We start from the raw sequence: 72,089 nt of genomic DNA on the forward strand, positions 1-72,089 counted from the left end.
CGGATATTTTACTTAATCCTAACATCTAACTTATTAAAAAACAGTACTTACTTGCACGCTGGTGACGCTGGTGTTGGTAATGGTACCGGCTGGTACTCTTGGTCTTGGACCGGGTGGACGCAGCCGGTACGGATCCATCTCCTGTTGAACTAGCAAACTAACTAGCTGTGATGCTAACGCAACTCCAACGTGACTCAAGCCTTATGCTATTTCCTGAACGCACGGTGATGACGTCACGGGGGGGACCTGTCAATCAGGATTCCACGCCCCTCTCGGTTGAGGCCGCTCCCCCAGGCAACTTCAGGGCCAAAACAAGACGTAAAAGTTTTCGACCTGAAAGTGAAAAAAGTTAGAGGCGAAAAAGAAAAAAAAATCTGAAGCCGAAAAAAAAGATTTGAATCCGTAAAAAAAAGATTTGAATCCGTAAAAATAAGATTTGAATCCATAAAAATAAGATCTGAAACTGAAAAAAATAATTTTACTCAAAAATCTAAATATATTTTGATTCAAATCAAAAATACATTTGAACTGAAAAATACTTTTGAATAAGTTTTTTTATTTTTCAAAGTTCAAGATACAAATGTGAGACTTTCGGTTTCAATTCTTATTTTTCCACTTCAATTTAAATGTTTTTTCGTCAACTGTTTTTAATAAATGATCAAATCTTTTGGCCCTGAAATGGCTCCATAGAGTGTGACCTGTAATTTTTGTTTTGTTTATGTGTTTATTTTCTATGTATAATGTTGGTAACATTAATTGATGAACGATAGGCATTTAATCTCTTGAACCCTCTATACTCAAAACCTCAAATTGACCTTTGAGATATAACTAGAAACAAAATTTCAAGAAATTTTACTGGGTGCCTGAAGCTCGCCAAGACTGTGCAGCATTTGAGCCACGGACCACCATTTGATGACATTTAGCCTCTCAGAAGGGTCCATATGGTTACATGTGAGCCAGGTCTCCCCATTGACTTTCAATTTATTTATTGCGCATTACGTTGCCACCAACATTCTAATGCTAACATGCTAACATGCTAATGCTAACATGCTAATGCTATCATGCTAATGCTATCATGCTAACATGCTAATGCTAACATGCTAATGCTAACATGCTAATGCTAACATGCTAATGCTATCATGCTAACATGCTAATGCTAACATGCTAATGCTAACATGCTAACATGCTAATGCTAACATGCTAACATGCTAATGCTAACATGATATCATGCTAACGCTAACATGCTAATGCTATCATGCTAACATGCTAATGTTAACATGCTAATGCTATCATGCTAACATGCTAATGCTATCATGCTAACATGCTAATGCTAACATGCTAATGCTATCATGCTAACATGCTAATGCTAACATGCTAACATGCTAATGCTAACATGATATCATGCTAACGCTAACGTGCTAATGCTATCATGCTAACATGCTAATGCTAACATGCTAATGATATCATGCTAACATGCTAATGCTAACATGCTAATGCTATCATGCTAACATGCTAATGCTAACATGCTAACATGCTAATGCTAACATGATATCATGCTAACGCTAACATGCTAATGCTATCATGCTAACATGCTAATGCTAACATACTAATGCTATCACGCTAACATGCTAATGCTAACATGCTAACATGCTAATGCTAACATGCTAACATGCTAATGCTAACATGCTAACATGCTAATGCTAAGATGTCTGAGCTGTAAGGGTCCATTTGGTTTCGTTCAGGGGGGCGGCCCGGTTCCGGCGAGCCGCCCTGCTTCTGAAACGGTCGAGAAATGACAGTTACGTGTTTCCCCGATTTTCTCCATTGACTTTCAATGTGTGTGTGTGCGAGTGGTGGTCAACTTGGTCTAAGTGCATGGAGCAAGTTTCAAGACTGTAGCATGTTGCAAACAAAAGTTATAGCTGTGTAAAGGCCAGCCAATAGGAATACAGAGGGGCGGAGCTTAAGCAATTAAGCCATTACAGCTTGTTCCTCTTGATGGTCTACGTCCATGTACCAAAATTTAAGGCTGTAGCATGTTGTAAGCAATAGTTGGAGCTGTGTAAAGGCCAGCCAATAGGAAGACAGGGTTTGTGTGTGTGCGTGCGCGTGCGTGTGCGTGTGTGTGTGCGCTCAGGGGGGCAACCCGGTTCTGGCGAGCCACCCCGCGTCTGAAACGGTCGAGAAATGACAGAGTTACGTGTTTCCCCGATTTTCTCCATTGACTTTCAATGTGTGTGTGTGCGTGCACATGTGTGCATGTGCGTGCATGTGCGTTCGTGTGTGCGCGTGTTTGAGAGGTGGTCAACTTGACCTTGAATCATTAACAAAGTATCAATTTCACCTGGGCTAGGGCTAGTCTATGCAAATGCAAACACTATTGAAAGTTAAAACCACACTGATTCAGTGAGAGAACGTATGTCCGAACAAATTGCTCTATCGCAAAAAGTAAACGTCAAATGCGATTTTTGTTTTCGCCGTGAGTGACCCGAGACATTAAGGTACACCGTGTGCGATCGTGGTATTGGTACGATAAAACACGTGGTCATAAGAGCGAGTTAAGAAATTGTGTTTGTGATGAAAAAATTGCTGACTCATTCAAGCAGTTAACATGAAGTTCTATGACACATTATGATGGTACACCTGTCGCTTTCAGGGCTGTAGTTCACGTACCGTATGAATCTGGGCTGTGGTTGTGACATTGGGTGAAAGAGGACGAGTGTGGCTACAAAATTACCAAAACCCATGCGTGTAAAGTTAATATTTTGGCCGTGAGGACGATTTGTTCGGAGAATTTCGCTACAGTTTTCACATTGGCTTCTCCCTCTGACCCGCTCTCTCTCTGGCCGTGCGACACTGAGAGTCGAGAGTTTTGCTCAGACCACACACACTTTGAACTGAGATAGCGGGCAAACCGTGCAACGCATTCGAATTCCGTCTGAACCACAACAAAGTCGATGGCCTCGTGTGCTGTTTGAGGTTTAAATCGTGTTTCTACGTAACAGTATGCCAGAGCAATGTGGCTCCAAAGTAACGTGCCGTTTTCTGTTTTTACCCGCGTTTCCCCATTGACTTTGCATGGGGCATTTTTCGCGTCGTTTATTGCGAATTACGTCGGCACGGTAACCCGAAACGGAAAGAAAAGCACAAGCACACCATTCCCGGCCGAGCCGCACGTTTCGATGTATATATTGTGGGGCTTTGGTAAACCGTGCGGCCGGCCGTAGACGTCAAAGTTTCGTGTCTTGATTACGATTAAGTATGTGTTGCGGATTTCAACCTGTGTTTCTGCCATTGCATGGCAGGCACCCAGAATAATTCTGGGTGCCTGCCATGCAATGGCAGAAACACAGGTTGAAATCCGCAACCAATACTTAATTATCGTCGTAGTCAAGACACGAAACTTTGACGTCTATGGCCGGCCGCACGGTTTACCAAAGCCCCGCAATATATACATCGAAACGTGCGGCTCGGCCGGGAATGGTGTGCTTGTGCTTTTCTTTACGTTTCGGGTTACCGTGCCGACGTAATTAGCAATAAACGACGCGAAAAATGCCCCATGCAAAGTCAATGGGGAAACGTGGGTAAAAACAGAAAACGACACGTTACTTTGAAGCCACATTGCTCTGGCATACTGTTACGTAGAAACACGATTTAAACCTCAAACAGCACACGAGGCCATCGACTTTGTCGTGGTTCAGACGGAATTCGAATACGTTGCACGGTTTGCCCGCTATCGCAGTTCAAAGTGTGTTTGGTCTGAGCAAAAATCTCGATTTAGAGTGTCGCACGGCCAGAGAGAGAGCGGGTCAGAGGGACAAGACATTGTGAAGACTGTAGCGAAATTCTCCGAACAAATCGTCATCACGGCCAAAATATTAACTTTACACGCATGGGTTTCGGTAATTTTGTAGCCACACTCGTCCTCTTTCACCCAATGTCACAACCACAGCCCAGATTCATACGGTACGTGAACTACAGCCCTGAAAGCGACAGGTGTACCATCATAATGTGTCATACAACTCCATGTTAAATGCCAGAATGAGTCAGCAATTTTTTCATCACAAACACAATTTCTTAACTCGCTCTCATAACCACGTTTTTTATCGTACCAATACCATGATCGCACACGGCGTACCTCAATGTCTCGGGTCACTCACGGCGAAAACAAAGATCACATTTGACGTTTACTTTTTGCGATAGAGCAATTTGTTCGGACATACGTTCTCTCACTGAGTCAGTGGTTTTAACTTTCAATAGTGTTTGCATTCGCATAGACTAGCTCTAGCCCAGGTGAAATTGATACTTTGTTAATGATTCAAGGTCAAGTTGACCACCTCTCAAACACGCGCACACACGAACGCACATGCACGCACATGCACACATGTGCACGCACACACACACATTGAAAGTCAATGGAGAAAATCGGGGAAACACGTAACTCTGTCATTTCTCGACCGTTTCAGAAGCAGGGCGGCTCGCCGGAACCAGGCCGCCCCCCTGAACGAAACCAAATGGACCCTTACAGCTCAGACATCTTAGCATTAGCATGTTAGCATGATATCATTAGCATGTTAGCATTAGCATGTTAGCATTAGCATGTTAGCATGATAGCATTAGCATGTTAGCATTAGCAGGTTAGCATGTTAGCATATTAGCATTAGCATGTTAGCATTAGCATGCTTATCATGTTAGCATTAGCATGTTAGCATGATAGCATTAGCATGTTAGCATTAGCATGTTAGTATATTAGCATGTTAGCATTAGCATGTTAGCATTAGCATGATCGCATTAGCATGTTAGCATTAGCATGTTAGTATGTTAGCATTAGCATGTTAGCATGTTAGCATGTTAGCATGTTAGCATTAGCATGTTAGCATTAGCATGTTATCATGTTAGCATTAGCATGTTAGCATGTTAGCATTAGCATGTTAGCATGTTAGCATTAGCATGTTAACATTAGCATGTTAGCATATTAGCATGTTATCATGTTAGCATTAGCATGTTAACATTAGCATGTTAGCATGTTAGCATTAGCATGTTAACATTAGCATGTTAGCATTAGCATGTTAACATTAGCATGTTAGCATGTTAGCATTAGCATGTTAGCATGATAGCATTAGCATGTTAGCATTAGCATGTTTGCATGATAGCATTAGCATGTTAGCATGTTAGCATTAGCATGTTAGCATGTTAGCATTAGCATGTTAGCATGTTAGCATGTTAATGATATCATGTTAGCCTTAGCATGTTAGCATTACAATGTTAGCATGCTAGCATGTTAGCATGTTAGTATTAGCATGTTAGCATGTTAGCATTATAATGTTGGTGGCAACGTAATGCGCAATGAACTAAGACAAAATACCTCATTTAAAGTCAATGGGGAGATCTGGCTCACATGTAACCAAATGGACCATTCTGAGGCTAAATGTCATCAAATGGTGGTCCGTGGCTCAAATGCTGCACAGTCTTGGCGAGCTTCAGGCACCCAAAAGAAATTCTTGAAATTTTGTTTCTAGTATGGGAATGTTATCAGAAAAACGGCAAATCTGGTGAATACATCACCTGCCAAGAAATGTCTTCAAGGATGCATTTGTAAAGTTGTCTAGTAACACATTACAAAGGTTGAAAGTTGTGATACCACCTTATACTGGCAACATTTTCATTGTATTACAATGAATTACAATGTATTACATTTCACAGTTGTAAAGTCTCCTGAGAGACTAACAAAAATTGCCATGGCTGACTATATTTCAAGTAATCCTGGCGGGTATTGGGTAAAGTTTTCAACTAGCAATAATCACGTCTCAGTAGAACTTCATTGACTATGAAATTGCCGCTGCGCAAGAGTACTATTGAGAGGTCACATGATTCTATGACTCCTGAATGTGTAGTCTCTAACAGCGTGGTGCCCAGCTGATACTTCTCAGTAGGCCTATAGGCTATTGTCACATATGCAACGGCCAATCGTTAACGCCTTGCACAAGATGAAGATGGTTGTGTTTTGGGTATAGACAAAGGGAGACTTGAACCCACACCCCAAGCAACATTTGAAAGTTGATTAATGGGTTAAATTGACACTCATATATCCATTACCTGCATTGCTGACATATTCAAGAAAGACACATGTGCATCAAACAGCTGTGCTAGATGGAAGATGCCAAATAATAACAAGGCTCTTTGTCTAGGGGTATGATTCTCGCTTTGGGTGCGAGAGGTCCCGGGTTCAAATCCCGGACGAGCCCTACTTTACACTGCACTTCACCATCCCTCGCCTTAGTTCATGTGTTGGAAAGAAATATGTTGTAGCCTGGAAGAAGACAAAATAGAAACTCAGCAACGACTAGCAGACATTGTCAATATTATGCACCATAAAGCTGCAGTTTTCTATGAATTTTAAATGGAAGCCATCAACATGACACTACAAAGTGACACCCAACGTTTGTACCTGTTGCACAAACAATAAAGCTCCGTAGTCGGCAGGACTCGAACCTGCGCGGGGAGACCCCAATGGATTTCTAGTTCTAGCTATGCTCTCCCGTACTGAGGAGTTTCTGCTGTGGTCCAGGTTGGAGGCTAAACAAACCAAATGTGCTGCGTTATATGAAAGGCGCAGCGGTAATCGGTGGTATAAATCTAAAACCGACAAGCCCCCATCCTTTTCACTAATGCAAAAACCCATCAGAGTGTATTCAAGACATGAAACTTATCAATACCTGGGGCATAAATTTAATGTTGCAGGCGACTGGGAAGAGCAAGTCAGAGAACTGTATGATGACTACTCTGTCAGACTGGACTTGATCGACTCCTCCCCCCTCCCTATCCGAATGAAACTGCAGGCAATCAGAGAATTGGCACTCGCCAAAATTCAACATCTATTCTCGACAGTGTTGGGTATAACGGCGTTTAAACAAACGGCGCTACCTAACGTCGTTATTTTTTTCAATAACGGGTAATCTAATTAATTACAATTGTCATCGTTGCAACGCAGTTACCGTTACTGACAATGAAATGTGCTCCGTTATTATGTTAAGTTAAGTGTCCCCAAGCTTTCTGTTACCACGGGCCGGCAGACTCTGTGTGTGTGTGTGTGTGTGTGTGTGTGTGTGTGTGTGTGTGTGTGTGTGTGTGTGCGTGTGTGCAATGGGGCTGCTGCTTCACATGAAGCCCAACACACACCGGCTCCGTCCGCCTCGCGCCGCGTCGCCTGGCGCGCCGATAGAATCAGTTATATTTTCCAGGCGGCGCCGCGCGGCAACGCGCCGCGTCGGACGGAGACGGTGTGTGTTGGGCTTCACACACGGTTAGAATAAAACAAACATAGCAGTCAGTTGTGAAAGCTTGATGCTACACAGACCATGCTAATGCTAAAGCTAATGTTGACAGCCTGACTGCATGCGTGCTAGAGAGAGAGAGAGAGAGAGAGAGAGATGCAGGGGAGGGCCTCTCGTGTGTGTGTGTGTGTGTGTGTGTGTGTGTGTGTGTGTGTGTGTGTGTGTGTGTGTGTGTGTGTGTGTGTGTGTGACTGACCACTGACCAGTTGTCTTAAGTTCTGAGCCAATTTGTGTCTTTAATTAGACAGTATTGTCTACCAGTTGTCTTGTCTGAAGTTGTTGGACTTTTGAGGTCCAAAAAGTTTGAGAGCCACTGGAGTAGGCAATTACACCTGGTTTACTGTTGTGTTGAGGTTCAATAAATATTATATTGAAGTGCAATACATATATTGAAGTTGAAGTTTATTTCTCCCTCATGGCAAAAGGTTATTATGTCTTATGTGTAAGTTGTAACTTGTAAGTACCTGTCTATGCTGTTCTACTCTATGCACCTTGTGAAACCTGCTCCCAAAAACAATCCAAATTCTTAGACATATTACAACTTTTTTTACGCAAATAGTTACTTTTCCTAGTAACTAGTTACTTTTACAATAGAGTAATTCAGTTACTAACTCAGTTACTTTTTTGGAGAAATAACTAGTAACTATAACTAATTACTTTTTTAAAGTAACGCGCCCAACACTGATTCTCGAACATCCATTTGCCACAGAACACCCTTACAGAACTGAATAACAAGGCAGTGCGCTTGGTGAGGGGCTGGCTCTGTCTCAATACTCACTCCACCCGTGCCATACTGTTTCAGCCCATCAGAGATGGTGGTCTGGGTGTACCGAATATTGAATGGGTTTACACCGCCACCAGAACCAGTCACCTTATAAATGTGACCCAGGCCAACAGAATGTGCCTCAAGTCGCCAGAATGAAATGGTCGAAATAAAACCTTTTATTTTTATTTATGTGATTTTCGTTCATTTCATATTAACACAGTTTGAATGTTGAAGAAGGTTTTCGTTCCAACAGATTATTCATTTGGGCAAATGAAATGTATACATTTATCAGTCAAAGATGTGCTTGTTTTATTTGTGAAATCTAACGCAGTTTGGGGGGCGGATAAGTGCTCTCCCAAGATTTGCATGTCTGTTCCGATTGGTCTCAGGAATGTCTTTGTCCTCAGGTTTCACGGTCTGGGCGTCGCCCATAAGTACAGCTGTTTCTGACAGTTGTCACTGTGTTTGTATTGTAAACAGTGTCAGTTATTATTCAACTCGAGATGGCTAGTAACTCTTCTGCAGCGCGTCTGGTCCATGCATTGAATGGAGGAGCAGATGATGGCGTTCTGAATGATTTCATTATGGCTTTTATACACGGCCCTGAGTGTCGGTCGGAGGATGAATCTGATGGAGATGACGACGACGACATAGTTTTTGATCGAGTCAACACCAGCGTGTGTTCTGACAACAACGAGGATGACCAGGACAAGGAGACGGGTGGAAACGCTGCTCCAGGAGGGGTGCATGTAGGCATTGCATCGCTGTTACAGTTACCAGAAGTTGAGAATGTTGCAGTGGACACCGATCGACCAGTAGAACTTGAGAAAATACGAAACTTTAATTGCCGATGCCAAGAAAGAAGAAAGGAGAATTCAGAGCATGAGCCTTTGTCTTGCAGTAAAAAACTTGACCCAGAAATGATTTGCGATACACGGATGGAAATGGCAGCCTTGTCGAAGGATCAGAAAGACATGTTTCTCATGGGAATTATAAAGACGTGCATGAATGACTCATGCAATTCAACGGGAAGCGAAAGATCACCCGATCCACGTACATGGTTAACACCGTCGTGGTTTGCCGTGCTACATTTCTCTTTCTCTATGGGTGAGTTACAGTCTAATCTATGCTATTGATACTTATGTATTGTTACTGTAACATTGTGTGTGTGTGTGTGTGTGTGTGTGTGTGTGTGTGTGTGTGTGTGTGTGTGTGTGTGTGTGTGAATAACGCCAGTATGTATGTCTGGATCACTATGTGGCAGTAGGCGCTGCTCAACTCTGTGCGGACGGAGGATCACTATTTTGCCCTGTTAAATAATACTGCTGTTAGCCCGTAGTAGTAGTAAAACATCCGGTATGGAGAGGATACGGAAGCAGTTTATTCGCATTACAACACTTACAACAAATGCTTGTTACATTTTGTCATTGTAGCTTGTAGTTCAGCTATTTTTTTAATCATGATTTGTAAATGTATGCTAAAAAATCACACCCGTGTGAAGTGAGTACCGTACCAAATGCCACCCTACAATCTTGTAGATCTGCTATTTTTTAAAAATCATTAAAAATGTTTGTGTCTTTACTCTTGTCTTTGCAGGGCAACGTGTTGTTGGTTTGAGCTGCTTCAGGAGGCTGTGGGAAGCTGTCCTCCCTCAGATAACAAGCATCAAACCCAGGACAGATTTGTGTTGGCAATGCCACAAAAACAACTTCCAGCTGCGCCGTGTCAACCTCGACGACGCACAGACAGCAGAAAAACATCAAGAGCAACTCGACCACCTGGCACTTGTTTGGAAAGAGCGAGCGTTGTACCAGGAGATGACAGCTGCCTGTAAGAAAGTCTGTGAGGAAGAAGAGCTGTCTCTGGGCCCCTCCATACCTGCAAGCAAGGAGATCACGATACACTACAGCTTTGACTTTGCACAACAGGTTAGCATAATTCTATCCCATTTTCACATGCGATTTGTTTTTACATTGTTGATTTCCTACTGTGTTAAGCAAAAGTTAAGATGTCAATATTAATGTAATTTCTTTTTTTCTTCTTTTTCAGGTGCACTACCCATCTTCGGCTCTTCAGGTCAGCCAACTGTTTTTTCTCACTGCACGGAAGTGTGGTCTTTTCGGTGTCCACTGTGAAGGGTTGATAAAGCAAGTGAACTACCTGATTGATGAAGGCATGGCATCCTCGAAAGGGAGCAACGCAGTCATCAGCTACCTGCATCATTTTTTCAACAACTATGGAGTTGGAGAACAGATCGTTGACCTTCATTGTGACAATTGTTCTGGACAAAACAAAAACAACTTCATGCTCTGGTATTGTGCATGGCGGACGATTCACAAGCAGCACTTGAAGCTGGGCCTTCATCTTCTGATTGCTGGCCACACGAAGTTCGGTCCTGACTGGTGTTTTGGACGTTTCAAGCAAGTCTTCAGGAAGAGCAGAGTGGACACTTTGGCAGACATTGTGAAGGTTATGGATAAAAACTCTGAGGAGAAGGCGGTGAACCTCTCCCAGCTTGTCGGACATGAAGATGGCACAGTGCTTGTTGAAGGCTTCGACTGGCAGACCCACCTGACTCCCTACTTCCGGAGGCTCCCAAAGATTAAGAGTTACCAACACTTCAGGTTTGCTTCAGATAGGCCTGGAGTGGTGATGGCACAAACACATCGCGACGCAGAAGTGATTGAGTTTCAGTTGCTGAAGAACACTGACATCCTTCCCCCTAAAGATGGTGTTCCGTTGCAGCCCCCACCTGGGCTCGACATGGCCCGGCAGGAATATCTTTTTAAGGAAATCCGTCGTGATGATGCACAAGACACCACGTGCCCCAAACCAACGTCCACAGCACCAAACGATACACACCCCAAACCTGCAACAGCACCAAAAGAAAAAAAGTCCACTGCGCCAAAGAAGAAGAAATTCCGGTGTTAGTTGACACATGCAAAGACAATACGAGACACTTTATTTTTTTGTGTTGCGCTGTGACTGAACAAAGACACTTTATTTTTTGTTGTTGAAAATAGTGCTGCTTGTGAATAGTTTCCACACTTGACACATGCAAAGACAATACGAGACACTTTATTTTTTTGTGTTGCACTGTGACTGAACAAAGACACTTTATTTTTTGTTGTTGAAAATAGTGCTGCTTGTGAATAGTTTCCACACTTGACACATGCAAAGACATTGCCAGCTACTTGTATTTTGTGTTGCCACTGTGACTGAACAAAGACACTTTATTTTTTTGTTGTTGAAAAAGTGCTGCTTGTGAAAAGTTTACACAGAGTAATGTTCACACATTTTTCTTTTTTATTCAACAAAATACCAGCCACTTTATTTTATATAGGCCTATTATTATGTTATTGAAAATAGTGCAACTTTATTGTGCATACTTTTACTGTACCTTTTATTACCATTATTATGGCCACTTTATTGTACATGTTGTATTTTCAAAGTTTGGACAAATAAAAGTTTTTGTTTATGAAAGCCTAAGGTGTAAGATCTCATTCTTCTGCCCTTTGTTTCATGTAACAGCATTGGTGTAAAACTACATATCCATTGAAAACTCTGTTAGCCTACTAGTTACTTTTTAGATTGTATTATTACAAAACATTTCAAGTAAATATTTCTTTACTTTAACTCAAGTACTCATGTACTTGAGTGTCCACTCAACTGTCATTGACAGCTAACCTAGTGGGGGAGTGGTTAGTGGGTGGGGGAGTGATTATGCAAGACATTAGGGGTGTAGCCAAGGATCTATTGTCACACCCATTCCAGAGGTGCAAAAATGTCAGGTTTCTTTGAATGGCTTATTCTCTGCTTTGGGGTATCTGTTTAAACAAGTTTTAGATGGTCATATCTCCTTCAATTTCATTGAATGATACATCATATGAAAGCTTACATTCTGTACTTTAATAATCTGTAACAATCTGTAATTTGTAAAAATCGAGTTGAGGCATTTTTCGCTGGAGTTGGTCACAAATATGCTCAACAGCGACGACCCCACAGTCAGGGAAATGGCTCGTGAGTCACTCATTCAACACATGCAGCGACGTAAAGTACCACCCGCGCTGGAGAATGAGACGCAGTTCCTTGGATTCAAGACTAAGGCGAATGGTAAATTGGACATTAAAGCCGCTGGATTCGGTGTGCGGTCCGATGGATCTTAATGATCTATGCCAGCGATCAGGATTACAGTTGAAGTGGGTGGCGCCTGATACAACAACTGCTGCGCTGAACAACAGCATCATCATAGATCCGCGTGTCCGTGCATGTGCGACCTACGAGCAGGACGGTGCGCACCATGAGCTGTCAATCACATCCGCGACCGCAAGAGCCACCATTCTAGGAATGAAGCGATCAGAAAGTGCACAACACTGGACCAGTCTGAGGCTGCAGGGAAAACTGGCTCTCCTTCCCTTTGCAAACCACTCATTATCACACTTGACTCTATACTGTCAAATAACACCATAGGCGAGGACATTCTCATTTTCACTATTAAAGCCCGTTTACAGGTGTTGCCGACCAAGTTCAACTTGGCAACCTGGTACCCATCAGCACACGACCCACACTGCATCCTACATCCAGTACCAACCTGGTACCCATCAGCACACGACCCACACTGCATCCTACATCCAGTACCACATGACAAAGAAACAGTCGCACACATCTTAAATGGTTGCAGCCACTATAAAGGACTGTATACATTGCCAGACATGACCGTCTGGTGGACCTGGTCTCAGACAAGATCAGAGGAGTACAGGACAGGACAACAAGAATGTATAAAATGTAAAAAAATAGACTGGTTTGATCACAATGACACACATGTCAATTCACTACAAAATATTGTGTTCATCAATGAAATTAGAAAAACTGTCACTATATTTGAAATAGGCTGCCCATTTGATTTGTATATGGACACTTGTTTTACATCCAAACTTATGAAATATCAGCTTCTGGTGGAACGTATTATGGCCTTGGAATATAACTGTCAACTTATTGTCCTTGTATTTGGAAGTCTGGGCCATGTCCATAAACTTGTGCTCAGGGGTCTGCAATTGGGTGGATTGCTAAAAACAAATGCAAAAAAGCTGGCTAAAGACTGTTCTGTCTCAAGGTTCAAGGTTCAAGGTTGTTTATTAGTGTCCCCGAAGGGCAAAAGGTTTTACAGCAGGTCATAAGGCTTGAAACACATATAAATACATCAGTCAGACCAAAGTTATTGCTGCTGGTCGCAAGCGTGCGCTGCGCCCGGGCCTACTTGCATCTTCAAAGAAAAGAGATAGGGGGGGTGGGGGAGGCATAGAATGGGTGAGGGGTATTGACAGAGAGGAAGGGGGGGGGGGTGGATGGAGACATCATATCACATACAGTTGCATTGTGTAGGCACGGAAACTTGGGTGGGGGTGGGGGGTTTGATTAGGGTCTGAGGACAAAAAAAACACTGTACTTCACACAACGCTTCAGGTCATCACATCACATTACAAGTAAGATGATAATACTCGACTGTGCAGGCATGGAAGCACTGTCTGAACACAGGAAAAAACTTGTTCACACCCGGCAGGGGGGGGGGGGGGGGAGTGATGCGCAGCATCAGGGGGGTGGGGGGGAGGGGGGGGGGTATGGGTGAAAGGCGGCGTGTGGTGCAGGGTGTGTGTGTGTGGAGTTCATAGTCTGTGTAGAGTTCATTGTTTCTGTTAGCGTATCCTGGCTCCACTCGTATCTGGGGCCACAGGGTCACGTTGTCTCAGAGTCCAGATAGTAAAAGGAATAACAGCATCGCTGTGCAGACATTGCGGCCTTGGGTCTCAGCTACTATGGGCAGTCTGTCTGTCTGGAGAAGGCGTTGTTTCATTTATCCCTAGGTGGCTTAAAAAACCCAAAACAAACATCCTGTCTAGTAGTGTCATGTAATAGTATGTCAACAATGTGCTATATATATTTATTTTCTATTATTTTCCCTCTGTGTGTTAAGCAGCATGTGCAGCAGCTATATCTGGTTGGACCATATAATGTATAACCTAATTCTGATCAGTTGGGTCTATTGAATTATGCCTCTTGTGCAGATCCAAATAAAATAAATCAAGTGTGTGTGTGTGTGTGTGTGTGTGTGTGTGTGTGTGTGTGTGTGTGTGTGTGTGTGTGTGTGTGTGTGTGTGTGTGTGCGTGCGTGGTATTAGGGAGGTGTTTCAGCTTTCCGTGCACGGACGGAACAGACACATGTGGTGATTTGAAGATTGGGCATCATGTCTAAGTCTGTGAATCTTTGGGTGTCCCACACGATTCAATTCGATTCCGATTCTTCAGGTCACGATTCGATTCAAAATCGATCTTTTCGATTCAACTCCATTCTCGATCCAAATACAATTTGATACATACAGTAAAAAGCTTTTATAATTATTGTAAAGGTTTTAAGGTAAATCCAAGACATGTACAAAGCGTTTTTACATGTCTGCTGTAATATAAATATAATTGGTAGACTTAGGCTAGGAGGTAGTAAAAATGCACACATGCATGGTATGCAGAAACCCATAAGGTATTACACAGGTACACTTTGAACTCACTAACTTGTAGAGCACACGTTTTTTAAGTGGTGCAACCACTTCTACATCCAGCATGCAATGTCCATGTACCTGTGTACGTGTGTACGTGTGTACCTGTGACCCTGTGTGAGCACGAGTAGTGTGCGCATGCGTGAAATTGGAATGAGAGAAGTATGTGACATGGCTGCCACCTGCTGGACGCAAACGATACAGAGAAGAAATTGGAACGATACAGAGAAGAAATTGGAACGATACAGAGAAGAAATTGGAACGATACAAATTGGAACGATACAGAGAACCAATAGACGGGAGTTGCACCACTTGGTTCACACTGGTGTGATTTTTATTTTACAGTTCACATTTTACAAATAATGCATGTTTTTTGTGTCCATATAACTACGCCCAAGAAATTGTTCCATGTGAGGGTCAAAGTTGAACGAAAGTTGCGCTAATATTTTAGAAATAGGTCAACAATACAAATGATGTTAGTTTTGTGGAGTAATTTACTTTTACTGCGTGGGCCCCTTGTGCTCCCCCACAAAATGACCGGAACTACTTAATATTGACCAAAACCAGAGCAGAACTCCCACCACGGGACTCGGGCAATTAATTAATGCAGTTACAACCACAATATTAATGGCAAGTATACATTTCATACAGCTTAAGTTCAACAAATCTTAATATCCCTTTAATTTACATTTGACTAACTTCCGACTAACAGTCCGACAGGTATTATTCCGACAACACCGACGGTTACAACAGACCCGTGGCCGGGTGAAAACTCATCTGTGGCTCCCGACATGTTACGGCAGGTTAAAACTAAAATGTGGCGGGTTAAAACTAACCCGTGCCATCCTGTGAGGTTAGTTTTGGGTGTTGTGTAGAGTTTCTCATGGCTGTAGATCTGTACACCGGACCAAACACATACACCCCATGTTTGCGTCACTGATTGTGTTACTGCTTTTAGTTTATCTGGTAAAAGTTTTAATCTTCTGCTAACAAGGTTATCAGCAGTCCGATATATCCATGTAAAATACACACACACACAGCCTAATCTGCTTCTACGTCTTGGTGGCACCTCGACCCATGATGGACTTCTTAGTGTTTTTCTCAGGTTTCAAAATGATTATATAACACTTTGGTCCAAACAGCGCCAGCAAAATTCCAAAACTAGAGGCTAGAATAGCAAACACCTCCACGACGTCTGCATATTTGCCTGGAGAGCTGATATATGCTGGTATGAAGGCTATCCACACGGCACAGAAGATCAACATGCTGAACGTGATTAACTTGGCTTCGTTGAAGTTGTCTGGAAGATTCCTAGCCATGAATGCCAGGACGAAACTGAGAAGTGCTAGTAAGCCTATATAACCTAGTAACACCGCAAAACCAACTATTGATCCCACATCACACTCATAGACTATCTTATCACTGAGGTACTGTGTGTTTTTATGAGGAGTCGGTGAGGCAGACACGAGCCAGGCTATGCAGATTATTCCCTGGATTGAAGTAAGAATCAGAACTGTTCCTCTCTGCTGTATAGCACCAAAGAACTTCATGATGCCTGCACCCCCAGGCTTGGAGGACCTGAACACAGCCAGCACCACCATAGTCTTTACCAGGATGCAGGAGACACACAGCACAAAGCTGATCCCAAATGCTGCATGCCTCATCTGACAAGTCCAGAGTCTGGGACGGCCAATGAACAGGAGTGTGCACAAGAAACATAGTTTGAGTGACAGCAAAAGTAGGAAGCTGAGTTCTGAGTTGTTGGCGCGGACCATGGGCGTGGCTCGATGATAGATGAAGATCCCCAGGACAACGGCACAGACGAGTGTTCCTAGCAGTGAGATGGTTGTTAAGGAGATCCCCAGGGCCTCGTGGTAGGACAGGAACTCAATGCTCTTAGGGACACAGCGGTCACGCTGGGGACTGGACCAGAAGTCCTCTGGACACACTGTGCACTCTGTAGAGTCTGACAAAGTGGTAGGAAATTAACACATTGATTGCTAGAGTTTTCTATTTGCTCAGGCTTGGTGGTGCTGAGCGATTAACATTGGGACTTCTGAACTTTTTCGGGGCCCACAGCGAGGGGCCTCTTATAGCGAGAATCACACCGCATAAATCAAAAGGAAGCCAAACTAGTCCACTTCAATTAAAAAAAAAATATATGATTCTACCATCTTCCATTCTGGAGATATTGACCTTTTTCTAACACCTGCTTTTCGCAGCACGCTGCTCTTTTGAAAAAACAGCAGAGATATGGAAGGTTGAAGTTGACAGACATTGACAGACAGATATAAAAATGAACACAAATAATATCATATACATACTACACACTGAATGAAAGCCCTGAATGTCTACTTTTAGGAGGAAAACAAATACACATGGTCCCATGTATAGTTTGTCAGTAATTGGCTATTGAATGCAGCTTGCGCCCACCAGAGAGGATTTCAGAAAATGCATGGACCAGAAGAACTATTATTCACAAAATAAGGCCTATAGCGACATGTACATACTATATACCGTATGAAACAGAAGACTCTCTGCTTTCATAAGAAAAATACTTCTACTGTAATAATAATGAAAATCACACCCCTGTGAAGCAGCAGTGAGCAGTGCAATGTTGCGCAACATTGCACTGCTCACTTCACAGGGGTGTGATTTTCATTATTATTACAGTAGAAGTATTTTTCTTATGAAAGCAGAGAGTCTTCTGTTTCATACGGTATATAGTATGTACATGTCGCTATAGGCCTTATTTTGTGAATAATAGTTCTTCTGGTCCATGCATTTTCTGAAATCCTCTCTGGTGGGCGCAAGCTGCATTCAATAGCCAATTACTGACAAACTATATTTGTATATATTTGTATATTTGTTTTCCTCCTAAAAGTAGACATTCAGGGCTTTCATTCAGTGTGTTGTATGTATATGATAATAATTTATTTATGTTTATATCTGCCTGTCAATCTCTGTGACTTTAAACCTTTATAACTCGCTATGATAACTTCATGAGGAAATGCTCACTTCACAGGGGTGTGATTTTTATTATTATTACAGTATTAGTTTTTTTCTTATGAAAGCAGAGGGTCTTCTGTTTCATACGGTATATAATATGTACATGTCGCTATAGGCCTTATTTTGTGAATAATAGTTGGACCTGAACAACTGCATTCAATAGCCTACTGACAAACTGTACATGGGATCAATATTATGTATTTGTTTTCCTCCTAAAAGTAGACAATTAGGGCTTTCATTCAGTGTGTAGTATGTATATGACAATAATTTATTTATGTTTATTTTTATATCTGCCTTCAGAACGATAGTATAACGGTGAGATGCGTTACTGGATCGGTGAGTTTAGTGGTTGAGGTTGACATGTCTGGACATGTTTGAGGAAAGAAGCACAGGAGAGAGAGATGATCAAATAACTGGCCGCTTTGTTGGACAACGCTATGTCGCTATCGCGTCTTCACTTTGTTTGGGCAAAGAAGCACGTATAGTAGAGATCAGCGATGGAAAAGAGCTTTATCCACGGCAGATAAGTAATGACGTATTATCGAGGGACCGCCATGATCAACTAACTGCCTGGGACCGAGGCTACGTTGTCACCAGCCAATGCAGCCATCGCTATCCGTTGTGTGATTGTAGCCTTTTTATTCATTATAATTGCAGTGATAAGACCTATATCACAGCCGGGCGTCTCTCTCGATACCGTGGATGTAGCCTACATCCACAATCACACAACGGATAGCGATGATGGCTGCATTGGCTGACGAAGACGTAGGCAGTAAGTTGATCATGGCGGTCCTTCGACGTGCTTCTTTGCCCAAACAAAGTGAAAACGCGATGGCGATGCACACAACGGATAGCGATGGCTGGTGAAGACTGAAGACGTAGCCAGGCAGTTAGTTGATCATGGCGTGTGCCGTGTGCGTGTTGAAAACGTTATGAAATGGCGATCGTTGAAGATTATTCTTGGTTTATATACTGGCAGAGGGCAAATCGACACGACTGCGTTATATCTTTTTCCGAGAATGAGAGAGCGGTGCAAGGCGATTGCAAGGCGCAGTGTGGCCTGGGGCCAGTGGGGGGGGAACTCAAACTGCAATGCGATCCGGGCAGAAGAGACTCCCCCCACAAAGATTCCTCGGGAGAAACCATGTAGAAACAGGAGGGGAGGGGGAATCGAGTGTATTCACAGACACTAGACTACTACTAGAGTATGGGTAACTCCATTTTAGATGCCCTGACATCTGCGTTGGTCTATGCCGTTGCCGTGCAGACCCATACGTGTAATGGAGGCATTGGAGGAGGGAGCGTCTTCGCCACAGACAGACCTCTTTTCAGGAGGGAGGGGCTTTTTACTCCCGGATCACATAGCGGACCTTCCTGGAGAGGATCGCTGTTAGTTTCTTCGGTGTCCTGGAGCATAGGACGTTGATGTACAGTAAGCAATAAAAAAACGTATAAAACGTATAGATACGCTTCGCGCGTACGGCGTTCGATATTAATAAAGCGTATGGATACGTTTCCAGCATTTTTTGTGTTAAAGGGACAGACACGTGTCTTCTTATAACCTTCTGTACATCTACTGTAGCTACATTATGTAACCCTACCTGTCTCATTGCTGATCTCTCCCTCAGAACACGCGATGCAGTCGTAGCAGCAGACCGGTTCTCCTTTCCTTCTGGCCACACGGGTTCCAGGAGAACAGCTCTCACTGCACACCGACCGAGGAGGCTGCAGAGGACAGTAAAGAAAACCATCAATCTCTGTCCAAACTAACTTATACATTCACACTACAGTATGAAATAACTAGTTATAAATCATCAATCTCTGTCCAAACTAACTTATATTCACACTACAGTATGAATTACTAGTTATAAATCATCAATCTCTGTCCAAACTAACTTACATTCACACTACAGTATGAAATAACTAGTTATAAATCATCAATCTCTGTCCAAACTAACTTACATTCACAGCATGAAGTAACTAGTTATAACTTCTAGAAAGCCAAAGACGTGACCTTTGAGTTTTCAAAGTTCCAGAAGATTTTGTCCTCGTCGAGGATGAGTTCTTCGCCTGCCGCGGTAGATTTCTTGACCACGCCCACGTGTTGAACCTCCATACGTCCGTCAGGGAGCCAGGCGAAGTTCATGATGTCCCAGATGGGCAAGACGTCCCCGTTCTCATCGAACGACACGTCCTCGCCGAACGACGTGGTGAAGTTGACCTTTTCCACGTAATAAACAAGCTACAAAGTACAACTAATGAAGCTGACGAGATCGACTTTCAAAAACCTACTTCTCGAATACAATAATATGCACAATACATTAAGATGGACCGTTGTTGTATAAACTACACCCTTGCATTATTTACAACACAATAATGCCAGCCATCTGTGCCTGAGGGAAGGCTTGATATACAGTAGATTGAGCTGAAGTATGGGTCTTTGTCTTCGGCATGATTATGTTTTTATCATTAATATAACTTTTTGGTTGATGAAAGGTCGATCATTAAACATTTTTGTAATGATAGGGACTTAATGAATAACTGCATAGACCCTTCTGATAGGGACTTAATGAATAGCTATGAATAAAATAGCTATATAAATAGCATAGACCCTTCCAAGTCTATGCATTAGTCCATTAGAAAGAAAGGGCTATTGTTTTCAGCATGACATTATTTATAACACATTAACATTTACTAAAGGCCTATTCATAGTCTGGATTTATTTATAACACATTAACATTTACTAAAGGCCTATTCATAGTCTGGATTTATTTATAATACATTAACATTTACTAAAGGCCTATTCATAGTCTGGATTTATTTATAACACATTAACATTTACTAAAGGCCTATTCATAGTCTGGATTTATTTATAACACATTAACATTTACTAAAGGCCTATTCATAGTCTGGATTTACGGTGGTGAGGTGACCACCGGAGCTGAAATAACGTTGAGCGGTGGTGAGGCGACCACCGCTCCGGCGCTGAGGTGACCACCGCTCCGGTGGTGAGCAGACCACCGGAGCTGAAATAACGTTGAGCGGTGGTGAGGTGACCACACCGATCCGGTGGTGAGGTGACCACCGCTCCGGTGGTGAGGTGACCACCGGAGCTGAAATAACGTTGAGCGGTGGTGAGTAAAAACAGAGAGAAGGGCTGGAGCGGTGGCGGTGGTTTGCTCTTCACCGCGGCTCAGTGACGTCATGTTGTAGTTGTAGTAATCCAGACTATGTATGAGCCTACCATTTAAAAAAAAGTTTATTTTTCCATCCTACCATTTTTCATGCAATTTACCAATGTCACATTTAAATATGCATTCTTAAGGCCCTTAAGAGACTAAAGTGTAAATTAATATCCCACCTGCCATGGCTGTATAGTCTGCAGAGTGGCACAGCTGTGCCCAGGGAAAGGCCCTCTTCCAGGGACACACTGCAGCATGTCATGGAGGCCGTGGGCCAGAGCGTACACAGCCTTGTACGTGTTATACTCTGGTCTGAGCTCAGACAGCTCGTCCAACAGGGTGGTCTCTGCTGTTCCCAGGTCCTCTTGTCCAGTACACACCCTTCCACCAGCGTCCACCCACTCTGGTGGAAGGGGTGCAAATTTACACCGGAATGTGTGTTCCCAAAACTGCCTCACCTGAAAGAAACGCAATGATTATACATATCAGACCTATAGGGGCCTACTGCTTCCAAAAGCTAACGTGAGATAACGACTAAACTGGTAACTATAATTGTTGACAGTTTTAAGAATTTGCTGAAAACGTATTTATATTTAGTTTGCATTTTGACCTGTGAAATGAAATGTCTACCTGACCTATTTGTGCAGGTCAATGTTTTAATTTGATTGTTTTATTTTGTACCTTGTTGTCCACTGTAGGCTACAGCACTTTCTTTTGGAAAAGGCCTTTATAAATAACATGTACTTATTTACTTACTTATGTAGGGCCCTGTTAATACGTATGGTTTTAATGTCATCTATTTGTATTTAACTAAACATTTTGGGGGGCATGTTATCTTTAACCCTCTAACACCCAGCGTTGCTTTTTAGCAACAATTTTATTTTATTTAATTACTTTTTTTTTCACCTAAACGTCATCAGTGATGTTCATTGCAATGCCATTTCAATGCCATTGGTCATGATATTTGCATATAAATACCCCCCACAGAGGCTGGCATTCACACAAATTAAAAATGTCTGGACAATTTTGAACATTTTTCAACATATTTTTTAGTCTTAGTCCTAGTAGTACAAAGTAGTAGTAAGGTTGAAATCATTTTTTTGCAAGTAGAAATTAATGCGGGTGTTAGAGGTTAAGGAGGGGTGTAGGCTACCTCACCAGCATTGTGGGAGGTTTTGGTACATTGTGCCCAGTTTGCGGGTGAAGAAAGGGAGTGCATGCCTTTCATCCGACGGAGCATTGGTCCGAACGACAACCTACCTCCTCCCTCACCCTAACCCTAACCTCCCCCGGGGCAGACACCTAAACCTAACCGCAACCCTCTCCCGACCCGCAGCGCACCTCGGAGCATTGCTCCTTCGGAGCAATGCTCTGTCGGATGATAGTACGCCTCCCGAAGAAAGGAGGAAGAGAAGACAGGTCGTCATCTCTTTAGTTTATTATCCTGCCCAGTGGCATAAACTGTGTTTCGCACGTTCATTGACGACTGCAACTCAACCACAAAGACATACGCTGTGCACGTGAATGCAGCGCAACTTGTGCGAGCCGTGGCGGACATTAAACTGTCACTAAACTTTGGACAAAGCTTGTGTTCGAGTGCCTGTTGCCGAGAGGAGGAGGAGCCCCGGCGCTTGGAGGGACTGCGCCCGGCTGCAAGTGCCTGCCATGCGGGCAGTATCTGAGGGTTCCCCCGCGTCACAGTAGCGAGAGGATTAAAGCCATACGGCTGTGTCGTTCTACAAGTGGTTCGTGACTTCGTGAGTACTGTGTGTGACGACAGGGATTGGAGTACAAATATTGCTTGCTATACCAAACTGCAGGACTGATAGTTTATGTGAACCAACTGGGCCCCAACGAATTATAAATCCAATCCCTTCGTGGTAGGCTATAGGTTATTGAACTGTAATACTGGATTGGACTGGGTGTTTGAAAAAGGAGACTTGTGGCGCCATCTATAGGGGGTTTTCTCTGTTTTGGGATGGCATGTCTGTTTGGGAATTCATGCAGAGGGTTAATTATTGTTGAAGACAAATGTTTGAAAGGTTCTCTTGATTTGATACTTCCTCACCAGTGAGGTTAAGGGATAGGTATTGTTTAATTTTTGTTTTTGAACAGTACAAAACCGTTTACCATTTATTTGTGTTGGGATTTAAGGTATTTTGTTTGTTTGTTATTGAAACCATTTATTTTCTATTGTGATACTTGCTGGTATATATATATTATTCTAAAACGGCTATTGCATACTGCCATTTAGTTGAAAATGAATAGGTTTAGTTACAAACATTTGATTCAAATTAATTCCGGGAGTAAAGAAAACAAAACAGAGTTGGTTTACATTTTAAAGCACAGGGATATAACATTTTGTTGTTTAAAATATTTGTTACACAATATAAACACACACACACTCTCAGTCAGACAATTAATAAACGCATGTTTTGATGCTTTTAATTGTTGTGGACCTGTGTGTCTGTTAAGGTAAAGGTTGTCATACACATTATTTTTCTAAATAATGTTCTGGGGAAGTGCAGATTAATTAGCCCTGCATGGTCCAAGTCTTACAGCGAGTCTCTCTCTGACGCCTCGCGAACCGCCAGCAATGTGATCCTGGCGGTTCGCGAAATATGGAATATGGAAATATGACCAGAGGGCTGTGGAAGGTACTTCCACAAGGCGTCAGAGAGAGACTCGCTGTAAGCCTTGGACCAGGGCTAAGTGCAGATATACCATAACTGGTGTGGTATTTCCACAGTGGAGGCACCGCGCTGTTTAATCACTACAAATGAAGAGGGAAATGTTATTGGGTTTATTTTCGTGTTCTGTGCAGTGCCAGTCAGGAAGTGTTAGCAAATTCACCATCAGCCACTAAGAACTCGGGATCCTGTTTTAACCCATTTATAGGCCTGACGTCAACAAAAACAAAAAATGTCTTTTTTAAACTCATGTTTCTATATCAGTGGTTCTCAATATTTCATGTCAAGGACCACAAAAACTATATGTAATTGGCCGCCGACCCCCATCTGAAAATATGTTGTTCCAGGGACCTCCCCCATGCAGAGGCAAAGATTTGAGTTTAAAACTGAAACTCTGAATGAACATATTATTCAAAGATTTGCTAAATTGTAACATAACGTTTAAAACACCAAAAGGGGTTCCCGCCCCACCCAAATGGGTTAAACTGTTAATAGTGTAGCCATCGGTTTGTACGGCACAGATACTGTAAAAAATCCTTTAAATATCGTTTATGCCTTTCCTGTCGTGGTGGTGGTGGCTCAGGGGTAGAGTGCCTAGATGGAAACCGCAAGGTTGCCAGTTCGAACCCTGTGGGCTCCCCCAGAGTTACTGTCAGGCCCGGCGCCAGGATGAAATGACAGAGGGGGCAATCGGGGGTAGGTATTGGACATGAAGACAATGTGCCACATTTGCATATCTATAGAGGGCGGAGGCGCACGATTTCGTTGGCTTCCTTCCTTTCAATGCCTGGAAATGTACCATTGTTTTGTCTGTAACTATTTGATCTAAGGGGGCAAAGAGGTTGATTTAGGGGGGCAAACACCCGCTTTGCCCCCTCGTGGTGCCGGGCCTGGTTAAAGTCGAAGTGTCCTTGAGCAAGACACTGAACCCCTAATTGCTCCTGATGTGCAGGTTGGTGCCTTGCATGGTTTCCGCTGCCATCGGTGTATGAATGAATGTGTGTGTGAATGGGTGAATGTAATGCACAATCTATGTAAAGCGCCTTGGATAAAGGCGCTATATAAATGCACCCATTTACCATTTAACAATAGGGTTACACTTACTTACTTACTTACTGTATGGGGCTGTCACACAGAACTGTGATTCTGCCTATGAGGGCAGATTCTGCAAATGCTTTTCAACGGGAATGGAGTGGTTTGTTGCAGATTCATGCAAAAAAAGGGGGTATTCATTTCAACTACTTAGCCTTTTGTGTGCATCCCAGACATTTTGTACGTGGCTTCATTCAATATTTTGTGTGTATTTTCTTCTTTTACAAATAAACGATGGGGTGCACACACAAGCCACAGTAAATGATAAAAATGACCCTTCTGGCAGCGGTGGCCGAACGGTTTGCAGAGCGGTCTTGATATCGGAAGGTCGCTAGTTCGTATCCCCGGACCAGCACGTTAAAATTACCACCGCTGAAGTGCCCTTTTAGCAAGGCATTGAACCCCTACCATGAAGTGTTCTATGAGCAGGGCCTGGCTGTAAACAAGTTCTTGAGCTTAGTCCAGTTACCCTGGGTAAACATAGTACCTTTCCTTTCCTAATACCCCGGGAGAATGTTTATGGAATATCATATATACAGAATTACTCACTATGGAGTTTTCATTTGTAATGTCGTCATCGTGAGGATGTATTTTTGACAAGAAGTCCTTGAATCCTGGTATTTCTCCACGGTGGATGGCGACCCCTAGTGTGCCCGCCAGGTATGGCATGTAGTGAGGAGCGTGGAACTTAGGGTCTGACGCCCAGCCCGCGGCAGCTAACCATAGCAGACCGGTCACTTTCTGTCTTAACACCTGTTGAGGGTGTGGAAAGACACACACACACACACACACACACACACACACACACACACACACACACACACACAATAATGTATGATATAATGAGGCAATGCATTTCCTTCAGTGTAACTTATTTCAGAATCCTTATAACCATTATTATATCATAATATGAAACGATACAAACATACATGCATGCATACATACATACATCTCAGGACGCCTCTGCCTTGCATAGTATGGTTTAGCCCATTCTGACCTGAGATCAGATTCATATGAGGTTTCCACTGGACACACACTGGTCTGATTAACCCATTCTGACCTGAGATCAGATTCTAAAAAATGTCAGTCGTTCTTCGATTTTTCAAAAAATAGCAGACCTACAAGCTTGTAGCGCGGTGGCGCGCTATGAGCTTGTAGATCTGCTATTTTTCAATAGCTAAAGCATAACATAATGCTAACACCAAAATGGGTTCCCGTTCAGAATGGATTAAGTATGCGGTCTAGCTTAAACTTGGACTCAGGGGGGTGGACGCCTCTGCCTTGCATAGTCCCCAGTGAATAGGCAGTTTGCCCTTCACTGGTAACCCTATTTTGGACTTATTTTTTTATATAATTATGAAGATATTGCGGGCAGGGATTTTTACAAAAAAGCACCCCTTTTAAAATGCATACACACATACATACATACCTACATACATTTCAGAAGTTTTAGCAGTTTTTAAGGACCCACTTTTAGGCCAGTGCACCAGAGCAAGCTCTTGCCTTTTTTTAAACCCTACCCATTTTAACCAAATATATACATACATACATACAAACAACATACATCTCAGAAGTGGAAGCAGTTTTTAAGGACCCACTTTTAGGCCAGTGCAACAGAGCATGCTTTTGCCCTTTTTTTAAACCCTACCCATTTTAACCACATACATACATACTAGGGTTGGGTGACGATACGAATACATCGTCAATCGCAAATATATTAATCCAATATTTTTATTAGGCGATTTCTCGGGACGATTTAGCCCATTTCTCGGGACGATTTAGCCCAATTAACCTACAGTATAAAGTGTGAGCAACATGTGAATCAATTTGGCCCAGCAAAGTAGTAACAGCGGCCGGGTGGAAATCACCTCCTCCGTTATAATGTATGCTCCCACAGTCCCCGCACTCAGCAGCATCGGGCACCGGGGCACGGCACTTACGGCAGCCGCCAGCCAAAGTAAAGGCTGGGAGCCTTGGTTGCTGAGGGAGGCTGTAGCCTACATGTTGTTTAAGCTCCGGAGTCCAGACCCATGCAGTTTAATAATATACAGTCAGTGTCAGTGTATAGGCACGGGGATCATAAGTTAGCTTAGCGTGTAGCCCCTACTGGTGCTGCAACCCACTGATTGAACTTCATATCCGCCTGTAATCTAAGTTATTTTTTTAACGAACCCCGACACCAGCGCTGCAAAAATAGACTGATCTACAAGCTCTCAACGCGTAGCGAACGGCACTGCAAAAACAGGCAGGACGCGGCACCATGAGAGCTTGTAGATCTGGCTTTTTTGCGACCTGCAGTGAGCTGTTCTCACTTTACTTTTATGACACGAATACATCGTCAATCGGCGAATATTTGTCAGACGATGGGCGGTTGAAAATAATTGGCATATCGCCCCAACCTTAATACATACTGTACATACAAAACTCCCTGATAATAAAACCAACCTCGTTCATGATGTTTACCATAAAGATTCCATACGCAAATGCGATGACCACACGAGCCGTGGACTCCTTCATGACCGTGACGATCCGGTCCAGTTTGTGCCGGTCGTTGTCAAAGGGCAGAGCCTCTGAATACGCCACGCAGCCCACGCCGGACAGGCCCAGGTCCAAATGGAAGGTCCGGCCGGCGTTGTGGCCGTAGGCGTCGTCGCCAAACAGCAGTCCCACCCAGGTCCAGCCGAACCGCATCATGAGCTGCAGCATGGCGCGCACCTAAAAGGATTTGAATCTGATGAGGAAAGAATCTTACTCAGCTCTATTCCCTGGGAACCTAAGGGAGGAATTTATGATGAACTAGAAAAAGTGCCCTTCTGGGCACAGGTCTCCACCAGGAGGATAGGAGTGTTTGTAAATAATTACTTGAGTAAGCATAAGAAAGTATGTAGTAGAGTTAATATTAATACAATCTGAATTATTATTTAAACTAGAGAGACTGTGTACCAATTTGCGCGATGTTTGGACAAAATCTGTAGGTGTACTGTGCAAAAACTTGTTTTGCACAAAGCGGCTTCCTGGTGGCGCTATAACAGGCCGTTCTGGAAATTTTGGGGCAGAGGTTCATCGTTGGCATCCAGGGAGTGTGTGTGCAAAATTTGGCATCGACCGGGTTAACGGTGCCGGAGATTAGCTGCTCACGGACACACGGACGGACGGACGGAGTGCAAAACATACTCTCCCCCCATGCCTTCGGCCTGGTGTTATAAATTATGATGAATTCCTGTTCTGTTCTTTGGCTATATAGAAGTGTCTTATTTGTACGTCTCTAAATGTGTTGATGAATTGAACATGGTGGACTCTCTTGTAAACAAGTGTAATGCTTAATTGGATCGTCCACTCACAGTTAACAGTCTTTGTATTGAGTTTGTGCTTGAAATGTACTGTAATTCTGCAAACTGTTAATACATATATCAATATATCAATCAATCAATCTCTCTCTCTCTCTTATTACAAACCACACATTAAAGGTGGTTGCACACTGGGCGCGTTCTTCGGAAAACCGATGGAGAAACGCCACTAGAAATCCGAAAAACGCCCTACTACAGATATTCAAATATAGAGCTGCTGTTTTTTTTTGTTGGACAAAATATAAAACGTACAAAGGTGAGCCATTCGTAATGAGTATTGTACTTTGTAAAATGTTATTTTATTATTATTTTAATTATTTTATAGTATTTACTAAATTGTGGTATTACAAAAAAATCTGACACATCTTAACTGAGTGGTGCTTTGAAGAGAGAGAGAGAGAGAGAGAGAGAGAGAGAGAAAAAAAGTTAAACATCCCAATACAAACCTGGCTAAAGATACTAGACTCTGTTAGGGTGGCGGTGGCTCAGGGGTAGAGTGCCTGGATGGTAACCGCAAGGTTGCCAGTTCGAACCCGGGCTCCCCCAGAGTTACTGTCGAAGTGTCCTTGAGCAAGACACTGAACCCCTAATTGCTCCCGATGTGCAGGTTGGTGCCTTGCATGGTTTCCGCTGCCATTGTTGTATGAATGTATGTGTGAATGGGTGAATGTAATGCACAATCTATGTAAAGGTGTGTGAATGAGGCCCAGGCCGTAGCGTAACGGTCTGGGCACCGGACTGGTGATCCAGTCGCGGTGTGCCGCGGGTTCGACTCCCGAACCCGACACGGCCTTTACCGCATGTCATCCCCCTATCTCTCTCCCGTTTCCTATCAGCCTACTATCTGTCCCTTAAAAAATCAATAAAAGGCGTAAGCCGCAAAAAAATATCTTAAAAAAAAAGAAAAAAAAAAAAAAAGGTGTGTGAATGTGTGTGTGAATGGGTGAATGTAATGCACAATCTCTGTAAAGCTCCTTGGATGAAGGCGCTATATAAATGCACCATTTTATAGAACCCATTTGCCTCTATGGTTGGTTCTGTTATAGAACCCATTTAGAGCCTCTATGGTTGGTTCTGTTATAGAACCCATTTGCCTCTATGGTTGGTTCTGTTATAGAACCCATTTGCCTCTATGGTTGCGAAGTCTGGGGCCCAACTTGCCGATCAAGAACCGGAAAAATGGGATAAACACCAAAATTGAAACTCTGCATGCAGAATTCTGCAAATCCATTCTCCGCATCCAATGGAAAACGGCAAATAACGCATGCAGAGCAGAATTAGGACGATACCCACTAATTATCTCACACACTGGGAAAAATCTACTCAAAACCAGAGCAAAATGGAATATGCTATTTAGCTCTAAACAGAGAATACACAGTAGCAGAATACTTGAGCACAGTAACTGACCCAAAATGAAGGAAAACATGAACTCGATATAGACTCAGTGAACACAGTCTTGCGATTGAGAAAGGCCGTAGTACAACAATGTGCAAACACAGCAGCGAGATTTGTGACAGGAGAAGGATGTCAAATGGGATACAAGCACCTTAACCCATTCTGACCTGAGATCAGATTCATACAAGGTTTCCACTGGACACACACGGGTCTGATCAACCCATTCTGACCTGAGATCAGATTCTAAAAAATGTCAGTCGTTCTTCGATTTTTCAAAAAATAGCAGCTGACAGAAAAAGCTTTTTATAGTTTCACAAGATGGTATTACCCAAAGTCCTAATATAACACAGCTCTGTTTAGCACCTTTATTTAACCTATTTTGGGCGGAAACCGCTTTTGGTGTTAGCATTATGTTATGGTTTAGCTATTGAAAAATAGCAGATCTACAAGCTCATAGCGCGCCACCGAGTGGCACGCTACGAGCTTGTAGGTCTGCTATTTTTGAAAAATTGAAGAACAACTGACATAGAAACATAGCTTTTTCAGAAAACTGTCAGGATGTAGAAGACATTTTTTTAATCCGATCTCGGGTCAAAATTCCTATTTATATCCAATATTTATTTGTAAATACATTGTTCTATTTTGATTGTCTCGTTCGACTAATAAAGCTCCTTTGAATTAGAGAGAGAGAGAGAGAGAGAGAGAGAGACAGACAGACTCAGCTACAGGGGTGAATAAACAGGAAAAGGTCAAAGGTTCTATTATATATATATATATATATATATATATATATATATATATATATATATATATATAAGCACCACTCAAACAGCTGTGTACTTCTAACACCACTGTGGTAAATCCATGGCTCTCCTACGCAGATTATTATTACGCAATACCAGTCACACTCACTAGAGGGCGGCATAGGCCTATGAGTGGAACATGTGTACAGTACTGCAGTTACCTGGAAGTCATTCTTTGGGATTGTTCTGAAGAAGGACGGGAACTGATCCACGTCACTCAGCGCAGAGGAAGCGGCATAGTAACTTATCTGAAAAGGAAGCGGCATAGTAACTTATCTGAAAAGGAAGCAGCATAGTAACTTATCTGAAAAGGAAGCGGCATAGTAACTTATCTGAAAAGGAAGCGGCATAGTAACTTATCTGAAAAGGAAGCAGCATAGTAACTTATCTGAAAAGGAAGCAGCATAGTAACTTATCTGAAAAGGAAGCGGCATAGTAACTTATCTGAAAAGGAAGCGGCATAGTAACTTATCTGAAAAGGAAGCAGCATAGTAACTTATCTGAAAAGGAAGCGGCATAGTAACTTATCTGAAAAGGAAGCGGCATAGTAACTTATCTGAAAAGGAAGCGGCAGAGTAACTTATCTGAAAAGGAAGCGGCATAGTAACTTATCTGAAAAGGAAGCAGCATAGTAACTTATCTGAAAAGGAAGCGGCATAGTAACTTATCTGAAAAGGAAGCGGCAGAGTAACTTATCTGAAAAGGAAGCGGCATAGTAACTTATCTGAAAAGGAAGCAGCATAGTAACTTATCTGAAAAGGAAGCAGCATAGTAACTTATCTGAAAAGGAAGCAACATAGTAACTTATCTGAAAAGGAAGCAACATAGTAACTTATCTAAAGGAAGCAACATAGTAACTTATCTAAAGGAAGCAGCATAGTAACTTATCTAAAGGAAGCAGCATAGTAACTTATCTGAAAAGGAAGCAGCATAGTAACTTATCTGAAAAGGAAGCAACATAGTAACTTATCTGAAAAGGAAGCAACATAGTAACTTATCTAAAGGAAGCAACATAGTAACTTATCTAAAGGAAGCAGCATAGTAACTTATCTGAAAAGGAAGCAACATAGTAACTTATCTGAAAAGGACGCAACATAGTAACTTATCCCATTCTGTTATGAGATCAAATTCTAAAAATGTCTGTTTGAAAATGACAGTTTTCTGAAAAAGCTATGTTTCTATGTTAGTCGTTCTTCGATCTTTCTAAAATAGCAGACCTACAAGCTCGTAGCGCGCCACTCGGTGGCAGATCTGCTATTTTTCAATAGCTAAAGCTGCATAACATAATGCTATAACACCAAAAGGGGTTCCCGCCCAAAATGGGTTATCTGAAAAGGAAGCAGCATAGTAACTTATCTGAAAAAGGCACGAGAGAAAAGCACGAGAGAAAAGGAAGGAAGAAATAAATGCATACAAATAAAGCATAATGATAGAAAAAGGCTAGATTGTCTTTTTTTCCCCTTCAAACGAGGAGGGCAGGCATCTCAGATCACATTAAATGTGATCTGAGATCATCTGACATTAACTTCCAACACAATCTGCCCTACTGCCCTAACGATGTATAATCCTAAGCATCCCCAGTTTGAGGTGCTTTTTGGTGTTTTAAATGCTTTCGCTATTGAAAAACAACAGATCTACAAGCTCATAACGCGGCACCGAGTGCCGCACTACGAGCTTGTAGGTCTGTTATTTTTTTGAAAAAAACCCCCGTGAAAATGTGGCCCAAATCTTTGAATATATATTATTTCAGAGGGAACGTTTTTAACTCAAATATTTGCTTCTGGGGGCGTCCCTCCCTGGAACAACATATTTTCAGATGGGGGGTCTGCGGCCAAATACATATTTTTTTGGGAGTCCTTGTCATGAAAATGTTTGAGAACAACTGACATAGAAACATATGTTTTCTTCTGAAAACTATCATGATTTAGAAGACATTTGTAGAATCTGGTATCAAATGGGTCAAGCACCATGGACAGCGCCACTGTCTGCCTGTCTGGGGGCCGTGTAGGATTCCTACTCTCAGATTTGAGCGTCTATACTTCTAACACAGATGAAAAGCTGCTTCACAATCCATTCCACATCATCTCTCTCTGCTCTGCCTGCAAGTAGTTGTCTTTATAGGACACATGTATATTGTATATACATGATTCATGATAACTACTTTTTATATATGTGATGTATGCCATGCTTTTGTTTTTGCTTAAATGTAAGTCGCTCTGGACCAAGAGCGTCTGCTAAATGCCTAAATTGTAAATTGTCAACGTGTAAAAAAAAGAACCAAATACATTATGTATAATATTTTACATTTGTGAATATAAAAATGACGGGGGCATTCGAGTAGGAAACTTACCATGGGGACTCTGTATAATCCTGATATTCTAGAGATGGCAATGGCACTCGATGAGGTGCCAGGACCCACGATTCCCAGGATGGGAGGCAGAGAGCCAACGCAACTGCCGTGCAGTGGAAAGGTCTCCCCTCTCCCACTGATCAGTGACATCGCTCCGCGGAAATCAACCTCAGTCGTCATGCAGCCATCGTATAGGATGTATCCCAGGGTGACGTTGGGCAGTAAGCTGGGGTTTCTGTTGATTTCAGTTATGGCATAAGCCTGGGCCATGGCCCACCTGAACCCTTGAATGTAAACACTAACACAACATAACACTGTAAAACCGTGCGTATTTATTTATCTATGTAGAAAAATACAACATTAAATAATCCTTTGTTACTTACTATCTATCAATGCAAGTTTCACCATTCTCCAAAATGTGCTATCAAAATGTGCTGTCAATCAAAATCATCTACTTTAGTCCTATTTTATACTTGATCAACAATTCGAAAATACACCAGCGATCTACACATTTTAAATTGGCTATTTCGAAATAAATTCTGGGAAATCTAGACACATTGTGAAAAATCTGGTATAAATTTGACAAACTAAAATATGACAAACATTTAGTTTTTTTTTGTGTCCCTGGCACACAACCTTTTTCAGATGAGATTCCACCGACAAACGCATAATAATATAGCATCAATACATGGCAGTTACTGTATATAGGACACACATCACATACTGTAGCATGACACAGCCAGCAAGACATGAGAGCATTGGAGAGAGCATTATTGGCCAAATGCAACATACATGATGTCGACACATTCTCTCAAATATATATAAGGGCTCCATGACAACTTGACAAAATGGCATGAAAATGTTTGAAATTCATGTCCGTGCTATTAACCCATTCTGAACGGGCAGTGTTAGCATCATGTTATATGCTTTAGCTATTGAAAAATAGCAGATCTACAAGCTCATAGCGCGCCACCGAGTGGCTACGAGCTTGTAGGTCTGCTATTTTTGAAAAAAAACGACTGACATTTTTTAGAATCTGATCTCAGGTCAGAATGGGTTAATCAGACCAGTGTGTGTCCAGTGGAAACCTCGTATGAATCTGATCTCAGGTCAGAATGGTTTAATTGAATGTGTGCTGCTATATACTTTACCTATAGCAACTGAACTCGTGTGGCTTGGCGGTAAACGACGACAGCTCCGGGGAGACCGAGGAGTAATGGACCGCGAACAAGCCGCCCAGAATAACGTCCCCGGGCCTGGACATTCTGCTCAGCTTAAACTGTGCCTGTCTCTGACACGAGGAGTTGAGCGAGGAAGAGAACAAAGAGAACAGCATCAAGGACAGGCAGGAGAGCAGGACATGTGTGCCTAGACAAGCCCTCATCATGACCCGTCCTCCTCGTCTCTGAGCCCCTCTCCCAACTCCTTTGGTGCAGCTGTTGCATTTTTATAAACGGAGCTGTGTTGTGCCATCGTCCATTCTGTGAAATCACGCCATCATTACGTAACGTGGTACATGTGGACAGAGAGATCAAACTGGGTTGTGTGTAAACACTTCACTTACACAGAGAATGATGCAATCTCTCAATCTTCCATTGCTAAAACTGGGTGGAAACAATTGAGTGTCGAAAAAAAAAAAAAACTTTACGCAATTGATTGAAATATTTATTAACAGTTTGCAGAATTTACAGTACATTTCAAGCACAAACTCAATACAAAGACTGTTAACTGTGAGTGGACGACCCAATTAAGCATTACACTTGTTTACAACAGGGTCCACATTGTTCAATTCATGAAAACATTTAGAGACATACAAATAGACATTTCTATGTAGCTAAAGAACAGAACAGGAATTCATCATATTGTGATACATCTCATTGTGAGACGGATAACCACAATGCCTGTGCTGTTTCACCCGCGTTTGGTTTGAAGTTATATCGAGTTACGTACAAACATTGCAAAGTTGTCAGTCCAACACCTGCACATGTTCGGACGTGTAGGCTACTAGCCTTTGCATAGGCCCTTATATTAATTTTGTCCTGTTTTAATATGTGCATTATTTATTTACTCATTGTTAGTGTTGACGTGTAGGCTACTAGCCTTTGCATAGGCCCTTATATTAATTTTGTCCTGTTTTAATATGTACATTATTTATTTACTCATTGTTAGTGTTGACGTGTAGGCTACTAGCCTTTGCATAGGCCCTTATATTAATTTTGTCCTGTTTTAATATGTACATTATTTATTTACTCATTGTTAGTGTTGACGTGTAGGCTACTAGCCTTTGCATAGGCCCTTATATTCATTTTTTGTATGTACATTATTTATTTACTCTGCACAATTTCTTGCACCCGGTCATTGTTCGTGTAGCATTGCTGGAGATTTGTTGTATACTTTGTATAGGTTTCTTGAGGTATGTCATGGATGTATTATTTGGCTAATTTCTTGGCTATCAGGTAGTAGCTCCATAGAGTATATATGAATAGAGAAGACACCCGAGTTCTCCTCCCATCCACTTGCATTGAGTTGCTCAAAAGCGCATGAGGCGATTTCACTCCTCCTTCCTGGTAGGAACAGAGTGCATTCTGGGATGGATTTGCCTCAAACACATGAACACGCTGCCGTTGACTATCATTGTGCCGTTTGTGCTGCGTTCACGTATGAAACATTCGTTCACGTGTCATGGCCTCAAACACATGAACGTGCGCAATGATAGTCAACGGAGAAGCGCTGGCTCGAGCTGCAATGACAAATTCGGCCACTATTTCCATTTCGCCTCAGGGTTTCCTCTGGGTGCCGTCTCTATTCATATATACTCTAAGAGTAGCTCCCACAACTCCAACTCTCTTAACCCATTCTGACCTGAGATCAGATTATAAAAATTTCTGTTTGAAAATGACAGTTTTCTGAAAAAGCTTTGTTTCTATGTCAGTCGTCCTTCGATTTTTCAAAAACAAGCTCATAGCACGCCACTCGGTGGCGCACTATGAGCTTGTAGATCTGCTATTTTTCAATAGCTAAAGCATAACATAATGCTAAAACCAAAATTAGTTAAAGACTAACGCCCTCATTTATCAATCGAGTGTAAAATCTGCCACAGATTCGAGTGCAGGTTTCGTAGTACACCCACGTCGCCACAAATTAGTTTGTAGGCTGGGCTGGCCTATATTAATTTTACCCATTCGTGCACAGTGCACGGCGAAGGCGTGAGACTGTGCACTGCTGTGATATTAAAGTCCTGTGGGTGAGTGATGCCTGCATGAGACATAGGCTATCATGTCGTCAAGGCAGTCATTATCAGTCATAATCAAGTCAAAATCCCTTGCTTGCCTTGCTGCCCCCTTTCTCATACACACACACAGACGCACGCACGCACACACACGCAACTTTTGTTGTATCTTAAAGAAATGAACCTGCATGAATTAAATAAAGTTGTCTGTTTCTCCTCTCGCTTCGCTTCCCTTGCTGCCCGCCTCACCCCCCCCCCCCCCCCCCCCCCCCCCCGCACGCACATATCGCAATTTGCAAGCAACTTTCACTGTGTGTTGTTAGTTGTATATTAAATTATTCAAGTATTTTTAATTTAATATACAACAAGATATATTAGTGAACGAAAACCTGAACCTGTTTTTTTAAACGAGGAGGAGATTGCACATACCGTAACTCCAGAAAGACGGCCTGCTGTAGATTAGGCTATAGTATAGACTACCCACGTTAATTGGGACTCTCCGTCATGGAAATATTTCAGCACAGACAGCCCAAATGTATATGCGCTCATGCAAAACACTGTTTAAATGGCTTAAGCATCTAACTTGCAACATTGTTTTTAATTGCGCAATTTTATCTCCTACTAATTTCATAATGACACAAAGACACATCGTTGATGTATTCCTTAACTTTTTTCTTTTTTACATGTAGCCCATATACATACCTACATAGTTTTATCTAAACATTTTAGGAGTGAATACATATATGTTTAGATGCCTCTGACAGCCTCTCAGCTGGTCAAACAATGCTGCCCCGCTGTTCTACGACAGAAAAACTGGTGAGGACAAAGCGTACGACAGCTCCCGACCAGACGTGACTTTTGAACTTTGTCAAGTTCAATTTCAAGCTTTGGCGGAAATGGTAACTGCCGAAAATGTCGGTAATTTCGGCGTGCACCCATATTTTGGCGTACGCACGGTTGATAAATGAGGGCCTAAGCATTTACCGGGTGCGCGGTCGGGTAAGTCCATCTCTAAAAGAGAAAACACCGGCACTCGAGGAACTTTTGTCTTAAAGACACTTTTTTTAAATGTATTAAGAGTTGGCATGGTAGCTGCAGAGAAGCAACAACGAACGGGTTTTCGACCCTGGCCTCAAGTCTTCATTTTTGATTTGATTTGATTCGTTTGATATATTCATGATACAATTCATAGGAGAGCCGTACAGAATTATCAGGATTGCACAAAAAGGCTGAGGACTTCATCAGCGTCGAACGCTACAAACACAGGAAGTGTCACCTTTTATGGTTTCCCCCTGGTGCAACAACTTGGTCTGTTGTGTAATTTGACATTTAAGTGTAATTTTGTTTCTGCCTCTTGGCCAGTTCACACTAAAAGAGACTCCGTCTCAATGTGTTCTAACTTCTTACTGGTCAAATAAAGGTTAAATAAAATAAATAAATACATACATAGTGCTATGATGGTTCAGGCTATGCCTCATATTGTTCCTATTATTTAGCTTATAGTTATTGTTACAGCATAAGCGATTCTCTTATATTCCTTATATAAGCTCAACGTTGATAACGGAATTACGTGTATATGCGGCAGTGTTGTTTTCGTCGACTAAAACTATAACGAAATATGTCCGTCGACTAGCTTTTTTCCCTGACAAAAACTACATAACTAAATAAAAACTAAGCCATGACGACTACAACTAAGACTAAGGCCTCTTTTAGACGGGGACCATCTCCATATAACACGTCAAAGTCCCGTTGCGTTCTCATTTTTTTGGACCATTTACACGAGAACGCACACTTGAATGAACACGCTACAAAGTGCATGCATATATATGCCAGGTCGCGCGTGTCCTTGTGGGGTCCGTGTGACGCAGCGCTTATATAAACCATAGACATAAGTCACGCATGCGTATAACTACTTCCTACACAGAAAGTAAACAAACGTCGCGTAAATAACCCTTAGTAACCCTAGTAACCCCTCCTATGACGATTATAAAAACTTTTCGTCTCTGGTAATCAGTGCAATCAGTGTACTCAGTGTTGCCATGTCTGCTTATTATAAGCGACTTTGGGCTTGTTTTTCTGTTTTGATTGATTGATTGAAATATGTATTAACACACACATGTACAAACACAACAGTTTGTAGAATTACAGTATACATTTCAAGCACAACTCAATACAAAGACTGTTAACTGTGAGTGGACGACCCAATAAAGCATTACACACTTGTTGTTTACAAGAGGGTCCACCTTGTTTTGCTTTTGCTGTTATGTGTTGTTTTTATATGTGTTTTGTTTTCTTTATTCATGGTGTTAACGTGTCTTATTGTGATTTATTGTCTTAAATATAAAACATTTGATAACAAAAAAAGAAGGTCCACCTTGTCCAAATCTGGGGAGGGTCGCCAGCTACTACAGCTATACCCAGGTGAAAAAGAAATATATTTAGTATACTTTATTAAAGTATACTAAATGTACTTATTTGTACTTGAAACTATTTGAATTTAAATTGTGCTATTTTGAAACTACTTAAGTTGTACTTTTTATACTTAAGTTGCACTTAAGATGTGCTAAAACATATCTTAAATATATTTTTCTATACTTTTTAACCCTTTTGTGACCAAAAAAATAGTGTTAAATTGAAAATATACTTCCAGTATCCCAAGTATACTTTTGAAAAGCATACTTAGATTATATTTATAGTGTATTTTCAAATATATCGAGTGTATATCAAGTATTAAATAAATGCATTTAAAATATACTACCAATGTGTTAATAGAATAACATTATGAACTAATGTGCTTAAAATATACTTTGTTATCTCGAATACACTATCAGATCTACTTAAACATATCTTAAATATATTTTTTCTATACTTTTTAACCCTTTTCTACAAAAAAATAGTGTTAAATTGAAAATATACTTCCAGTATCCCAAGTATACTTTTTCCAATGAGTGAAAAGCAGACTTATATTATATTTATAGTGTATTTTTATAGTGTATTATAAGTGTATATCAAGTATTAAATAAATACATTTAAAATATACTACCAATGTGTTAATATAATAACATTACAAACTAATGTGCTTAAAATATATTTGATAGTATACTTGAAACTAATACAAGTATACTTCAAATTAATGACTTTTATACTCCAAATACATTTTAAGCATTATATATAATATATATGCAAATTTATACTTTTCCAAAGTATATATATATTATATATATACTTCGGAAAAGTATAAATTTGCATATATTTGCATATATAACTCTTAATTGGAGCAACCATGTTACTATACATATGAATGGGAAAAGGGGAGAGGGACTGATCAAACCAACAGACATTTATATTCATGGTTTTACTAACAAATCACATAAAACAACATAAATCACCAAATAACTCCACAACAAAACCCTACACAATTACCCATAACATAACTCCAGTATACATTCTAATATTCAAATAATAACACAAATAAGAACAATAACACACGGTCCTTGGCGCCCCAGTGTATGCTGGGAAATGGACTTCCTCTAGCCACTCCCATTTCACCTGGCAGTATTTATAGCACATTAGTACTTAATATACTTAAACTTAATATACTGAAAGTTTATACTTGTATTGTATTTATAATGTATTCAAAATACAATCTACAAATATATTTACTTAAAATATGCTAAGAGTGCATTTAAAAAATACAATCTACAAATATATTTTTAATTATTATATTAAAGTACATCTTACAATAAATGCATGTTCAGGATAACTCACTATGAATATATTGCTAATGGACTTAAAATATAATAATCCCAAATGTATTTTTAATTATTATATTAAAGTACATCTTACAATAAATGCATGTTCAGGAGAACTTGCTATGAATATATTGCTAATGGACTTAAAATATAATAATCACCAATGTATTTTGTATTATTATAATTAAAGTACATCTTACAATAAATGCATGTTCAGGAGAACTTGCTATGAATATATTGCTAATGGACTTAAAATATAATAATCACAAATGTATTTTTAATTATTATATTAAAGTACATCTTACAATAAATGCATGTTCAGGAGAACTTGCTATGAATATATTGCTAATGGACTTAAAATATAATAATCACCAATGTATTTTTAATTATTATAATTAAAGTACATCTTACAATAAATGCATGTTCAGGAGAACTTGCTATGAATATATTGCTAATGGACTTAAAATATAATAATCACAAATGTATTTTTAATTATTATATTAAAGTACATCTTACAATAAATGCATGTTCAGGAGAACTTGCTATGAATATATTGCTAATGGACTTAAAATATAATAATCACAAATGTATTTTTAATTATTATATTAAAGTACATCTTACAATAAATGCATGTTCAGGAGAACTTGCTATGAATATATTGCTAATGGACTTAAAATATAATAATCACAAATGTATTTTTAATTATTATAATTAAAGTACATCTTACAATAAATGCATGTTCAGGAGAACTTGCTATGAATATATTGCTAATGGACTTAAAATATAATAATCACCAATGTATTTTTAATTATTATATTAAAGTACATCTTACAATAAATGCATGTTCAGGAGAACTTGCTATGAATATATTGCTAATGGACTTAAAATATAATAATCACAAATGTATTTTTAATTATTATAATTAAAGTACATCTTACAATAAATGCATGTTCAGGAGAACTTGCTATGAATATATTGCTAATGGACTTAAAATATAATAATCACAAATGTATTTTTAATTATTATAATTAAAGTACATCTTACAATAAATGCATGTTCAGGAGAACTTGTTGTGAATATATTGATAAAGTACTTAAAATATAATAATCACAAATGTATTTGTGATTATATGTATTTAAGTTAGACAAAAGTAAACATAAAACTAATGCACTCATGAAAAGCATATTTTCATACTATTTGAAATATATTTCTCATTTAGTACACTTATCACAAATGTGCTAAATCACAAATTAATTTATGTTCACTTATATTATATTTAGCAAAAATGTACTATTAATATGATTAGAGACACTACAAGTATACATTTAACATACTTTCTGTGCTAAAAGTGTACTTAAGTATGGAATAAATATATTTATTTTTCGCCTGGGTAGAGGCGGCCGTTGAATCATCTGAACTGAACAGCCCTAGGCCTACTACTGGAGACAATCCAGAGTACTCCCCGGTCGCCGCCAGTACAACCTCCGACGATCCGGGCTCCAGCCAGGCGACGAACTTCGGGAGAAGGAGAACCATGCTCCAGGTATGTTCATTTATATGTCATTTAGCATAGTGTAATAACTGTAACTTACAAAGTCACACGCGCCCGCACTCTCTCTCTCTCTCTCTCTCCACACACACACACACACACACACACACACACACACACTGGGTGCGTTCGAAAATGCGCACCGGGAGCATTGCATTGCACAGTGCACTCAGTGCGCTATTGCCGAACGCGCCCAATGTTGCTCCTCAGTCATCTGTCGGTATACGTACTCTAAAAAGTCCGACCTATATTATGCAGTTGTGAGTCAAGGTTACATTTCCATTCCATACCATTTAGCACTTTTTAATTTAGGCTTGGTCTGTGCATATGTCTTCTTTTAAAGCGCAGCAGAAGTATATACTTCTACATGCTTTTAGTTGAGCTTTTCAAATTATTCTTGTTATTCATGTCCTCACTGTATTGCATTACTGGCACTGCTATTATATGTCCTTGCTTTTTTGCTGCATTTCATATCATAAAGGTGCTATACAATGAATTGATGAATATTTTCCCTCTGCTCCCTCTTTTCAAGGAACACCTCAACACCCATAAAGGGGACAGGCTGAAGAGGAAACTTCGCATCGATATGCAGCAGGCAGACCTGGATGTGAAAATGAGAATTGTTGACATTATGGAGGAGGCAGAGAGGCGAAACACTGAAAGACTTGATAGAATAGCTGATGCTCATCAAAGAATGAGCAAGAGTTTTGAGATACTCGTCACGCATCTAACTTCCCAGCCACAACAATATCCACCACACCCAGGTCCATATTCACCACATGCATATCCACCACAACCAGGTCCATATCCACCACAGCCAGGTCCATATCGACCACAACCAGGTCCATATCCACCACATCCATATTCAGCAAACCCCAATAACAGCAGCACTGGTCATGCAAACATTCACCCCCCACCCAGGTTCATGCACACCCACACATCTGTGCATTCAGCATATGCCCCATGTCCTGTCCCATACACACACACACCAGCACCTGACCACTACACACCATCACCTACATGCCCAGCACCTGCACCTGTACCATTCCTGTACCGACGTGCACTGATGCAGAGTGAAGAGGAGACTCAGGAGAGTGAAGATTATGTTAATTTAAATTAGAAACCTTTATTTGTGTTTACAGTGTGTTTTTGTTTTTTTGCTCTTATTATTTATACGCCTCTCAGGGAAGATCATTTCAGTTTACAAAAATGCAGAATTGCAGATTATTATTTTATTTTATTTACACATTACACAAAATAAATGCAATGTTTTGAACAAGTTCAAACAAAAGTCTTTCAAATTCATTAATGGTCTTAGACCTGAAGACAATTCTAAAAAAAGAAAAAGAAAAAAAGTTTCTATATCAGTGGTTTTCTGACTATAAGGACCCCAAAAATTATATGTATTTGGCCACCGACCCAAAGATTTTCACCACATTTTGTAGCACAGCACTCGGTGCCGCACTGAGCTTGTAGATCTGCTATTTTCCCAATAGCTAAAGTATAACATAATGAAAAAAACACCAAAAGGGGTTCCCGTCCTGAATGGGTTAAGGGTCAAGGTACTTGGTGAGAATTCTCCTCACTCTCTTTCCGCTTCCCTCATTACAGTCAGTGACATATCTGTTACTCTGTGTGGGAGGCTGGTGAACTCATTCTGTATGGCTTCCTGCTCAACATGAATGTCGACACTTTCATTATTGGCCTCACAATAATTGTGTAGGACGAAGCATGCATAAATTACATTTGGCAGGTCATGCAGATTTATGTCCATAGGCCGCCGCAGAGCTGCAAACCTGGCCTTCAGCCGACCAAATGCACATTCAATGACCATGCGGGCCTTACACAGCATAAGTCCAAAGTACTGTTCTGATGGTGTAGAGCCACCGTTAGAGTACTCTTTCATGAGGTATGGCAGAAGGAGGTAGGCAGGGTCCCCCAAGAGAAAGATGGGTATGGCCTCCTCCTCATCCACAAGCTGCTTCTCTAATTGAGGTATCTTCCCGGTCTTCAAATAGGTATTCACCTTGGAATTGGCAAAGACACGTGCGTCATGGACACTTCCAGGCAAAGCAACATAGCACCTTTATTACAAAGTAAATACACTTGTGTGTGTGACGCTGCTCAACAGTGCCATCCAGTGTTATTGGCGTGGTACTGTGTGTGTGTGTGTGTGTGTGTGTGTGTGTGTGTGTAGCCCCCCCCCCCCCCCCCCCCTGACACATAACAAAATAAAAAGTATTTATCAAACAAACAAATAGCTCTTCAGCCTTCATTACCTGTATTTGTAGTCGCATACAGCTTGGACATTCAGGGAATGTCTGCACTTCCTATTAATGTAGTCCATGGAATTGACAGATGGCTGTTTTATATCAATGTGCGTCCCATCAACCGCTCCCAAACATTGAGGCATTCCATGATCCCGCATGAACCCAGAGACCAGCTCCTCTGCCTCGGGTACAGTGAATGGTAGCCCAATATACTTTGGGCCGAGCAGGACAGTGATGGATTTGCAGGTTTTTCTTATTATAATAGACGCAGTCGGGCGTGATATGCCGAAGGCATTAGCAGTTTTTAGTAGCCGTCCCTCGTCACTTAAATAATATAATGTGAGAGCTACCTTTTTCAGCACTCCAACGGGTGCTCTCATGTTGGTAATTTCACCCTCGATTAAAGGACAAAGTTCTTCACTCAGGGCGACAAGTGATTCTTTAGACATACGGAAATTGTCTTTCCATGCACGGTCGTCAACAACACCATTTTCAAAATTGTCCCAAAACTGGCTTGTCCTCCCTGGTCTCGTCCAGAGACGTCCCCTGGTTCCCCTACGCTGACGTGGTGCATTCATTATTTCATTAATGTAATTCACTCGCCTTCTGCGGTGAGCAATATCATCCGTGAGGATTCTGTACAAATCAACATTTAGCTCCTGGCAGTTCAGTAGTAATGGAAGCGTGACTCGAAGGTCCGACATGGTTGTTATTTTTTTGTTTTTTTTTGTGATCCTGCTTTATTTATAGATTTTTTTCACAAACACAGAAAACAGAAAACATAAAATACAAACACAAGCAACAACAACAACATAATACGTATTCATGGACATAATGTATGAACACAGAAACATAATATAAAACAAGGATAGACAAGATAAACAAATAAAAATACAAATAAATCAAATTAAAAGTTTACATTTGTTCACACGACCAAACACGCAGCATCATCAACCGTATTATATGTATACTAATACAATAAACAATCAAACAATACATGAATAATAAGTGTACCGTGGTCCTCATCACACCTCCAGCAAACCGGACTATCCGACATGGTTGTTGTTGTTCGTTTCCCCTAGCAACTGACGCATGCCTATGACACGGGGCGAGACGACCAGAGCTGACGTAAGCCATGATGTCACAAGTTTTGCGGATCCAACGTTTTGTCTGTTTACACGGAGACCATAGGATACGGCGTTCTGAAAGATTTCCACTCTGGGAGGCGGTTTCACTTCGATGCGTTTTCACCTCCTGAGAACACCGTTCTCGTCTAAATGACAGCGCTAAACGGTACTTTATTTTGCCGTTTTTTATGAACACCATCCTCGTGTAAATAGCACCTTAATCTACTGCTCGATTTAGTCTCCAAATTAAAACTAGACAAAAATGTTAGGAAGGGACTAGTGGACAAGAGATAGAATATAAGTCATTTTACACTTGGTTTGCAGGTTTCAGCAGCTTCTTCTCGTGAGGTACAGCCACTGGTTCGACCAGTAAAACCTCCACTCAAACGTCCATTCAGGTCTTTGCCAATAAGCACTTTTTGTTGTTTTCTTTTGCACTTAATTTCCGTGATATTCCACAACACTTATTTTATGCTTTCTGGACTTCATACTTGAACCAAAGAAAGACTGTGCTGTTACTTTCCTTTTATACTCATTTTGATGGACTATATTCAACAGCGGTTGCCTCATGTATATGGTGATGAAAGCACTTTAAGTTTTTCACTTTGATTCTGAATAATATATTCAGATTGTATGCACTATGCAGTTATTATTTCAGATTGGAATATACGATTTATTTTGTGTTTGTTATACATTGTCATGTCAAGGGGTTTTTCATGATTCTGAATCCATTCCAAGCATTCGTTTTGCACGAAAAACACTCCTTGGGCTAAAAACGGCCATAGCTGTCATCACAGATGTGATGAGGTCAGCACATGGTGGCGATGACCACATTTTAGGTTCAGAACACCACTTCACTTAATTCACTTTGAATTAAAACAAATAAATAATTCTGGCACATTTTCACACGAATTATTATACTCTTCGTGTCACATTTTAGGCAAGGAAATTGGACGGTATTATTTAAAGGTATTACTATTGTAAACAATTGCATCAGAACAGTTCATTTAGCAAGGCATCGACCCATGTGATATTTAATTGGTGTTATTGTGTGTTTCAATATGTTCTTTCAATGGCCTCTAAGGCCTGGGTTAATTAAATAACACCACTGTGTGTGTGTGTGTGTGTGTGTGTGTGTGTGTGTGTGTGTGTGTGTGTGTGTGTGTGTGTGTGTGTGTGTGTGTGTGTGTGTGTGTGTGTGTGAGAGAGAGAGGTGATATTACGTAAAGGCTCTAAGGGGCTGTCATTTGGGACACACCTGATGACTTTAGATGCCTTTGGGTCACGGTGGCGCAGTCGCCTCACAGCTGATTACGTAACGGCAGAGGTGGAAAAAAATACTCAATTGTTTTACTTAAGTAAAAGTACCAATGCTGCAATTTTCGCATTTCCGCACTGTGAAAACATGCAAATGCGAGTTTTCACATTTCCGCTCTGTGAAAACATGAACATGCGCGTTTTCACATTGCTGCAGTGGGACATGCAAATGTGCGTTTTCGCATTTCCGTAGTTGGAAAACATGCAAATGCGCGCGTTTTTGCATTTCCAGACTGGAAAAACACGCGTTTGCGAGTTTTGGCATTTCCAGGCTTGAAAAATATGCACGTTTTTCATGCCTGGAAATGCCAAAATGCGTAGTTGCGTGTTTTTAATTCTATAGCCATAATTCCATAGCATTGGCCATAATTCCATAGCCATAATTCCATAGCATTGGCCATAATTCCATAGCCATAATTCCATAGCATTGGCCATAATTCCATAGACATAATTCCATAGCATTGGCCATAATTCCATAGCATTGGCCATAATTCCATAGCATTGGCCATAATTCCATAGCATTGGCCATAATTCCATAGCATTGGCCATAATTCCATAGCATTGGTCATCATTCTATAGCATTGGTCATCATTCTATAACATTGGTCATAATTCTATAGCATTGGTCATAATTCTATAGCTTTGGTCATAATTCCATAGCATTGGCCATAATTCCATAGCATTGGCCATAATGCCATAGCATTGGCCATAATTCCATAACATTGGCCATAATTCCATAGCTTTGGTCATAATTCCATAGCTTTGGTCATAAATCCATAGCTTTGGTCATAATTCCATAGCTTTGGTCATAAATCCATAGCCATAATTCCATAGCTTTGGTCATAATTCCATAGCCATAATTCCATAGCATTGGTCATAATTCCATAGCATTGGTCATAATTCCATAGCTTTGGTCATAATTCCATAGCCATAATTCCATAGCATTGGCCATAATTCCATAGCATTGGCCATAATTCCATAGCATTGGCCATAATTCCATAACATTGGCCATAATTCCATAGCTTTGGTCATAATTCCATATCTTTGGTCATAAATCCATAGCATTGGACATAATTCCATAGCATTGGCCATCATTCCATAGCATTGGCCATAATTCCATAGCATTGGCCATAATTCCATAACATTGGCCATAATTCCATAGCATTGGTCATAATTCTATAGCTTTGGTCATAATTCCATAGCCATAATTCCATAGCTTTGGTCATAATTCCATAGCATTGGTCATAATTCCATAGCTTTGGTCATAATTCCATAGCCATAATTCCATAGCTTTGGTCATAATTCCATAGCATTGGTCATAATTCCATAGCTTTGGTCATAATTCCATAGCTTTGGTCATAATTCCATAGCCATAATTACATAGCATTGGTCATAATTCTATAGCATTGGTCATAATTCCATAGCTTTGGTCATAATTCCATAGCATTGGTCATAATTCCATAGCTTTGGTCATAATTACATAGCTTTGGTCATAATTCCATAGCTTTGGTCATAATTCCATAGCCATAATTCCATAGCATTGGCCATAATTCCATAGCATTGGCTGTGCGGTTTTCCTATGGAAATTATAGATGTTGGCTATGTGTGGACCAGTGATGCACTCTAGGGGTGAGAAAGGGCATCACAACAACAACAACGTCATTTTGGTACTTTGGTGCGCATGCACGAAGACCCGTGGTTCTATTTTATTCGATTTGTGTCGCTGTGAGCCTCGACGGTCTGTCGGTATGTATATAAATGTGCCTGTAAATGTTGTTATTGTGATATTATGATCCTAATTTGTACTCATTATATAGTGTGTTTATTTGCTTGTATGTTCTGCGGTTGAAGTTGTGTTTTGTGTATTTCTTTCTATTGCAGTAAAATTACCTACTACTACTGGCTACTACACTGCTATTACCAAACCAATGCTAGTAGAGGATCACGCATCGTGCGGACTGGCCTAGTCTATATATCAAAGTTTAGATTAGTGTATGTGTGTTCGTGTATGAGTGTGTAATGTGTGTTATTATTATTTTCTATATAAAAAGAACAAAATCCATCTTGTGTGGTTTGAGTGTTATTGAAAAGTGGAGTAATTGCACAGTAAGGTCGGGTTCCAGCGAGCCTTTTCAGAGGGAAATCACTTGTCAAATCTCTAGATAAAGTGATATCTGAACAGTAATTTTACGCTACCTGCAGTAGGCTAATCTTACAATCTTGTAACCCTGTGATCAAGTGATCACAGTGAAGTAAGTGAGGGTATTTAGCATTTGGCCAGTCCGTACTCGTGAAGCCGAGTGTGAATAGCCATTGTTATAACAGTGGGCTAGCCTTTTGGGAGAGGAAGAGGAGCGGGACTGGCGACGTCGCCTTAAAGTACCGTGTCAACCCCGTGCCAAGCCGAAGAAGAGTCGGGACTTGGATCGGGACGTTAGAGGGACTTCCCAACTCTCCAGACCAGAGACAAGAGGCTACCAATCTAAGGAGGGACGTCGATGCTAACCCCGCAGCCTCGAGTGAAGGACCTCGTCGCACAGTGGAGCATCGCGTACAACCGCACCACACAATAGTGTTACAAAGGGTCGGACGTTCTCATGAGCCGTTCCCTGAAGTGAAGTGTGTTGTGTTCATTGACTAAGTGCTTGCATTGCTGAGATACCATCGTTGTTCATGTCTGCTAACTGGATAACATCAGGGGGATCTAAAGCTAAGTGCTAACATTGCTATTTGCCACCAGCTAAAGTGCATTTATTTGCTGTTAGAAAGTGACATTTTCTCCCTAACGTAAACCAGAAGACCTGACGACGTGAAGGAAAGGAACGGTGAGTCGGCAGGGGTGTGTTGGCAGAGAATGGCCACTTGGCGGCGGTATTGACTTTTTTATTGACGCATTTTCTAAGTGACATTTGTGAGTGTACTGACGGGGGTTGACCACAGTGGGTCGCCATGGCACCACTTGATGACTTGAAAAAGGAACGCACCAATGCACAAAGGGTTTTTACCAGGAGAGTCAATAAAATAAATGACAGTTTGGACCTGTTAAGTGGAGAAGAGCTACTTAACGAGCAGAAGGGACTTCAGATGGTTTATGATGTGTTCTGGGGCATTAATGATGATTACCTAGATGCACTGGAGGAGAATGCAGACTCCGACCAAAATGAAGTCACTGATGTGAAAGATAAAGGAGAGAGCTGTCGGCAAAAATACAGAAACACAATGTTGCAGCTAAAAAGCACAGTATGGAGAGACATTGTGTCGGACCAGTTCCAGAAGGCCAAAATAAGACTTGATGGTGAATTTGAGAATGCCAAAGGTCTTAAGGGTGAGATCACATCAGATCAGTGTGAAGAGATGTGTGATCGGTTGAATACCACTGTCACAGACCTTGAGTTGATAGGTGACAAGTGGGCTCCTTTTGTCCCCAAGGAGGAGGGTGCTACTTTACGGGAGAGCATGAAGGACTACGACCGTACTTTGAAAGTGCATATCCGAACATTGAGACGCCAAGTGCGCAAAAGAGGGAGTGAAGGAAGTGACATTTTTGAGGATACACTAGACCTTACTTCACCTGCTAATGTAGAGCAGGGTAGGGACATGAACCTGAACGCCGACCAAAGCGAGGCGCCAGTCACAGGCGGGGCTTCAGGTGAGCAAGACGACCAGCAGAACGGTGTGCTGGGTGGGGGCGCTGCACTGCTAAATCCCCCAGGCCTGTCACAGATGCCATCACTGCAGGACGTGAACGTCAAGAGAGAAGCAAGGTATACGTCGAGCAGCGGTGGAGTGAGGTGGGCGGGCGCTGGGCCTGGTGTCGTGCCAGGCGCGTCAGTCCCAACAGTAGGAGTGGTGGCGCCAAAGCTGACGCTGGCTCCTCTGAGTCTTCCAAAGTTTTACGGGGATAGGAGGAACTACATGCACTGGAGAGAGAACTGGATAAAACTGCAACGCCTAGCTGAGCCATCGGGCTTACCGTAATTGCAGCTTTTCCACCTGCTAGACAGTCTTGACAAAGCGGTAAAAAACGAACTCAGACTGGAGTATTATCGCGATGTGACTGACGTTTTCAATGCGTTAGACGATCGGTATGGGGACGTCTCCTTGATCGCTGACGACATCGTCATGGAGTTGCAGGAGATGCCGGCAGTGCGTGGAAACCAGCCAAGAGAGACTTTACAGTTAATTCAGAAAGTGGAACGCGCTCTGGATGACCTGACTGACTTGAAGTGTGCTGGGGTTATTAATAACCCGTTGGTGGTCCGTGCGCTTGAAAGCAAATTACCGCATGACCTGCAGACACGGTGGCTTGTGTTTCAGTCCGATCCATTGAACCGGATCTCTACTTTGAACCGGTTTAGTGGACTGTTGCACTTTCTTCGGTGTCAAAAGACAGTCCTTTCACGGCAGGAGCAACTGCAGGCTAAGCGGCCGGACAACGCCAGGGCAAGTGAGCCACAGCCTCGCAGTAAGAAGACGGGAGACAAAGCACAAGAACGGCGGGCATTCACCAAGGCAACAGTGAGTGGGGAGAAGGACAGCTCGTCGCGGGGCTCCTGTGTAGCTTGTGGAGAGGAAGGACATTCGACGCAGTTGTATCGATGCAAAACATTTCGTAACGCCAGTGCTCCTGACAGAAGAGCTTATGCAAAGAAGGTGAAGGCATGTCTGAAGTGTTTGCATCCCCATGAGGGGACGTGTCGGAGGAACTTTTTATGCAGGAACGACGAGTGCAAAAAGGGGGATAATCCTTCGGATCACCACTTCCTTTTGTGCTTTAAACCACGGCCCGTCAAAGACACTATTTCCAGTGACAATGTGAGGGATGGTGCAAGAGGGGGGCCCAGAGTGGATCAAGACAGAGAGCCTCGGAGCTCAGCTGCACAGCGGGAGAGTGTCTCCGAGAAGATCAGCTCACTGGAGAAACAGTTGGCTGAACTCAGGCAGGCTCACACACATCATGTGAAGACAACTGTCTGTGTGGGGACAAGGGGGCCAAAAGTACACCCGGTCCTCATGATGTTAATCAATGTCGAAACCATGCGAGGAGACGGGATCGGAACGTTGATTGATTTAGCGTCCGATACCAACTGTATAACCCACCAGGCTGCAGAGAGGCTGGGGTTATATGGGGAACCTGTCACACTAGCTGTACATGGTGTGGCTGGGATGAAGACTACAGTGAAAACGGGGAAGTACACTGTGGAGTTGAATGTGGCAACAAGAAAAGGGTCTCGGCCAGTTCACAAGATGGACTGCTATGGACTAGATGAGATTGCCAGGATCGGTTATGCAGTGGATGTGAGGCGTTTGGAGAAGCTCTTTCCACGAGCTGGAGATCTCACGCGTCCACATAAAGTGGAGCTGCTCATCAGTGCCAGGGAGGGTCGCCTCGCTCCTCAGCGTTTGAGGAGGCGTGGTGATTTAGTCCTGTGGGACGGCCCTTTGGGGAGAACGGTTACAGGCGTGCATCCTGACCTGACTGAGGACGTGGAGGTGACGGCACAGGTGGCTACACATTGTGCTCTGACTATGAGAGCGGAGGCTGTGCGGGTGGAAAGACCTGTTAGCTGTCCAAAGCAGAGCTGTGGAGAAGGCTCGATCTGTGGGGAAGGCTCGACTGCTGCCTGCAACGCTGATGTCATGGAGTGGCTGCGGTGGGACAGTATTGGAGCTGCCTGCAATCCTGTGTGCGGAGGTTGTCGGTGTGGAAAGTGTGCTCCAGGGGGAAAGGAAATTACTCTTGCTGAAGAGAGAGAGCTCGAGATAATCAGGAGAGGCCTGACCTTCAGAGTGAGCGACGCGCACAGTGACAAGCCACATTGGGATGCCAGCTACCCATGGAAGGAAGACCCGTCTACCCTGCCAAACAATCGCAGTGCAGTCAAAGCTACATTCCTGAATTCTGAGAGGCGTCTCGGTCGCAATCCGGAGTGGAAGGAGACTTATGCTAGGCAGGTGCATGAAATGGTCGAGAGAGGAGCTGCTGTCAAGCTGTCAAAGGTTGTGGTGGAGGAGTGGAGCGGAGCTGTGTGGTACATTAACCACCTCATGGCGCCTAATCCGCATTCAACTTCCACACCGATGAGGATCGTGTGGGACAGCAGCCAGGAGTTCCAGGGGGTGAGCATGAATAGCATTCTGCTGAAGGGCCCGGACGTTCTGAACCCCATCCGCGCGGTGTTGCTGCGGTTTCGTGAGGGGGAGTATGCTGCCATTGGCGATATTTCCAAAATGTACAATTCTGTCTGGTTGGAGGAACAGGAGGTGCACGTGCATCGGTTTTTGTGGAGAGACTCCCCAGAAGAAGAGATTGAGGATTACGCCGTGGTGCGTGTGAATATGGGAGATAAACCTGCCGGGTGCATCGCGCAGGTTTGCATGCGTGAAACTGCTTGTTTGCCCCAGTTCAGCAGCATGATTGAGGAGAAGAGCGTCATAACGGACGGCTCGTACGTGGATGACCTGCTCCTTTCCCACAATGTCCCCGAGAGACTGAATGACATTTTGGCGGGGGTCAAGACCATTCTGGCCACTGGGGGGTTTCAACTGAAGCTTTGGGTGCGGTCTGGCCAAAGTGGGAGGCAGGGAGTCGGCGAGAGCAAGCGAGAGACTGTCTTATTGCCAAACCAGATGCGTGAGGAGGACAACAAGGCAGTTTGGGTTGGTTATCACGTGGGGGAGGACAACCTCTACCTCATGGTGGCAATCAATTTCTCGGCACGGAAGAGGAAACTGCGCACAGGGCTTGACCTCACCGTGGACGAAGTGGAAAGAGAGACACCAGACCCTCTTACTCGTCGTGAGCTACTGAGTCAGGTGGCTGGGTTGTATGACCCTCTTGGTCTTGCAACGCCTCTCAAGCAGAAGGGTGTCGTTCTGGTGAGGAGAGCGTTTCAAGAAGCTGGAACGTTGACGAAGGACACCTGGGATAAGCCTCTTTCTGACGAGCTTAAAGAGTTTAAAGAGTACGCTCGGTTGAGCTCTGTCAGGTTTCCCAGGTCCATTACTCCATCTGGCTGGGTGGGTAAGCCCTGGGGAATCACCTTCTCTGACGGAAGTTCAGAGTCGTATGGAGCAGTGCTTTACTTGCACTGGAAGACAGCACCAGTGGAGGAGTGGCCAATGAAGTCCGCTGCGGAGGTGGCTGCTGGGTCAAGGGAGGCTGTTGGAGCACCGCAAAGGAAGGCGTTTACTGCTGTCACTACGAGGGCTCAGGCTAAGCGCCAGGGTCCTACGTCAGGTAGTGATGGTGGCTCTGACTCGTCTCCAGGCGGTGATGGGAGGCCTTCGCCGATCAACGACGGTGGTGTACCAGCTGCTGCTGATGTGGAGTCTGGGTCGGACTTAGATGAAGAACCTGCGGTGACGTCTATTGACTGGACGAAGAAGCTGTGGGGGTCGGCTCTCATTGACCATGTGGACTTGATGCGTAGTAGCACGCTAACCAAGCTCTGCGGGGCGGTGGGCTACTGGCGCCGACTAATAAAGAATTTGATGAATCAGTTTTGGAGGCGGTGGAGTCAGTTGGCGGGGCCTCAACTGTTCGTGCGGCAGAAGTGGCATGTTCCAGTCCGGAACATTGCTGTCGGCGACCTGGTGTGGATGGCGGATCAAAACGCTCTTCGTGGACGGTTCCGGTTGGGTCGAGTCGAGGAGGTGTTTCCGGATGGCCAGGGCGTCGTGCGGGATGTCGTGGTGCGGACGTGTCCGTGTCAACCAATCAGCTGGTCGCAAGTGCGGACAACAACAAAGTCCTCACTGAGAAATACCCAAACAAAAGACTATTTGACTTTGTGTGTGTTTCCTTTCAGTAAGTGGGTGTTTCTCTGTGAGGTGGCTGAGAGTGGGTATATCTGCTCTCAGTTAAGGAGTTAGGTCGTCGTACTGAACTCCTTTAGTTAGTTTAATACTTAGTGATGATTGCGTGTTGGATAACATTTGTTTCTTTAACTATTTTCTCTTTTTTCTGTGGGTGAACTGTTTAAGACTTGCTTATTTTTTACGTGTGCCAATTTAGGTAAATATTCGGAAGTAGGATTGTGTGACCTACTTCGTTCGTGTCACTCGTAGGTCAAGTGGGAGGTGTGCGGTTTTCCTATGGAAATTATAGATGTTGGCTATGTGTGGACCAGTGATGCACTCTAGGGGTGAGAAAGGGCATCACAACAACGTCATTTTGGTACTTTGGTGCGCATGCACGAAGACCCGTGGTTCTATTTTATTCGATTTGTGTCGCTGTGAGCCTCGACGGTCTGTCGGTATGTATATAAATGTGCCTGTAAATGTTGTTATTGTGATATTATGATCCTTATTTGTACTCATTATATAGTGTGTTTATTTGCTTGTATGTTCTGCGGTTGAAGTTGTGTTTTGTGTATTTCTTTCTATTGCAGTAAAATTACCTACTACTACTGGCTACTACACTGCTATTACCAAACCAATGCTAGTAGAGGATCACGCATCGTGCGGACTGGCCTAGTCTATATATCAAAGTTTAGATTAGTGTATGTGTGTTCGTGTATGAGTGTGTAATGTGTGTTATTATTATTTTCTATATAAAAAGAACAAAATCCATCTTCAGTGTGGTTTGAGTGTTATTGAAAAGTGGAGTAATTGCACAGTAAGGTCGGGTTCCAGCGAGCCTTTTCAGAGGGAAATCACTTGTCAAATCTCTAGATAAAGTGATATCTGAACATTGGCCATAATTCCATAGCTTTGGTCATAATTCCATAGCTTTGGTCATAAATCCATCGCTTTGTTCATAATTCTATAGTGTAGGTGCGAAAATCCCAAACAATGTATCGTACGCGTTTCAAAAGCATTAGAGTCCACTTCCAACGTACACTTTCTTCATTTATTAAAACAAAAACAAAAAAATCCAAAGTGTGAAAACTCAATCAAACAAAAACGGTAAAATAATTGTTTCTGGTCTAATATAACTTCAGAGCTGTCTTTCCACTGAGAACCAAACTTGTACTGCCACGCAGTCACTGTGACCCTGGCTAGAATCTGATCTCAGGTCAGAATGGGTTTAGTGACCCTGGCTCATTTATAAAGAATCTGATCTCAGGTCAGAATGGGTTAAGTGATCCTGGCTCACTTATACAGGCCTGTTCTCAATTAACGCAGCTGCTCCAAATACCTTGATTAAAGCAGATCCCTGCACAGATCAACTATGCCCAACAGAATAGTTGAACAAACACTGGACAATACAAACCTATATAACATGAATTTACATACAAAATTGCAAATAAAAAATTCTCACAAATCACAGGTAGGCCTTCAGTATATATGTGTTTTTACATACCGGCTCCTACATATACTGTAGCATTGGTCATCATTCTATAGCATTGGTCATCATTCTATAGCATTGGTCATCATTCTATATCATTGGTCATCATTCTATAGCATTGGTCATCATTCTATAGCATTGGTCATCATTCTATAACATTGGTCATCATTCTATAGCATTGGTCATCATTCTATAGCATTGGTCATAATTATATAGCATTGGTCATAATTCTATAGCATTGGTCATCATTCTATAGCATTGGTCATCATTCTATATCATTGGTCATCATTCTATAGCATTGGTCATCATTCTATAACATTGGTCATCATTCTATAGCATTGGTCATCATTATATAGCATTGGTCATCATTCTATATCATTGGTCATCATTCTATATCATTGGTCATCATTCTATAACATTGGTCATCATTCTATATCATTGGTCATCATTCTATAGCATTGGTCATCATTCTATATCATTGGTCATCATTCTATAGCATTGGTCATCATTCTATAGCATTGGTCATCATTATATAGCATTGGTCATCATTCTATACCATTGGTCATCATTCTATAGCATTGGTCATCATTTTATAGCATTGGTCATCATTCTATATATTGGTCATAATTCTATAGCATTGGTCATCATTCTATAGCATTTGGTCATCATTCTAAAGCATTGGTCATAATGCTATAACATTGGTCATCATTCTATATCATTGGTCATCATTCTATAGCATTGGTCATCATTCTATAGCATTGGTCATCATTCTATAGCATTGGTCATCGTTCTATAGCATTGGTCATAATGCTATAACATTGGTCATCATTCTATAGCATTGGTCATAATGCTATAACATTGGTCATCATTCTATATATTGGTCATCATTCTATAGCATTGGTCATAATTATATAACATTGGTCATCATTCTATAGCATTGGTCAACATTCTATAGCATTGGTCATCATTCTATAGCATTGGTCATCATTCTATATCATTGGTCATCATTCTATAGCATTGGTCATCATTCTATAGCATTGGTCATCATTCTATAGCATTGGTCATCATTCTATAGCAGTGGTCATCATTCTATAGCATTGGTCATCATTCTATATCATTGGTCATCATTCTATAGCATTGGTCATCATTCTATATCATTGGTCATCATTCTATAGCATTGGTCATCATTCTATAGCATTGGTCATCATTCTATAGCAGTGGTCATCATTCCATAACATTGGTCATTATATATGATTGGTCATTGGTTTACCTGTCTGTCTAGCATCAAATGTTGGATGAGTGAGAACTTTCTCAAGCTAAATGAGGATAAGACAGAAGTTCTTATAATTGGTTCTAGTGAGCAGAAATAATCAATAATAAGCAGACTTGGCAACCTGGCTGTAGAAAGTAACAGTACAGTAAAGAACCTGGGGGTTATTATTGATTCTGAATTGAATTTTAATTCACACATTAATCATGTTACCAAGATTGCCTTTTTTCACCTTAGAAATATTGCACGAATCAGAGCCTATGTGTCCTTGGACGATGCAAAAACGCTAATCCACGCCTTTGTTTTTTCTCGGCTTGATTACTGCAATGCACTTTTTTCAGGACTGCCTAAGAAAACAACTGACAGATTACAACTTGTCCAAAATGCAGCAGCCAGAGTTTTAACTAGAACTAAGATGAGAGAACATATTACTCCAGTTTTGGCATCACTGCACTGGCTTCCGGTTGTTTTTAGGATTGATTTTAAAATTATTTTACTTGTCTATAAAGCTCTCAATGGTCTCGCACCTTCCTACCTACATGACTAAATATGTCCCAAACCGCCCACTAAGGTCTTCCACTGCTGGCCTGCTCGCTTTGCCTAAAAAAATGGCAACAAAAAAATACGGGGAAGCAGCTTTTTGCTTCTACGGGCCGTCGGCATGGAACAAGCTCCCACTGTACCTTCGTCAGGCAGCCTCTGTAGACATTTTTAAAGATCAGCTCAAGACCCACTTCTACAACATTGCTTTTAATTGATCTTTTATTTTTATTTTTTTATTTTTTGTTATTCATGTCCTCACTGTATTGCATTACTGCTTGTTTTTTTTTATGTCGTTGCCTTGCTTTTCTTTTATTCTCCATTGCTCTGTAAAGCACTTTGAGCTGCATTTCATGTCATGAAAGGTGCTATACAAATAAAGTGTTATTATTATTCTGGGTGCCTGCCATGCAATGGCAGAAACACAGGTTGAAATCCGCAACACATACTTAATAATTATCGTAATATATGTTCTGAAACTTTGACCTCTATGGCCGGCCGCACGGTTTACCAAAGCCCCACAATATATACATCGAAACGTGCGGCTCGGCCGGGAATGGTGTGCTTGTGCTTTTCTTTCCGTTTCGGGTTACCGTGCCGACGTAATTCGCAATAAACGACGCGAAAAATGCCCCATGCAAAGTCAATGGGGAAACGCGGGTAAAAACAGAAAACGACACGTTACTTTGGAGCCACATTGCTCTGGCATAATGTTACGTAGAAACACGAGTTAAACCTCAAACAGCACACGAGGCCATCGACTTTGTTGTGGTTCAGACGGAATTCGAATACGTTGCACGGTTTGCCCGCTATCGCAGTCCAAAGTGTGTGTGGTCTGAGCAAAAATCTCGACTCTCAGTGTCGCACGGCCAGAGAGAGAGTGGGTCAGAGGGAGAAGCCAATCTGAAGACTGTAGCGAAATTCTCCGAACAAATCGTCCTCACGGCCAAAATATTAACTTTACACGCATGGGTTTCGGTCATTTTGTAGCCACACTCGTCCTCTTTCACCCAATGTCACAACCACAGCCCAAATTCATACGGTACATGAACTACAGCCGTGAAAGCGACAGGTGTACCATCATAATGTGTCATACAACTCCATGTGAAATGCATGAATGAGTCAGCAGTTTTTTCATCACAAACACAATTTCTTAACTCGCTCTCATAACCACGTTTTTTATCGTACCAATACCACGATCGCACACGGCGTACCTCAATGTCTCGGGTCACTCACGGCGAAAACAAAAATCGCATTTGACGTTTACTTTTTGCGATAGAGCAATTTGTTCGGACATACGTTCTCTCACTGAATCAGTGTGGTTTTAACTTTCAATAGTGTTTGCATTCGCATAGACTAGCCCTAGCCCAGGTGAAATTGATACTTTGTTAATGATTCAAGGTCAAGTTGACCACCTCTCAAACACGCGCACACACGAACGCACATGCACGCATGTGCACGCACACACACACATTGAAAGTCAATGGAGAAAATCGGGGAAACACGTAACTCTGTCATTTCTCGACCGTTTCAGAAGCAGGGCGGCTCGCCGGAACCGGGCCGCCCCCCCCAAACGAAACCAAATGGACCCTAACAGCTCAGACATCTTAGCATTAGCATGTTAGCATGATAGCATTAGCATGTTAGCATTAGCATGTTAGCATTAGCATGTTAGCATGATAGCATTAGCATGTTAGCATTAGCATGTTAGCATGTTAGCATTAGCATGTTAGCATTAGCATGTTAGCATTAGCATATTAGCATGTTAACATTAGCATGTTAACATTAGCATGTTAGCATGATAGTATTAGCATGTTAGCATTAGCATTAGCATGTTAGCATTAGCATGTTAGCATTAGCATGTTAGCATTAGCATGTTAGCATGTTAGCATTAGCATGTTACTATTAGCATGTTAGCATTAGCATGTTAGCATTAGCATGTTAGCATGTTAGCATTAGCATGTTACTATTAGCATGTTACTATTAGCATGTTAGCATTAGCATGTTAGCATTAGCATGTTAGCATTAGCATTAGCATGTTAGCATGTTAGCATTAGCATGTTACTATTAGCATGTTACTATTAGCATGTTAGCATTAGCATGTTAGCATTAGCATGTTAGCATTAGCATGTTAGCATATTAGCATGATAGCATGTCAGCATTAGCATGTTAGCATGATAGTATTAGCATGTTAGCATTAGCATGTTAGCATTATAGCATTAGCATGTTAGCATGTTAGCATTAGCATGTTAACATATTAGCATTAGCATGTTAGCATTAGCATGTTAGCATGATAGCATTAGCATGTTAGCATTAACATGTTAGCATGTTAGCATTAGCATGTTAGCATGATAGCATTAGCATGTTAGCATTAACATGTTAGCATGTTAGCATTAGCATGTTAGCATGATAGCATTAGCATGTTAGCATTAGCATGTTAACATATTAGCATTAGCATGTTAGCATTAGCATGTTAGCATGTTAGCATTAGCATGTTACTATTAGCATGTTAGCATTAGCATGTTAGCATTAGCATGTTAGCATTAGCATGATAGCATATTAGCATTAGCATGTTAGCATTAGCATGTTAGCATGATAGCATTAGCATGTTAGCATTAGCATGTTAGCATTAACATGTTAGCATGTTAGCATTAGCATGTTAGCATGATAGCATTAGCATGTTAGCATTAGCATGTTAACATATTAGCATTAGCATGTTAGCATTAGCATGTTAGCATGTTAGCATTAGCATGTTACTATTAGCATGTTAGCATTAGCATGTTAGCATTAGCATGTTAGCATTAGCATGATAGCATATTAGCATTAGCATGTTAGCATTAGCATGTTAGCATTATAGCATTAGCATGTTAGCATGTTAACATTAGCATGTTAACATATTAGCATTAGCATGTTAGCATTAGCATGTTAGCATTAGCATGTTAGCATGATAGCATTAGCATGTTAGCATTAGCATGTTAACATATTAGCATTAGCATGTTAGCATTAGCATGTTAGCATTAGCATGTTACTATTAGCATGTTAGCATTAGCATGTTAGCATTAGCATGTTAGCATTAGCATGTTAGCATGATAGCATTAGCATGTTAGCATTAGCATGTTAGCATGTTAGCATTAGCATGTTAGCATTAGCATATTAGCATTAGCATGTTAGCATGTTAACATTAGCATGTTAACATTAGCATGTTAGCATGATAGTATTAGCATGTTAGCATTAGCATGTTAGCATGTTAGCATTAGCATGTTAGCATTAGCATGTTAGCATTAGCATGTTAGCATGTTAGCATTAGCATGTTACTATTAGCATGTTAGCATTAGCATGTTAGCATGTTAGCATTAGCATGTTAGCATCAGCATGTTAGCATTAGCATGTTAGCATGTTAGCATTAGCATGTTACTATTAGCATGTTACTATTAGCATGTTAGCATATTAGCATGATAGCATGTCAGCATTAGCATGTTAGCATGATAGTATTAGCATGTTAGCATTAGCATGTTAGCATTATAGCATTAGCATGTTAGCATGTTAGCATTAGCATGTTAACATATTAGCATTAGCATGTTAGCATTAGCATGTTAGCATGATAGCATTAGCATGTTAGCATTAACATGTTAGCATGTTAGCATTAGCATGTTAGCATGATAGCATTAGCATGTTAGCATTAACATGTTAGCATGTTAGCATTAGCATGTTAGCATGTTAGCATTAGCATGTTAGCATTAGCATGTTAACATATTAGCATTAGCATGTTAGCATTAGCATGTTAGCATGTTAGCATTAGCATGTTACTATTAGCATGTTAGCATTAGCATGTTAGCATTAGCATGTTAGCATTAGCATGATAGCATATTAGCATTAGCATGTTAGCATTAGCATGTTAGCATGATAGCATTAGCATGTTAGCATTAGCATGTTAGCATTAACATGTTAGCATGTTAGCATTAGCATGTTAGCATGATAGCATTAGCATGTTAGCATTAGCATGTTAACATATTAGCATTAGCATGTTAGCATTAGCATGTTAGCATGTTAGCATTAGCATGTTAGCATTAGCATGTTAGCATGTTAGCATTAGCATGTTAGCATTAGCATGTTAGCATTAGCATGTTAGCATTAGCATGATAGCATATTAGCATTAGCATGTTAGCATTAGCATGTTAGCATTATAGCATTAGCATGTTAGCATGTTAACATTAGCATGTTAACATATTAGCATTAGCATGTTAGCATTAGCATGTTAGCATTAGCATGTTAGCATATTAGCATGATAGCATGTCAGCATTAGCATGTTAGCATGTTAGCATTAGCATGTTAGCATTAGCATGTTAGCATTAGCATGTTACTATTAGCATGTTACTATTAGCATGTTAGCATTAGCATGTTAGCATTAACATGTTAGCATTAGCATGTTAGCATTAGCATGATAGCATATTAGCATTAGCATGTCAGCATTAGCATGTTAGCATTAGCATTTGTTAGCATTAGCATGTTAGCATTAGCATGTTAGCATGATAGTATTAGCATGTTAGCATTAGCATGTTAGCATGTTAGCATTAGCATGTTAGCATTAGCATATTAGCATTAGCATGTTAGCATGTTAGCATTAGCATGTTACTATTAGCATGTTAGCATTAGCATGTTAGCATGTTAGCATTAGCATGTTAGCATTAGCATGTTAGCATTAGCATGTTAGCATGTTAGCATTAGCATGTTACTATTAGCATATTACTATTAGCATGTTAGCATTAGCATGTTAGCATTAGCATGTTAGCATTAGCATGTTAGCATATTAGCATGATAGCATGTCAGCATTAGCATGTTAGCATTAGCATGTTAGCATTAGCATGTTAGCATTAGCATGATAGCATATTAGCATTAGCATGTCAGCATTAGCATGTTAGCATTAGCATGTTAGCATTAACATGTTAGCATGTTAGCATTAGCATGTTAGCATGATAGCATTAGCATGTTAGCATTAGCATGTTAGCATTATAGCATTAGCATGTTAGCATGTTAGCATTAGCATGTTAACATATTAGCATTAGCATGTTAGCATTAGCATGTTAGCATGATAGCATTAGCATGTTAGCATTAGCATGTTAGCATTAACATGTTAGCATGTTAGCATTAGCATGTTAGCATGATAGCATTAGCATGTTAGCATTAACATGTTAGCATGTTAGCATTAGCATGTTAACATATTAGCATTAGCATGTTAGCATTAGCATGTTAGCATGTTAGCATTAGCATGTTACTATTAGCATGTTAGCATTAGCATGTTAGCATTAGCATGTTAGCATTAGCATGATAGCATATTAGCATTAGCATGTTAGCATTAGCATGTTAGCATTATAGCATTAGCATGTTAGCATTAGCATGTTAGCATGATAGCATTAGCATGTTAGCATTAGCATGTTAGCATTAACATGTTAGCATGTTAGCATTAGCATGTTAGCATGATAGCATTAGCATGTTAGCATTAACATGTTAGCATGTTAGCATTAGCATGTTAGCATGATAGCATTAGCATGTTAGCATTAGCATGTTAACATATTAGCATTAGCATGTTAGCATTAGCATGTTAGCATGTTAGCATTAGCATGTTACTATTAGCATGTTAGCATTAGCATGTTAGCATTAGCATGTTAGCATTAGCATGATAGCATATTAGCATTAGCATGTTAGCATTAGCATGTTAGCATTAGCATGTTAGCATTAGCATGTTAGCATGATAGCATTAGCATGTTAGCATGATATCATTAGCATGTTAGCATTAGCATGTTAGCATGATATCATTAGCATGTTAGCATTAGCATGTTAGCATGATAGCATTAGCATGTTAGCATTAGCATGTTAGCATGATAGCATTAGCATGTTAGCATTAGCATGTTAGCATTAGCATGTTAACATGATAGCATTAGCATGTTAGCATGTTAGCATGTTAGCATTAGAATCTTAGCATGATAGCATTAACATGTTACTATTAGCATGTTACTATTAGCATGTTAGCATTAGCATGTTAGCATTAGCATGTTAGCATTAACATGTTAGCATTAGCATGTTAGCATTAGCATGATAGCATATTAGCATTAGCATGTCAGCATTAGCATGATAGCATTAGCATGTTAGCATTAGCATGTTAGCATGATAGCATTAGCATGTTAGCATTAGCATGTTAGCATGTTAGCATGTTAGCATTAGCATGTTAGCATTAGCATATTAGCATTAGCATGTTAGCATGTTAACATTAGCATGTTAACATTAGCATGTTAGCATTAGCATGTTAGCATTAGCATGTTAGCATTAGCATGTTAGCATATTAGCATGATAGCATGTCAGCATTAGCATGTTAGCATGTTAGCATTAGCATGTTAGCATTAGCATGTTAGCATTAGCATGTTAACATATTAGCATTAGCATGTTACTATTGGCATGTTAGCATTAGCATGTTAGCATGTTAGCATTAGCATGTTAGCATTAACATGTTAGCATGTTAGCATTAGCATGTTAGCATGATAGCATTAGCATGTTAGCATTAGCATGTTAGCATGATAGCATTAGCATGTTAGCATTAACATGTTAGCATGTTAGCATTAGCATGTTAGCATTAGCATGTTAGCATTAGCATATTAGCATTAGCATGTTAGCATGTTAACATTAGCATGTTAACATTAGCATGTTAGCATTAGCATGTTAGCATTAGCATGTTAGCATTAGCATGTTAGCATATTAGCATGATAGCATGTCAGCATTAGCATGTTAGCATGTTAGCATTAGCATGTTAGCATTAGCATGTTAGCATTAGCATGTTAACATATTAGCATTAGCATGTTACTATTGGCATGTTAGCATTAGCATGTTAGCATGTTAGCATTAGCATGTTAGCATTAACATGTTAGCATGTTAGCATTAGCATGTTAGCATGATAGCATTAGCATGTTAGCATTAGCATGTTAGCATGATAGCATTAGCATGTTAGCATTAGCATGTTAGCATGTTAGCATTAGCATGTTAGCATTAGCATGTTAGCATTAGCATGTTACTATTAGCATGTTACTATTAGCATGTTAGCATTAGCATGTTAGCATTAACATGTTAGCATTAGCATGTTAGCATTAGCATGATAGCATTAGCATGTTAGCATGTTAGCATTAGCATGTTAGCATTAACATGTTAGCATGTTAGCATTAGCATGTTACTATTGGCATGTTAGCATTAGCATGTTAGCATGTTAGCATTAGCATGTTAACATATTAGCATTAGCATGTTACTATTGGCATGTTAGCATTAGCATGTTAGCATGTTAGCATTAGCATGTTAGCATTAACATGTTAGCATGTTAGCATTAGCATGTTAGCATGATAGCATTAGCATGTTAGCATTAGCATGTTAGCATGATAGCATTAGCATGTTAGCATTAGCATGATAGCATATTAGCATTAGCATGTCAGCATTAGCATGATAGCATTAGCATGTTAGCATTAGCATGTTAGCATGATAGCATTAGCATGTTAGCATTAGCATGTTAGCATATTAGCATTAGCATGTTAGCATGTTAACATTAACATGTTAACATTAGCATGTTAGCATTAGCATGTTAGCATTAGCATGTTAGCATTAGCATGTTAGCATATTAGCATGATAGCATGTCAGCATTAGCATGTTAGCATGTTAGCATTAGCATGTTAGCATTAACATGTTAGCATGTTAGCATTAGCATGTTAGCATTATAGCATTAGCATGTTAGCATTAGCATGTTAGCATGATAGCATTAGCATGTTAGCATTAGCATGTTAGCATGTTAGCATTAGCATGTTAGCATTAGCATGTTAGCATTAGCATATTAGCATTAGCATGTTAGCATGTTAACATTAGCATGTTAACATTAGCATGTTAGCATTAGCATGTTAGCATTAGCATGTTAGCATTAGCATGTTAGCATATTAGCATGATAGCATGTCAGCATTAGCATGTTAGCATGTTAGCATTAGCATGTTAGCATTAGCATGTTAGCATTAGCATGTTAACATATTAGCATTAGCATGTTACTATTGGCATGTTAGCATTAGCATGTTAGCATGTTAGCATTAGCATGTTAGCATTAACATGTTAGCATGTTAGCATTAGCATGTTAGCATGATAGCATTAGCATGTTAGCATTAGCATGTTAGCATGATAGCATTAGCATGTTAGCATTAGCATGTTAGCATGTTAGCATTAGCATGTTAGCATTAGCATGTTACTATTAGCATGTTACTATTAGCATGTTAGCATTAGCATGTTAGCATTAACATGTTAGCATTAGCATGTTAGCATTAGCATGATAGCATTAGCATGTTAGCATGTTAGCATTAGCATGTTAGCATTAACATGTTAGCATGTTAGCATTAGCATGTTACTATTGGCATGTTAGCATTAGCATGTTAGCATGTTAGCATTAGCATGTTAACATATTAGCATTAGCATGTTACTATTGGCATGTTAGCATTAGCATGTTAGCATGTTAGCATTAGCATGTTAGCATTAACATGTTAGCATGTTAGCATTAGCATGTTAGCATGATAGCATTAGCATGTTAGCATTAGCATGTTAGCATGATAGCATTAGCATGTTAGCATTAGCATGTTAGCATGTTAGCATTAGCATGTTAGCATTAGCATGTTACTATTAGCATGTTACTATTAGCATGTTAGCATTAGCATGTTAGCATTAACATGTTAGCATTAGCATGTTAGCATTAGCATGATAGCATATTAGCATTAGCATGTCAGCATTAGCATGTTAGCATTAGCATGTTAGCATTAACATGTTAGCATGTTAGCATTAGCATGTTAGCATGATAGCATTAGCATGTTAGCATTAGCATGTTAACATATTAGCATTAGCATGTTAGCATGTTAGCATTAGCATGTTAACATATTAGCATTAGCATGTTAGCATTAGCATGTTAGCATGATAGCATTAGCATGTTAGCATTAGCATGTTAGCATTAACATGTTAGCATGTTAGCATTAGCATGTTATCATGATAGCATTAGCATGTTAGCATTAACATGTTAGCATGTTAGCATTAGCATGTTAGCATGATAGCATTAGCATGTTAGCATGTTAGCATTAGCATGTTAGCATTAGCATGTTAGCATTAGCATGATAGCATATTAGCATTAGCATGTTAGCATTAGCATGTTAGCATTATAGCATTAGCATGTTAGCATGTTAGCATTAGCATGTTAGCATTAGCATGTTAGCATTAGCATGTTACTATTAGCATGTTACTATTAGCATGTTAGCATTAGCATGTTAGCATTAGCATGTTAGCATTAACATGTTAGCATTAGCATGTTAGCATTAGCATGATAGCATATTAGCATTAGCATGTCAGCATTAGCATGATAGCATTAGCATGTTAGCATTAGCATGTTAGCATGATAGCATTAGCATGTTAGCATTAGCATGTTAGCATGTTAGCATTAGCATGTTAGCATTAGCATGTTAGCATTAGCATGTTAGCATATTAGCATGATAGCATGTCAGCATTAGCATGTTAGCATGTTAGCATTAGCATGTTAGCATTAGCATGTTAGCATTAGCATGTTAGCATTAGCATGTTACTATTAGCATGTTACTATTAGCATGTTAGCATTAGCATGTTAGCATTAACATGTTAGCATTAACATGTTAGCATTAGCATGATAGCATATTAGCATTAGCATGTCAGCATTAGCATGTTAGCATTAGCATGTTAGCATTAACATGTTAGCATGTTAGCATTAGCATGTTAGCATTATAGCATTAGCATGTTAGCATTAGCATGTTAGCATTAACATGTTAGCATGTTAGCATCAGCATGTTAGCATGATAGCATTAGCATGTTAGTATTAACATGTTAGCATGTTAGCATTAGCATGTTAGCATGATAGCATTAGCATGTTAGCATTAGCATGTTAACATATTAGCATTAGCATGTTAGCATTAGCATGTTAGCATGTTAGCATTAGCATGTTACTATTAGCATGTTAGCATTAGCATGTTAGCATTAGCATGTTAGCATTAGCATGTTAACATATTAGCATTAGCATGTTACTATTGGCATGTTAGCATTAGCATGTTAGCATGTTAGCATTAGCATGTTAGCATTAACATGTTAGCATGTTAGCATTAGCATGTTAGCATTAGCATGTTAGCATGTTAGCATTAGCATGTTAGCATTAGCATGTTAGCATTAGCATATTAGCATTAGCATGTTAGCATGTTAACATTAGCATGTTAACATTAGCATGTTAGCATGATAGTATTAGCATGTTAGCATTAGCATGTTAGCATGTTAGCATTAGCATGTTAGCATTACCATGTTAGCATTAGCATGTTAGCATATTAGCATGATAGCATGTCAGCATTAGCATGTTAGCATGTTAGCATTAGCATGTTAGCATTAGCATGTTAGCATTAGCATGTTACTATTAGCATGTTAGCATTAGCATGTTAGCATTAGCATGTTAGCATTAGCATGATAGCATATTAGCATTAGCATGTTAGCATTAGCATGTTAGCATTATAGCATTAGCATGTTAGCATGTTAGCATTAGCATGTTAACATATTAGCATTAGCATGTTAACATTAGCATGTTAGCATGATAGCATTAGCATGTTAGCATTAGCATGTTAGCATTAACATGTTAGCATGTTAGCATTAGCATGTTAGCATGATAGCATTAGCATGTTAGCATTAACATGTTAGCATGTTAGCATTAGCATGTTAGCATGATAGCATTAGCATGTTAGCATTAGCATGTTAACATATTAGCATTAGCATGTTAGCATTAGCATGTTAGCATTAGCATGTTACTATTAGCATGTTAGCATTAGCATGTTAGCATTAGCATGTTAGCATTAGCATGTTAGCATGATAGCATTAGCATGTTAGCATTAGCATGTTAGCATGTTAGCATTAGCATGTTAGCATTAGCATATTAGCATTAGCATGTTAGCATGTTAACATTAGCATGTTAACATTAGCATGTTAGCATGATAGTATTAGCATGTTAGCATTAGCATGTTAGCATGTTAGCATTAGCATGTTAGCATTAGCATATTAGCATTAGCATGTTAGCATGTTAGCATTAGCATGTTACTATTAGCATGTTAGCATTAGCATGTTAGCATGTTAGCATTAGCATGTTAGCATTAGCATGTTAGCATTAGCATGTTAGCATTAGCATGTTAGCATGTTAGCATTAGCATGTTACTATTAGCATATTACTATTAGCATGTTAGCATTAGCATGTTAGCATTAGCATGTTAGCATATTAGCATGATAGCATGTCAGCATTAGCATGTTAGCATTAGCATGTTAGCATTAGCATGTTAGCATTAGCATGATAGCATATTAGCATTAGCATGTCAGCATTAGCATGTTATCATTAGCATGTTAGCATTAACATGTTAGCATGTTAGCATTAGCATGTTAGCATGATAGCATTAGCATGTTAGCATTAGCATGTTAGCATTATAGCATTAGCATGTTAGCATGTTAGCATTAGCATGTTAACATATTAGCATTAGCATGTTAGCATTAGCATGTTAGCATGATAGCATTAGCATGTTAGCATTAGCATGTTAGCATTAACATGTTAGCATGTTAGCATTAGCATGTTAGCATGATAGCATTAGCATGTTAGCATTAACATGTTAGCATGTTAGCATTAGCATGTTAACATATTAGCATTAGCATGTTAGCATTAGCATGTTAGCATGTTAGCATTAGCATGTTACTATTAGCATGTTAGCATTAGCATGTTAGCATTAGCATGTTAGCATTAGCATGATAGCATATTAGCATTAGCATGTTAGCATTAGCATGTTAGCATTATAGCATTAGCATGTTAGCATTAGCATGTTAGCATGATAGCATTAGCATGTTAGCATTAGCTTGTTAGCATTAACATGTTAGCATGTTAGCATTAGCATGTTAGCATGATAGCATTAGCATGTTAGCATTAACATGTTAGCATGTTAGCATTAGCATGTTAGCATGATAGCATTAGCATGTTAGCATTAGCATGTTAACATATTAGCATTAGCATGTTAGCATTAGCATGTTAGCATGTTAGCATTAGCATGTTAGCATTAGCATGTTAGCATGTTAACATTAGCATGTTAACATTAGCATGTTAGCATGATAGTATTAGCATGTTAGCATTAGCATGTTAGCATGTTAGCATTAGCATGTTAGCATTAGCATATTAGCATTAGCATGTTAGCATGTTAGCATTAGCATGTTAGCATTAGCATGTTAGCATTAGCATGTTAGCATGTTAGCATTAGCATGTTACTATTAGCATATTACTATTAGCATGTTAGCATTAGCATGTTAGCATTAGCATGTTAGCATTAGCATGTTAGCATATTAGCATGATAGCATGTCAGCATTAGCATGTTAGCATTAGCATGTTAGCATTAGCATGTTAGCATTAGCATGATAGCATATTAGCATTAGCATGTCAGCATTAGCATGTTAGCATTAGCATGTTAGCATTAACATGTTAGCATGTTAGCATTAGCATGTTAGCATGATAGCATTAGCATGTTAGCATTAGCATGTTAGCATTATAGCATTAGCATGTTAGCATGTTAGCATTAGCATGTTAACATATTAGCATTAGCATGTTAGCATTAGCATGTTAGCATGATAGCATTAGCATGTTAGCATTAGCATGTTAGCATTAACATGTTAGCATGTTAGCATTAGCATGTTAGCATGATAGCATTAGCATGTTAGCATTAACATGTTAGCATGTTAGCATTAGCATGTTAACATATTAGCATTAGCATGTTAGCATTAGCATGTTAGCATGTTAGCATTAGCATGTTACTATTAGCATGTTAGCATTAGCATGTTAGCATTAGCATGTTAGCATTAGCATGATAGCATATTAGCATTAGCATGTTAGCATTAGCATGTTAGCATTATAGCATTAGCATGTTAGCATTAGCATGTTAGCATGATAGCATTAGCATGTTAGCATTAGCATGTTAGCATTAACATGTTAGCATGTTAGCATTAGCATGTTAGCATGATAGCATTAGCATGTTAGCATTAACATGTTAGCATGTTAGCATTAGCATGTTAGCATGATAGCATTAGCATGTTAGCATTAGCATGTTAACATATTAGCATTAGCATGTTAGCATTAGCATGTTAGCATGTTAGCATTAGCATGTTACTATTAGCATGTTAGCATTAGCATGTTAGCATTAGCATGTTAGCATTAGCATGATAGCATATTAGCATTAGCATGTTAGCATTAGCATGTTAGCATTAGCATGTTAGCATTAGCATGTTAGCATGATAGCATTAGCATGTTAGCATGATATCATTAGCATGTTAGCATTAGCATGTTAGCATGATATCATTAGCATGTTAGCATTAGCATGTTAGCATGATAGCATTAGCATGTTAGCATTAGCATGTTAGCATTAGCATGTTAGCATGATAGCATTAGCATGTTAGCATTAGCATGTTAACATGATAGCATTAGCATGTTAGCATGTTAGCATGTTAGCATTAGAATCTTAGCATGATAGCATTAACATGTTACTATTAGCATGTTACTATTAGCATGTTAGCATTAGCATGTTAGCATTAGCATGTTAGCATTAACATGTTAGCATTAGCATGTTAGCATTAGCATGATAGCATATTAGCATTAGCATGTCAGCATTAGCATGATAGCATTAGCATGTTAGCATTAGCATGTTAGCATGATAGCATTAGCATGTTAGCATTAGCATGTTAGCATGTTAGCATTAGCATGTTAGCATTAGCATATTAGCATTAGCATGTTAGCATGTTAACATTAGCATGTTAGCATGTTAGCATTAGCATGTTAGCATTAGCATGTTAGCATTAGCATGTTAGCATATTAGCATGATAGCATGTCAGCATTAGCATGTTAGCATGTTAGCATTAGCATGTTAGCATTAGCATGTTAGCATTAGCATGTTAACATATTAGCATTAGCATGTTACTATTGGCATGTTAGCATTAGCATGTTAGCATGTTAGCATTAGCATGTTAGCATGATAGCATTAGCATGTTAGCATTAGCATGTTAGCATGATAGCATTAGCATGTTAGCATTAGCATGTTAGCATGTTAGCATTAGCATGTTAGCATTAGCATGTTAGCATTAGCATATTAGCATTAGCATGTTAGCATGTTAACATTAGCATGTTAACATTAGCATGTTAGCATTAGCATGTTAGCATTAGCATGTTAGCATTAGCATGTTAGCATATTAGCATGATAGCATGTCAGCATTAGCATGTTAGCATGTTAGCATTAGCATGTTAGCATTAGCATGTTAGCATTAGCATGTTAACATATTAGCATTAGCATGTTACTATTGGCATGTTAGCATTAGCATGTTAGCATGTTAGCATTAGCATGTTAGCATTAACATGTTAGCATGTTAGCATTAGCATGTTAGCATGATAGCATTAGCATGTTAGCATTAGCATGTTAGCATGATAGCATTAGCATGTTAGCATTAGCATGTTAGCATGTTAGCATTAGCATGTTAGCATTAGCATGTTAGCATTAGCATGTTACTATTAGCATGTTACTATTAGCATGTTAGCATTAGCATGTTAGCATTAACATGTTAGCATTAGCATGTTAGCATTAGCATGATAGCATTAGCATGTTAGCATGTTAGCATTAGCATGTTAGCATTAACATGTTAGCATGTTAGCATTAGCATGTTACTATTGGCATGTTAGCATTAGCATGTTAGCATGTTAGCATTAGCATGTTAACATATTAGCATTAGCATGTTACTATTGGCATGTTAGCATTAGCATGTTAGCATGTTAGCATTAGCATGTTAGCATTAACATGTTAGCATGTTAGCATTAGCATGTTAGCATGATAGCATTAGCATGTTAGCATTAGCATGTTAGCATGATAGCATTAGCATGTTAGCATTAGCATGATAGCATATTAGCATTAGCATGTCAGCATTAGCATGATAGCATTAGCATGTTAGCATTAGCATGTTAGCATGATAGCATTAGCATGTTAGCATTAGCATGTTAGCATGTTAGCATTAGCATGTTAGCATTAGCATATTAGCATTAGCATGTTAGCATGTTAACATTAACATGTTAACATTAGCATGTTAGCATTAGCATGTTAGCATTAGCATGTTAGC

The 72,089-nt window shown here is 40.5% G+C and overlaps 1 protein-coding gene across 1 annotated transcript; it reads right to left on the reverse strand.

Moving 5' to 3' along the window:
• Positions 1-15,700: 15,700 nt before the first annotated feature.
• Positions 15,701-41,033, reverse strand: LOC310867475 (extracellular calcium-sensing receptor-like; the record flags this gene model as incomplete). Its single annotated transcript, XM_083777590.1, has 10 exons — positions 15,701-16,614; positions 19,259-19,382; positions 19,672-19,878; positions 21,019-21,297; positions 22,314-22,517; positions 27,085-27,336; positions 30,328-30,414; positions 32,517-32,793; positions 33,668-33,807; positions 40,884-41,033. The coding sequence occupies 10 exons, from the start codon at positions 41,031-41,033 to the stop codon at positions 15,701-15,703; spliced, it is 2,634 nt and encodes an 877-aa protein (XP_083633716.1).
• Positions 41,034-72,089: the final 31,056 nt, after the last annotated feature.

The sequence above is a fragment of the Protomyctophum parallelum genome (assembly GCF_964188405.1).
Source record: "Protomyctophum parallelum genome assembly, chromosome: 12".
Taxonomy (NCBI): domain Eukaryota; kingdom Metazoa; phylum Chordata; class Actinopteri; order Myctophiformes; family Myctophidae; genus Protomyctophum; species Protomyctophum parallelum.